Source organism: Akebia trifoliata, chromosome 3 (assembly GCF_017979445.1).
Source record: "Akebia trifoliata isolate Shusen 1 chromosome 3, ASM1797944v1, whole genome shotgun sequence".
NCBI classification, from domain to species: domain Eukaryota; kingdom Viridiplantae; phylum Streptophyta; class Magnoliopsida; order Ranunculales; family Lardizabalaceae; genus Akebia; species Akebia trifoliata.
The window spans coordinates 45238204-45299151 of NC_141377.1; the positions used below are offsets into that span (position 1 = coordinate 45238204).

The window sequence follows — 60948 nt, forward strand, 5'->3', positions numbered from 1 at the left end:
TTGTTTTAAGATGATCTTCTCATCATAGAGATCATCCTCACAAAAAACTAGTTCAATCCAAAACTTCTAACCCATATTTAGAAAATTGATTTTATTATATTATTTTTATATATATTTTTACTTATGTCCCATGATCCACCCACACTCTCTCTCTCCTCTCTCTCTCTCTCTCTCTCTCTCTCTCTCTTTCTATATATATATATATATATATATATATATATATATGAGGGTCAAGTTCCCTTAACTCTCATGAATAACTAATGAAAAAAAACACATGATCCCAACCCTTTAAACACAAAATCTAATGATTGAGATTTTTAAGTATGTTGATAATACAAATCTCAAAGATATTTATCTCGAAGATAAATCTCAATCATTGAATTTTGCATTTAAAAAATTGAGATCATGTCTTATTTTCATCGGTCATTCTTAGAAGTGAACGGAACCCAACCATATATGTATATATATTATTGAATTCACCTTCCCTAATAAAAGATTTTATTTTAGTTAAAATAAAGTGAAAATAAGAATCCTTCTCTGTTGAAAAATGTATTAAATTAATAATAATATTATCAATTTAAAATATTATAATGAGTAAAAAAGTCAATTTGAAATTTTACCGACTCTCAATCAATCAACAAGTATATATCCATGTGTACTGTTAGTGTGATTGATCAATCAAGACTTGATTCTCTGAAATCTTAAATTATCTTTCCTCTTTCTTACGAGAAAAAAAAAATTGGCATGGATGGTGGTGATTTTGATGGTGTTTCCAAAATAGTGTAATGGTGTGAAGCACGCAGTTGTTTACCTTATAAAGTCTATGAAAAGAATTACCTAGCTGTCATGATTATGAACTCTCATAAAGATAGCTGCTGCTGCGTGGTAAAATATGGCGGCTAGGGTTGGACTACTCTGATTGGAATTGGATGGCAGTTCTGGATGTGCCAGGTGCTTACACTTGGCTACATAGGAGAGTTAGTGGTCCTTCCTCTGCTCCTCAGGACTTTAAGTGACGACGCGTGCTGGTAGTGGGTTTCATCCCCCATGTGCATCCTCCTATTGCGTGTGGAACCTGTCCCTCCTTTTTGTTTTATATATCAGTAGCTACCATGTGCAAATCATTTCTATTAATTATATATTTATCTATAATAATTATTTGAAAAAATTATTCCAAAAATTTCAAATTAACCCTACGTCATAATTTGTTAATTTTATATTTTATAAAAGAATAATGCTGACTTGACCTCAAGAAAGATTGTACCTCATACATCCTACATCCTCAAGTGAAAGTAAAGCATCGAGATACTTTTTAAAAACCAAGTAACGTTACTAATGGCCCAACCACTTACGTGTTCTTAGCTATCTGATTAGTTAAATAAGTGAGTCTAAAAATCCAATTATACATAATAAAAAAAGATAAAATCAGAGGAAATCTTCTGATTCTTTTATAATATCTTAACTACTAATCTATAATCTATTTGCCATAACATTGGTAATGTTATATTATTAAAGGTCATTATAGTAGTATTTTTATAAAAATTTTGAATTATAATGATATGTTTAACATAATTTTTTTGTATTATATATTATCTTCAAAAAATAGTTTTATAAGATATAAATTGAACTCACTAATGTAATCTATGTAATAAAACACAATATTTTTCTTTCAAATGTTTATCCTCCTTCATTACCTCCCCTTCTATATATATATATATATATATATATATATATATATATATATATATATTATATATATATATATATATATATATATATATATATATATATATTTTCTATTAATAAGATTCTTATAATTTTATTATCTTACCTTTTAATCTGGTGGAGGGGTGCTCACGTCGATAGACGTATGCAAATTTTCTAGTAGTCATTTTTAACTTTTATTTTGAGTCGTGATAATTTAACTACCTCACATGATATACTCAATCGACTATTTAACATGATAAGTTTAAGAATCATAGATCTACACTCCTCACAAAACATATTTTCTTTGAGATACACTTTTTTGATGGGGAAGTACAATCGTGTATCTTAAAAAGTACAGATTTATAATTTTTGAATTTGTCACATTAGAGTAGTCGATTGAGCTTGTCATGTGGGATAGTTAGATTATCACAATTCTTTAATTTTTTATTTTTTATTTTTTATCCTTGAAGTAGACATTTATAACTTATTCTATTTGATGTATAATCTCAGGCTGAACTACAGTAAATGTAGGACACCACTAAAAAGGCAAGTTAGAAACAGACAAAGTACAGTACACTACCATCGAACTACACAACAAAGATCACCACTGCATGTCCCAATCCAAAGGCTGTCTTTGCACAATATTTTATTAAAATGGCTCGATTTGTAGGTACATTAATTTGGGTGTTAGAATAAAAAGTTGGTGGGGCAATATAATCATTATGAGGAGCGATAGTTACTCCCCATCTCCAAATTTGCCAATCGTCTTCGTCTTTTCGTCAACAAATGACAGCTAAACTCAACAATGTTAATAAAGGAAAATATATATATATATATATATATATATATATTTATCGTTTCTTTGTTTATTATTTAATCGCATCCTTGAGTTTCATCTCAAACATTATTTATTTTTTCAGTCGAGATCCCATACGGTGTACTGTTCTATAGATACAAACGGTGTCTACGTGGCACAATTTGATTCGAAAAAAATACATTTGACTGCGTGAACGGCTTGTTTAAGAGCCCAAGGTATTTTAAGAACGGGACACACTATTGGTTGCTGAGTGTTTTTTTAAATATTTTAATCACATCCTGACTTCTTCTTATTTTTTTTCAATATTCACGTGACACTTATGTAAAAAGAAAATATATTCACGTGACTACGCACCAATGACCAGACCTACTATCACGTCATCCGACTTTTGCTGATGTCCGAAACTACCCTTGCTTTTCGCCAAATCTGAAATCCAGACAATCCCTAGGACATAGAATATTGGGACGTGAGTACTTAACTTTTGTTCTCTTGATTAGTTACAAAGTTACCACAATACCCTCAACTTTTTTCTGTCAAAACGCACGTTCTGTTCTGTTGTAGGCTGGTGGTTTTATAGGCTTACTTATTATAGCAAGTGAGTCATTTACAAACATAACCTAAGCTTTGTGGAATGACGTCCTGTAATTGATTTTATTTAGATAAACGTTCAATGCCAAAGCAACTCACTTAGCTCATCACCTCACATAGCCTTATCCTTAGTCTCATTTAAAAGATTATGTGAGAGAAAACGAAGGTGCGCCCTAATCTTACCTGCGTCGCTTGCTAGCTCAATATCTATATAAAGAGTGTTGGATGTGAGGTCTAACATAAATCATGAGTCTCACTAGGGTCCAAGACATTGGCCAATCTTCATTTGGACAATAGGATCATGTAGACGGGACATTAACTAAGAATATTTTGACGACATGTAATTGATGAGAAGATTCTTAGAAAGATAGAGATCGCAATCATCTGAAATCAAGAAATATGTTGTTGTAGAGAGCAAGAGCTATTACACGTCTGGGCTTATTAAATGATCATACCCTAATTATAGAGTAGGACTCCAAAAGAGATGGTACCTAGATTTACTACAAAACCCTGTCTTGCTCGGTAGCATAGCAAAACTGGATTAGCTCTTTGCCTTGATTCAAAGTAGGAGAAGTAAAATTGGAATGGCAAATTAAATTCCCAAAGATCAAGGAAAGATACCAAGATTTAGGGAACCCAAACTGAAATGATGCCGATTCGATTAGAATCTCAAAAATTAGGGGATCTTACTTGATTGGATCTTGAATTAGGGGGGAAGCAAGATCAAGAATCTAGATTTAAGGGAAATCCTATTAATAGGATTTTGATCAAGAGAGGAAGGGGGTTTGGACTTCCAATTGAGAGGGGTACACGAGAGAACATTGATTTTTCCTTTTTTGTTAGGCTTAACTTGATTGTCGGAGGAATTTGGACAAATATCATATCAAGGCTCGAAGCGATCACAGTAGGGAATCTTCCATCTAAACTATAGAGTTGAGTTGATTGAGGAAACTCGAAAAATACATTTATAATTACGATATTTTAACACACTTGTAATGAAAAGCAACATGAAATTAAATTTTCTTAAAGAAATTAAGAAAGATTGAATCTCAATAAAAAAAAGATAAATTTAACTATTTTTTTATATGAAATCCTAACTAGAAAGAATATTATTTAAGACTTGACTTAAGTATCGATGTTTCTTAGTAAATATCAAATTAGTGATTAGACTAAGAGAAATATAAATTGATTATGTGAAAGAAATTAAAGTGTAAGATTGGAAAAGAGAAACTTATCCAAATAAGGAAAAAGGAATTGATTTATCATGCATTGAAATCATGGCTCGATTAAAAGTCAATAAAATTATAAGACGAAGAAATGAACAAAGATTTGTTGTTTCGGAATTAATCAATGACATGATGGCACATATATTATTAAAAAAAACAAGAGTGATTGGTTAGCGGGGAGCATTTTGGGGGAAAATTTAGAAATAGTTTATTTATTTGATTTTTTTAGTACACATGGCGTCTTGCCATTGGTTCTTCAGCTCAGCTTTATAAAATGTAAAATTGCAAATCTCTGATCTTTGGAAATGTCGTCTGGATGGGTCCCACAAATTGGTAAGTATTATTTGGATTTGGGATGCACTATATCCGCCCAACAGTGTGAACGTAAAACTAATATCACACACAACGTGACTAAAAGGGTATTAGCGTACTTTTACCTATTATAAAGTTGTTGAGCCACATTCCCAAGTCTGGAAAGGCTACATTGTGACATAGATGATAATCACGTGAACATTAAGGGCGATTTTGTAATCAAGGACTTATAAATAATGTATATCCCTTCTTCCCTGCTACAGTATTACCATAAAAATAACAGAAGCCTTAGAATAGAAAGAAGAAGAGAAGATTACCATAGCTAGCGAAAGCCTAATAGAGATAGCCAGTAGATCTAGAAATTTAGAATGAATAGAATGGCAAGTCACACTAATCAAGTAGAAGATCACATGTTCTTGATCTCTCAACTACATTCCAACTTTTATACCCAAATGGATTCAAGAGAAGGTTAGTAGTATTATACTATATGGTTAATTAATGTAAGTGTTCTTCTATGATATGGGTCAAAGTTTCTTTTTGTTTCGGAATGTTTAATTTGTAGAATATCTTTGATTTTGGTCAAGATGATAAGAACAAAAATTTTAAAAATATTTGGGATTATTATGTCACAATTAATGTTCGTTCCATGTGTCTTTACTAAGTGTATTATTATGGGTATTAATCATGTGTAGGAAATGAGCCAAGACGACGTCGAAAGAGGAAGAATAGCAAAGAAGATAGTGGTGTGGGAACGAAGAAGAGAAAATTGAGTTCGGTTCAAGTGAACTTGTTAGAGATGAATTTTGGGAATGAAAGTAAGCTGGAGACACAAAGAAAGGATAGAATTGCTATGGAACTGGGTTTAGACCCTAGACAGGTTGCAGTGTGGTTTCAGAACCGAAGGGCTCGATGGAAAGCTAAGAAAATAGAGGAGGAGCATATGAAGATGAAGAGTGCACACGAGGGTGTCCTTCTTGAGAATTGCCGTCTTGATGCTGAGGTACTGTACTCCTCCAGTATTCTGTGGCATACTTTAGAGAAATATTTACAAGCTTTTTTATTATTATTATTATTATTTCACGCTTGATAATTTCTTAACTAATGTCTAAATAAAGTCTAACGTACGGCTGAGAACCTGTGTTTTTCCTCACATCCCATCTCAACCGTACGATATGAGCTGTAGTTCATAAAAAATAAAAGGTAACAATTAACTGATGATGAGATTTTTAAACGTGTCATGTATGCATTGGTGGATGGATCTATCATTCTATAGGACCGTCACTCACTCACCCCATCAACCCAATATGATGGATGATAGCTTGACTGTTGTACTGTTCTGCTGCAGCTTCTCTTTTGAGAGCCATAAAATATGTATATATGATCAAATTTCATTTTAGGAGATAAAGAATTTTTATACAGACGACTGATCTACTCTTTTGTACGGGCTTTGGGCTTGCAAGTCAATTTTTATACAGACGGCTAATCTACTCTTTTGACATCCCATAGCCACAATACTTCAGTTGGTTTACAATCCTCATTTGTACACCACTTTCGTATAAGCCATGCAAAGTGGGGATGCTACAACCAAACATGTCTTCTACATTCGTATAAGCCATGCAAAGTGGGGCACAAACAGAGCCATCTTGACGTGGTGGGCCGTGCATGTCCATTGATGTATTTTTTTCAAGATATAAGTAAAACACATCTACGGACATGCCTGCACCACCATGTCAAAGTGTTCCGCTGTGATCACTCTAATACAGCTCTTTGTCTTATATAGGTTAAAAGTTTTGAAATAAATTAATTTTTTAAGATCGTCCTTACAAAAAATTAGTTTATTCTAAAATTTCTAATCCTATAAAAAAAAAAAAAAAAAATAAAAAGAAGTTCAAGAATTGCAAATTGTCCATTTTTTTATAAAATCAGTTTTGATGGGATTCTTACCAAAAATCAGCTGATTTCGAAAGTTTTAACCCATATAAGACAAAAAAAACCAGGCTATGGTGGGGGTGCTTTTTACATTACTCATCACTAAATCCACTAGAAATATCATCTTCAATTAATTAGAAATGTATGCGGACAAGTTTGTGTGCATTGTTCCTCATAGAGAAAATTAATTGGGCTATAGGTATTGAAGCTTAAGGAACAACTCTCCGAAGCAGAGAAAGAAATACAAAGACTTTCGGAGCGTTTGGAAAGAATCTCAAGAGGCAGCCCGAGTTCATCTTTTTCCATGGACGCTGATCAGCCTCTTCGAGGAGAATTTGGAGTGGAAGGATTTGGAAATTACTTCTATTTACCTGAAAATAATTATGGTACCCATGGCATGGAGTGGGGGAATCTATTTGGCTTGTGATTATATCATGATACACTTTAACCTTATTAATGTAAATTAGCTAGCTTGTAGTCTTCTTAGTCTTATCATTCTCTAAATGGATCTATTACTAATCTAATAAATCTTGCTATTTCTCCTCCATCTTTTGACTAGGAAATCTTCTATTATGGTTGGTTCTTCGTTATTAGATAAACAATTTCATATATAATATAGTGTTAGGCCTATATCAATTTAAACTTTAGTTGAAGTGAACTGAACCATAAAAACTGATTTAATAATGGGAGGTTTTATGACTTAAAAGAAGGTGTTTGGGTGCAAGGACATCCGAGATTTGCGCTTTTCCATTCCTAACTAAAATTTATTGCACCTAGTGTGTTTTCTTATGGACAGCCCTTCCAGATAAAAGATCTCTTAATAAACACAGACAACTAAAGATTACAATGGTACAACCTGACTGCGAGTCCGTGTGCTCCCATTCCTTTGCAGTTGAATAGCTTCCCAAAGGCTTTCCATCAACACCAGAAAATGTGTTTAATATCTTTTACTGTATAGTACTATCAATGTTAATTAACATTTGCAGCAAATTCTTAGACATCCTGTTAACTTGCTGAATTAGAAAATCTGTTTTGAAAAAACGTAATTGGAATGGTCCTTATTACTTTTAAGTTTTAACTTATTGGCTGCGAAGTCTTTCTTTAACACTAGAATACACTATAAATGAAAGAGTTGTGCTGGATTGACCTCAAGATTGAACCTCATATTGCACATCTTAACGTGAAAGTGGATATGAATCAATGATGCTTTTTCACTTGTATCTTGAGGAATAGCATATATGATTCTCCCACGCTTTCACGTTGAGGTGTGCAATGTGAGGTCCAATCTTGAGTTCACTTCAGCATTGTACCAAATGAAATATACATGTGTTACATCAGGTCGACAACCTCCATGAAAACTACATGATAACATGAATACTGATTTTTTATTTCATTCTCTTAAATATAATTGAAAGAAGGGATAAGATTGGCTTCGAAAGCTCAGATTTTGAGGTAAGGCTTTGATGGGATGACTATGTCTTAAAAGTTGAAAGAAACACCCATGCATCACTAGAAGCAGCAAATGTTTGGAAGGCTTGAAAGGTACCAAATTAGCTAAGTTGGTAAATGGTAAGGTTTGTGGAGTGTTGAGAGGGCTCGTGTTCAAAACCCATTGAACCCACCTTCATCTCAACTGATCACTAACAATTGCCTGCATCGTAAAAAAGGGGGAAAAAGTTTGGAAGGTTAAGATTAGTTAGTTTGAAGTTTTTGACCTTTGGGTACTTTGTAAGATTTGTAGGCTTGAAAAGTTTGAAATAGAAAGAAAGTCCCGGCAAACTGTGGATTAAGATAGTGAAAGCCAATATGAACATACTTTCAATAATATAAGATGTGTCCGTAGACTATATTGAATGGTAGGGATAGGTTCGATTACCTGATTAGCTAATCAATCATCTAGAATAAGACTTTGACGATGGTGACGGCCACATCTATGGTGAAGGATTACATTTCAGGAGAAATATTTTGATACATCTTCCTCCACAAATGCCATTTGCCACAATCCCTTGGGCCCAGTGATCCAAAATGTTTGGCCCACTTCTTGGTGAAAACAAAAGGCTTCTTTGATTGGTGATTTATCGCCAATGGGCCCAAGCATATTTTCGGTACAAGATTTGCAGACAAGCCCCTAGTGTGGGTTTCAAGTTCTCAATCAAATGGATAAAAATCACATATGTTGTTAAATAATATATACCATGGTGTGCGGCTAGGCATATGTTTACGCACTTATACGATTGTAATTTTTCTTTGATTGATGATTTATAGTCGTTAGGTTCAATCATGTTTTCATTATTGGATTTGGAGAAGCCACTAGTGTGGGTTTTGAATTCATCAAAATAGTCTCAATCAAAAATTGATAAAAATTACTAATGTTGTTAAATAGCTTATACCATAGTGTTTGGCTAGGCATATGCTATGCACATATACGATTGTGGTGGCATAACATTAAAAACATAGAAAAAAAAAATTTGGAAAATTTTACTCTTGATTTTAATTTAGGGTGATTTAGACTCATGTTTTAGTCAATATTAGATATGTACTCATATTTTTTTCGAATTGATAATACTCCTCTTGACCTAGGTCTTCTTCTATGAGACTAACAAAAATGATTTAAATGCTCATATCTTCAACCTATACTTGAAAGCCGGCCCTTTTCATTTTCTCCCAAAATCAATCATCTTTAACTTGTTTTCTCGGTCCTCGTTTTCACTCTTAACATTTTCCATTTTCAATCTTCAAACCACAAGAACATGATAGAGTTTCTTGAGGAATAGAATTATGGAATTTTTCAAGTTTTTACGATAGCAGATTTTTAAGGTAAACTCACAATCTTCAATCCTAACAACAAGATTGGATTTTTTGATAGAAAAATTATGTGTTTTATACAAGACATTGAATAAGATGGATTGAAGAAAGATATTAAATACGTCAAAATAGTTTACCTTAGAAATTAAGCACTTGAAGATGACAGATTTTCTAATACAAAAATTAAGGGGTTTCAAATAGAAGAGAAGGGTATTTGGATCATTTCACGTTAGTCTCTCAAATAAAACCTAAGTCAAAGGGGCATTTCATCAGTTTGAAAACACAACACAGGGGTATCTCTAATACTGATCAAATTCAAAACATGGAGAGGTAAATCTAACGTGTGTTTTGTATTGCAATCCTAATGGTGTATTTATACTGTAGTGGCGGATGTGAAGAACTCTCCCTTCGTGCAGAGGCGCAAGAGGTTTGTTTCCAAGTTGTCCTAATTTTCATTTTTATTTTTTGATTGATTGCTAACTTGTCCTAATTTCATCGTATATGTTAAACCCTAGACTCCGATGTTGTTTACAATCTTGCTGCTTTGCTCTTTACATACGATTACAAATCTATCTATGTTTAGGATCTTATTAGTCTTTCAATTGTAGATGTAAAGATCATTTTTGGATCTGAATGCTTGATTATGATGAATTCAGATTGGTTGGTATTGTTGGAGATTTTGCTCACTCTCAATAGATATATTTTATTGTGTGGAGTTAGCGATTTCGACTATAATCCTTTTGCACTAAAGTAATAGTTGTAGTGCTAGTTCATATGTAACCAAGCAGGAGGTCTCTGATTACTTGGTCTCTAAGTATCCATGCAAATTGTGTACACTTATCGGACAATCTATTTTGTCACTATATTATGTATCATGGTTTGTTTCTTAATGAATTACTAGCTTTGGAGTACTCACTAACTAGGGAAAAAAAAGTGTTTTATGTGTTGTTCAGTTTAGATAAAAAAGTATTTGGTTGTTAACACAAAAATGATTGTCTGCCACGGTTTCACATTGTAACATCTCATTCAGATTTGCATGTATTCCAACACTTTTGGATCGTGAGAAATGTAAAGTTGCTTTTCTAAACCATTGTTCCGTTCCCTTGTGCTACTTTTTGTTGTTTCCGTAGGTTTGTTGTATATTTCTCACTTCTATTGTATTGGACCCCTTGCGCCAAAAAAAGGGGTCTTGGGTCGACTAAATGAATCACATTCCTCTATTCCACTCTATCCAAAACCAAGTCTTTTGTTATTGAAAGTGAGTTCATATCTGATTTTCACTATAGCTATTCACGTTATTTTAGATCTTCTTCTTGTGCTTTTAAGACCTTCAATTTGAATCTCTCTTCTAATTGGGGCTATAATCGGCCTTCGTTGAATATGCCCAGACCATATCAACCGACTTTCTCTTAGTTTACCACCTGTTGGAGCTTCTACATTTTCTTGAATGCATTGTTTTGTTCCTTTATGCAAAATTTGTTGTTTTCAATTGAAGGATGGGGTGATTCGTATATTTCTTACTTCACTTGTTTGGGACCTCTTGCCCTAAAAACAGGGGCCATGCAGCACTACCACATAAGAGGCTGTCGACACTATGGCTTTATGCATTCTCCTATGCTTAACTTTTGTATTTATCTTCCTTTTTTCTATTCCCCTTCTCTCTCTCTCCTCCAGAATGTCTGGTCCCTTCATCTGTCCGACTCGGGACTATTATAGGAGCTGCCGTAACTCCTTCTCCCATGTCGAGATTAGTGAAGGGTGGAAACACTGAGTCTCCCAATGGTTTTCCATCTTGAGATATCGGATCTTGCTGCTGCTACTTGTCCTATATAGATGAAGTCAAGAAGAGAAAGCCTCCTCCTAGTCATGAGCCTATTCTTTAACCAGTGATCCCTGTTTTGAGCTTGTTGTTCTTCAGAGAAATCTTGCACGTACTAAGATCGCCTTGGATCAGCCTTGTAGGCCGCGAGCTCCTATGCTTAACTTTTGTATTAATCTTCCTTCATTCTATTCCCCTTTTCTCTCTCCTCAAGTCTCTCACTGTACTTATTATTTCCCTCAACTTGTCTCTCTATTTTTTATTATATGCATCATTTCTTCATGTATTGTTGACAATTTGAGTGCATCCTTGCTTTGATATTTTTCGAAATTAGGCTTCATTATCTCTGGGTTTATGCTTTTTTTATTGTAAAATTTTAGTTTGATTCAATTTTCCACGTAGGTGTTTACATTGAACGCATTTTTAGTTTTGCAGCTTTCAAATTAGTTAATTTGCAATACTGTTTTCCTTTTTCTTCGCAAAATAAATTATTAGACCCAATTAAACATTATTTGAAGGTTAAGGAATAAGGCACCTGAGCTCCATAGGCTAACATGGCACCTGGTGATTTTGTGTACGACATGTTACGAACAGATATTATTTTAGTCATCTTTTCTTGAAGTAGGATATGGAAACTATCTAGTTGACAAAGTGACAAAAGGAGAAACATTAGATGTGTTACCTCTCTTATTTATGTTTGGCATATCCAAGGTATCTTATTTGTATAATGTAAATGTCATGCCTTAATGACAGCTTTACATCATATACATTTTGGAATTGTGATTGGGACTGTCCATTATGTGATTGACCATATAAGAGAGCCTCTTATTCTTAAATTTAGTATTATAGTAGAAATTAATACACTTCATTTAATAAATTAACAAAAGTTCAATTAATATTTCATTCTTTTGATAGTCCCTATATTCTTGCTTGTCTTAGTTACCAGGTACTCACCTAAGTACCTAGTTTACCGTCATGGTTCAACGCCTGGGCTTCCCTGGGCATTTTTTGACAATTTTGATTTGGGGTATTAGCCCACTTGTTTTTAGCTTAGTTGGATGATTTTTTATTTAATAAAGTCATGTATGACTAGTTGAACTTGCTTGGGCTTGCCCAGGCATTTTTTTTGATAACATTGATTTGAGGTATTAGCTCTCTTTTTTGAGCTTAGTTGGATGATATTTTAATAAAGTCATGTATTTGGACTTGCATTTGGTTAGGAAGACTACTTTGGACTCATAATGAATGTAGAATCAAATAAAAACAACAGATTTAAACTGCTAAATCTTTCATTGTTGCATGGTCAAACATAATCTTTTTCAACATAAATGAATGAGACCCATGATCTGCTTCAAAATGGGCGCTTTCATGGCTTTATTTATATGATAATGAAATGCAATTGGTGAAAGACAAGAAGTAGAGCCAACTACATACGTTGTTCCAGGCAAATGGATTCTAAAGAAATCATTCAAAACATTTGATGAATGGAACCAATCAATTGACTTGGGTTTTTTCATTAGCTGACCCTTATAGTTAGGACAAGGCTTATGACCGATATGATCATGTCTTAAATATTTCAATTACTATTATGAGCTGCAGTATACTCTTCTAAAATTTAAATTTCGAGAATGTGAACACTGCTTTAGGAATCTGTGGAGACAAACAGTTGGTTTGTATTAGAAAGTCATTTGAGAGAATTCTTGGTATATATTGATGTGGATTTTTTTTTTTAATAGAATTTTTCTGTGCTCTTCAGATAACTTCCTGGATATAGCTTGAACTTTTGTGTTATTTATGTAACAATGCTGTGATCCGGCCTATCTACTTCCCTATCTTTTAAGAAGGCAATGGGACCAAGATGGAAGGGAAAGGGGTTGGAAGCTACTGCCCTTGCAGATCCAATGTCAGAAATAGTTAAAAAGCTCCAGTCCTCTTTAATTCTATCAGGAACGCGTGGATTACTCTCAGGTTGTAGTGTGCTTCTTGAAACAAGACTTGAACAGACCACTTTACTCAACCGTGCATGCTTTGGCCGACCCATCAGCACCACTGAGACAGATAAGCAGTGGTTTCAATTGAGTCTGGAGGAAGCTTTTTACCTATACCACTCTTTAAAATGTCTTGAGATTGTAGGGGAGGATAACAATCCCAAGACTGCTGATGAGCTCTGGGAGTACATGAAATCAAAGAGGAAGATATTCCCATACGTATACAAGGCTTATTCTCATCTCCGAGTGAAAAATTGGGTTGTTCGGTCAGGATCTCAGTATGGTGTAGACTTCGTGGTCTACCGTCATCATCCATGTCTGGTTCATTCCGAATACGCAGTACTTGTTTTGTCGGAAGGTGATGATGATGGAAATGGACGGTTAAGGGTGTGGAGTGATTTTCAGTGTACCGTCCGGCTTTGTGGCAGTGTCGCCAAAACTTTGTTGGTTCTTAACGTCAATAAGAATGATAATGATATAGTCTCTCCTTCATGTTTAGAGAAGTACACTGTTGATAAACGTACAATCACAAGATGGAGTCCAGAACAGTGTCGTGAGGATCAGACAGTAGTAAAAGGTGGAACCAAGTAAAAGCTTTTAATTGAATTTTATCACTTGTTACCATCTGCATAAGTAGCTATTAAGTTTAATGTGTCGGGAGTGCATCAGCCGATACAAAGTCAATTTTTTCATTGATCGAAACATTCTTTCACACAACATTTTAGACCTTGCTTTGATCTTATGTATCATTATGTAAAGGGTGTGAGGAAAGGAGATAAGGGGAGGAGACCAAAGTAGTGTCATCTCCCAACATTTTTGTTTAATATAATTTTTTATCTAAAAAATTATTTTAATAATATTTATTATTTAAGAATATAATCTATGCAAGAACCCCAATACTTTCTTAAGGGGAAATTATTTAATGCACCCTAATGTTAGGTTTTACTACTAACTGCCGTCTAATTTTTATGTGGTAACTAATTAATCAGTTATTCAATTTAAACTAAAAATCTCTTGACCAAATAATTTAATTTATAAATTACAAAAGTATCTTTTGAGAGACGTTAATTTATAAGTTGGAGGGCTATTCTTGGAAAGGAGGTTAGAAGAGAAGAAAGAATAAAGTTCAAAGGGTATTATTGAAAATGAGAAAAGAAAAAGAAAAGGAAATAAAGGAGAGAGTTTTGCTCGAGATGCATGAGGAGATTAATGAGATTAAATTGATTCTAATCCCTACTTATAATAGGATAATCATTGGGAAGTGAACTGTTATGTTTTATTATATAAATATAAGTAGGGAGAGAAATTTAATTGTCCACGACTGTCTTTTTTATTTATCTAAGATTTCACCTGGCTATCATGATATGGTCCAATGATCTGTAGCGAAAGACAATAGATTCATCGATTTGAAGTTCTATTTGTCCATGTTCAAGCATCGTGCCACATTATCCAAAATGAGAAATTATTTACCCAAATTTTCTAAATATAAAGTTTTTCTTGTGTTTTAAAAAGAAATAAAGAAAAAGGAATTTATAAATAAATAAATAAAAGGTGTAGAAAAAAGTTTTTCATTAAAAGGTCGGTGAATATATTGTTTTCAAAGGCGAAGAATTTACTGTGTTTGTTTGTTAAAAAGGTAGTGAATATTCCGTCCATTAGCAGTGCTTCACCACTTTATTTTACTTATATATGCTTGAAAATGATTAATGCCCTTAACTTTTATAAAAAATTGATTTCCCAAATTGAAACCATCTCTTCCAACTGGCTCCTTACATCAAATATTTATATTTAAGTTTCGTTAGGAACCTTGAAGTTGTTGGGTATTTGATATATAGACATCCCAAATTGCACAAACCCGATCAAAGAAAAGGCTTCAAGAAAATCCTATCTCACTTGAAATAGTTTGCAAAGCCAAAAAATGAGCAGTTGACCCATTTTATCTCAATTGATTCAAAAAGCACAAATCTCAATAATTTGGCCCTTGGTTCATTAACCCTTTTCAGAATAATTCATTTGGTATCATATCATTAGTCCTCCCAAAATTTATGCCACTTAGCAACTTTTCATAGGTCCTAATATTCAAGAAAATTCTTCATTGGTGGGGCCAATACTCAAAGTCTATTAATGGGTCAACTTCTCTTAAAAAATTTCAATAATACCCTTAATTAAAAATTAAGTTAAAATAAATAGTGCTTGAGCCTTGTGTAAATTTGTCAAAAATCATAGAAAAATCTCATTTTCTTTTTACCATATTTATTGGGATATTTACAAGAAAATCAATGCTCATCTTTCCACATGTTATCCTCTCAAAAGTATTTTTTTCCTATTATGATTTGTCCATGTTTTTTAAGGTATTTACAAAAAAACTAAAGATCATAGTTTTACATGTTTTCTTTTCATTCACTCTCCCAAAAAACTACCTTTTGCATTTTTCATCCACCACCAAGATCATGCCATATATTTTCATCCCAGAGTTCATGACAAATTTGTTCTTTTACTTTTAAAAAGTCGAAATACCCAAAGAAAAACTACGCAAAGCCCATGTATTTTTTTCTTTCCTAAGATTGGACTCTTTTAACTCCAAAAATTGTCTCAGAAGTCTATAAAAATGGAGTTCTTCATTTAGTTGAGACACATTAGCCTCAAATTTATGTTAAAATTTGTACTCACTCTCTATACCCCCTTTTAACTCTCGAACCTTCACTTCTTACGCCTTAACGGCCGTTTAAATTCTCGAGGAAGAAAAGAATAACAAAAGAAGAAAACTTCTAAGGTGGTTAGGGTAAATTTTAATTTCAACTATTGCATTTCCCTCTCCTTCTTCTACTTTTCTTTTCTTTGTTTTCTTTTTAAGATTATCCTAAGATGTAATGATAACCCTCCTCCATCTCTAGTAGGTTGAATTTTAACCTTATACATGAAATGTGCAAGAAGATTTGAAACAAAAAGGGTGGGGGTTGAAATCATTTTAACCCATTTCATCATTTATCATAATGTACATACTACACGCACATATACCATGCATGACAAAAGGAAGAAAAGTGTCCCCCTCTTTTGGGATTGAGCTACCAAGTTTTTAATCATGACATGCATGCACACATATATGAAAATGACATAGAGATGGAATGTGTCTCTCTTTGATGAGATATCTCACATGTCTTCTAAAAACCTACACTTTTTACCCAATATGGCAAGTACCTTCAATGTTGGACTTTCCCTCCAATGGAATGACCCATTGAGGTCTTAGCATACATTTTCCCACCGTGAGATACACACACTCCCATGCATTGTGTATTAAAGTACCATGGCCCCAAAGAGAATCTCATGTATGGAATATCTCTAAAGGCCTAGGTCAACTTCATCATACATTCATGCATTCATCTTCAAGGAAAGGTCATCAAAAGATATCCTCTTTCATAGGATAGTCATTATGGCCTCTTTCGAAGATGGACTCCATTTCCATATCTCAAGGGAACACTCCATGCATAAACACATATACACTTAGCTAGGAATTCTACCATACTCATGCATTTCTATTCCATGCATTTATCCATATTCATCTTCTTATTTCTCTCTTTAATCCTTAGGACTTATTTAAAAACGGTCAAGTTAAAAGATAATCAATCAAGGGTAGAGAGAGTGGGGTACCTTACACCTTCTCTATTATTTAATCGAACCTCCTTACATAAATTCTATGTAGACCATACTTTTGTCATGAAAATTTGATTTTCTAAAACTATCCCAGGTGGTCATTCACACCATTTTCTAAAAAAGAATGACGGGGACTCCAAAAGTTGTGGTGACAAGATTTTCATTGTCGAAAATCACGTTGCTACATGATGAATAATACCCAATGGAACTTTAATTCAATGTATCTAATCTAACACCTATAAATGATGGGGCTCTCCATTCCAACTTATAAGTTTGTAAATTTTTGTATAAATGTTTCAAAATAATTTAAGATGTCAAATATTTGATAATTCTCGTCCTAACTTGGTCAATAATTTCTTATCGGTAGGTGTCTGGAACTAAAAATCAATATCATCAATAAAACATTTTAACATTTTATTTTCTAATGGAGCATTTAATTGAAAAAACTTTATTAATCAAATTAATTAGTTGCCATAAAAAATTAAGTAGCATTTAATAGAAAACCCTATGTTAGGTAGGGGTAGCAATGGATCAAGTCATGTCGTGTTTGTCGAGGTAAGGCTATTCTGAAAATTTACCAAAAACAAATCTAATCCATTTAATAATCGTGTCAACAACTTAAATCCAAACTAGACACATTTTTTTTGTTGATAACCCGGTATTCCTGTAAACAACAGATTGAGCCTGTATCTAGGCTTTGCCCACTTCATAAACCATGGTCTTGCCCAAGAACCAGTCCCGGGGAACGTGCAACGCCCACATATCACATACACCAGGTAAGCGAAGGTGCACCTTCGTTGGTGGCCCTTGAGGAATTAATGATCATACTGGATATCGAACTCACGACCTAAAAGCATTAATCATTAAACTCGACACACTTATTAAATAATAACCTGACTCGACTAATGTAACTTGTTTAGTAAAATTCTAATCTCAAGGGTATATAGGGATTTTAGATTTCTTTATAAGGAAAGTTGTCTAAAAGTTTAGGATTTTAGAGAGGGTTTCCCAATGAGTCGTGCCACCTTGATTAACTTAGTTATATTTCAAATCTTTTTAAAGGTTGTTGGGCCCACAAGGATTATCATATTGACAATCCAACACCTTTTCTAGATTTCACAGAAAAAACTCATAAAAAATAAAAAAATAAAAAAATAAAATAAAATAAAAAAAAAACTATTTTTTAAAAAACAAATTGAAGTTTTTAGAAATTTGTCCTCTTTATCGTTCTCGTATCCGATCTTGTTTTTGGATGTCGCAATGTAACACATTTAGGAAACCTTTCTTACTAAAATCCTTTTCCAAACCCTTAATTATTTGAAAATATCTTAAATATCCTTTGTATTTTATATAATTTGAAAAGAAAAATATTATAAAAAGATAATAAGAAATTCTAGTAAAAAATAAATAACTTTAAAAATCCTTAAATAATTATTGGTATTTGAGATACCTCCAAAGTTTCATGATTATAAAATGATACAATAATTAAATGTGTCGAAACGAATTAAATTGATTGATATCCCTAATCTCGGCATAAGGGATTTTAATAATCATGTTAAACAAGTGACACTATTATGACTCAAACACAATTAAACTTGACCCAAACCCACAATTAGAATCCTATTCTGGGTCGTGTTAAGATCGCTCCTAGGGTTCATAAAGTAATTTTTCACACTTTGAAATATTATAAAAAAAAAATAAAAATTATTAATTAAAATTAAAATTAGTGGTTATGCAGCGAAGGAGCCCTAAACGAGACGTCAGACTAGACACCAGTGACAGATCACGACCCTTTAATATTTAAGTTATCAATTAGCTGTCGTGGGCCCGCATGTTTATCAACTATTAAAAAATGACTAACACAGCTGTACTCCTGCTATTTGGCCACGTATCTCCCTGAAACCCTAAAGCTGTTACGCGGAGGAGTCCGAGTCCTATAAGGCAAGGCAAAAGCCACAGCATATGTAACGTGGAGGATCCTTCACACACGTAGCAACGACTGAAGACGCGAGAGACGACTTAGAGAAGCTGCTGTATTGCTGGCCGTACAGCGTCTTTTTCAGCTGTTGATCTGTAAACTAATCCTCTCATCTGTCTGACCTGGACTTCCACCTCACTCTTTCTCTTCTCTGTGTCTCCCTTCCTTGATAACAGGTCTCTCTCTCTCTCTCTCTATCTCTCTGTAATTTTGTTGAAATTTTGAATTTGTTTCTTTGTTTGGGTTTCAATTATGTTTTTTGCATTTGTTGGTGCGTTATTGGTATTGGCCTCCACTTATAGTAAAATTAGGGTTTATTTGTTCTTGATCTCTATCCCTAACTAGGGTTTGGTTGTTTCGAATTTCGATTCCTCTTAATCAAGTGCTGTAATTTTCTTCATTCCACGTCTGTGGAATGGCGCCATCTTTTGATAATTTCTCTTTTGCGTACTCGATTGTTAAAAAAAGTTGTAAATTTACACATCGAACTTGAACTTCAAAACCAGAGACTCTTTCCTACTCTAGAGCAGCTCTATGAAGCATAATATAGTAAAAATTGGAGCCAAATCGCCAAAGACTACACTGGAAGAACACGATGAAAATCATCCCAATGAATTATGTTGAATATAGCTGGATCTCTGAAGTTTAGCATCTTATACATAACTCAGATCAATTGGAAACATGAAAATTGATAATCGACACAATTGATGGTGAAGTATTCTGAAAATATATTATAAATTTCTGGTGTGAAATTATACTAGAAGAGTAACTCGTTGATTTTTAATGCTGAGTAGTCTGGGAATTGAGGTCAGAGAAATTTTACAAATACTCAATCTAGTTGATTCAGGACTAGCGTTTTTTATTTTGGTGACTACAAATGAAAAATTCAAAGCACCAATTGGAGATAATATTAACCGAAACCAGATTTTGTGCTCGTGGGGTGTTGTGAGAGCAACTCTCCATCTCCATAGCCACTTTGGATATTCATGGGGGTATCCACTCCAACTGTTCTACCCAAAATTGCTATTCATAAATATTTTATTATTTTTAAGTCTACCCAAATTTCAAACGGTCTTAAATTTTAATATTTTCCAGCCAACGGTCTGAAATTTTTTTCCCTCCAAAAAATGGATAAGCCGTGTCTTGCTACCACAAATGAGTTAAGGAAGTCCCACGCCCCAAAATGGATGGTGGGATGGGTAGTGCATTGGAGACTCCTATTTTGGATTTCATGACTCCAAATGGCAATTGAGAGGAGATGGAGAGTGGGATAGATCGTGCGTTGGAGTTGCTCTGAGGCCTAGCCTCTCACCAGTGACCTTATAGTAGATTCAACAGTTTCAAATTAGATAAGTTAGAGTTGTAGACAGAACAAACTCCTTGTGAAGTTTTTGACATCATGTCATTGTTATAAACTACATGGATTTTATACAAATTTGAGAAAAATATGAATTGACCAAAACTATTCGTATCGACGTGATAAATTCATTGTATGGACATAAAACACATTAGGTTTAACTTATACATAATTTACACAAACAATTGTCAAACAGTCTCGTCCCAATTCCCAAGTTCATAACTGATAAGGAAATAAATCTATTGAAATAGTTATTTTGCTTGTAGGAAAGATTATTCACTAGTGTTAATATCCTCATGTTTATAACGTTCTCCTTCAATTACCTGTCATAAGTGTGAGAGCTCATTGTTGCATTTTTCTTCTTGGCGAAAATCAAACTCCACAACCATTTATTTTGTTCGAGAACTGAAGTAACGACTGCAATTAATTTATTGATGAATTGTTGTATAAGTTGTCGTCGCCTTCTTTCTTGAAAATATAAAATTGGTTCATTTACGAACTTGAGAAACTTATATGATGTGGTTTATCAATGTAATATTCTAAAATTGTTCATAACATAGATTGCTTGATAACAGCTTAATCTAAGTTTGGTTACTGGGTTTATCTGCAAGTAAGCTAAATGGGGTCTGGGGAAGAGACTGCACCTGTTAAATCTTCCAAACAAACTGCTTCGACCCAGGTTCTCTCTCTCTCTCTCTCTCTCTTCCAAACAAACTGAGGATAAATGTGTTTGTGTGATGTATTCTTAAAGTTTCCCTTTTACCTTGCTCCCTTACATTTACAGGAAACACCAACTACACCTTCATATCCTGATTGGTATACTTCTATGCAGGTTAATTTTTGTGTTGTCCTCTCATGCATTTGTTTATCAAGTATTTGGCTAAAACGTTTTAGTAGCTTATCAGTTAGTTCCTTGAATAGGCATGCTATGGTCCAGGAGCTACTCCACCCCCCTTTTTCACCACAGCTGGTGCTTCTTCTCCAACTCCCCATCCCTATCTATGGGGTAGCCAGGTGATTTTCTTCATCACTGAGATGTACATGCACTTTATAATTCTATGGCTTTTTTGACTATGTCAAAGGAAGGAAGTTCTCATTTGCTCTTTCCTGGAATTTTTTCCAGCATTTCATTCCTCAATACGGGAGCCCACTTCCATACACTGCTGTATATCCTCATGGAGGAGTTTATCCTTATCCTAACATGGCTGTGGTAATTACATTTTTGTTTACGTTTTTCTCCTTGTGTTGGTATTTTATATTAAATATTCCACCTGGATCAATTTATATATATATATATATATTCATGGGATAACAATTGTGACAATACATATGACAACGGTTTTTTGTAAACCACTTTTGATGGGGTTAGAAATTTCGAAATGGCTGATTTTTGGTGAGGAGATCATCCTCACCAAAAATCAGCCCATTCCAAAACTTCTAACCCTAGTTTACAAGTTGAAGAATCGTGGACCGTTTATTTTTAGTAAACCACTTTTGATGGGGTTAGAAGTTTCGAAATGAGCTGATTTTTGGTGAGGATGATCTCCTGCCCATTTCGAAACGTCTAAGCCATATAAGACAAAAACCGTTGTCATGGTTGTTTTCACAATTGTTGTCCCATGAACTGCCCCCATAGCAAGGAGAGCTGGTCTCACACAGTGATTTTAGAGATTTTAGGGTTTCTTTTATTTTGGTCAAAGATGAGTAAAGACTTTGAGGGAGTGTGCTTCTAAGATTTTGTATTTAATTGGGAAACCGTTTGCGACTCGTAGCACCCCGCCGGGCATGTATTTTTTCCTTTCTTTCCTTGTTGTTTTTTCTTGTCTTGTTGTTTGGGGGCTATCTCAGCCTCCTCTTCTCCTTTTCTTCATTAATAAAATTTATATTTATCAAAAAAAAAAAAAAACATATATATATATATATTGAAATAAAGATTCATTTCATTTCATTTGACTCTCTGTAAAAAAGCAATGTACTGCAACTATAATCGTATCTACTAGGAGACACTTCACTCATAAGTTACTGTAAACCATCATTCCCTTATAGGTGACAGTACTTGTGCTTCTGTAACCATTTCTTTTATAGGCTCAGGGTGCAGCGCCAGTAACTACAGAGACAGAAGGAAAGGGATCCAATAGAAAGGAAAAGATTCCAGTGAAGAAATCCAAGGGAAATTCAGGGAATTCGGGTGTGGTAGTTGGAAAATCTGGAGAAGGTGGGAAAGTGGCTTCAGGTTCTGGAAATGATGGTGCATCACAAAGGTGATTTAGATTAAAGTTCTATTTTACAGTTTTCTGTCCGATGTGCTTGATAAGTTTCATGTATTTTTGTTTTTTTGTTTTTTGATAAGTGTAAAACTTTTATTAAAGAAAGGAAATACAAAAGGAGGAGGCTGAGATGGTTGTTTCATGTATTTTTCCTGTTAAGCTTCTAGTTCCAGTCCTTGTCATTTTTTGTTTTTTTTGCTATTCTTTGATTGCAATATTCTGCCCTGTATACAGTGATGAAAGTGGAAGTGAGGGCTCATCAGATACAAGTGATGAGAATACCAATCAACAAGTATGCATTTGCCTTCTGCTTTTAATTTCTTTGTGATTTCCTACATAGTTTCTATGTTAAAAATCTCAAGTCTATGTTGGTTCTTTTATTCTGTTGGAGTAAATTTTATAGTGTGTTTAAAGGAATCTTCTTCGAGGATTTCGTTGCTAGGTGAGACTTGGTTTGTAGTTTGGAGGAAGCCTAGTGGCGATCCCGTCTTTTTGATGAGTTTTTTTTTTTGTCTGGGGCCATCTTGTCCCCTTTTTTATTAAAATTTTAACTTATCAATAAATAAAAAAATGTTAAAAATCTCAGTGCATACCTACTCTGAATACCAATCTTCTGAAAAATAAACTGTGTTGACTCTGTTCTCCGTCGGCTTCATAGAAAAATAAAATTTTCTATTGATCTCAGCATAATTACGCTTGAAAGTTGACCGGATGTTTTAAGATTGCTCCTTTGAAAGTGCCAATTCAGTGATTTTGGTAAAGTCTCTGTGTAATAATACTACAGAACTGGGATCAAAACCAGCCTTCACCCTCCTACCTATCCTAGAAACAAGAGACAATAAAATATCATTATCTGTTTTGTACTAAAATATGGTTAATGTTGGTTTTCTGCTAATTTCTATGTATTCACTTTTCTTCCTTTCAGGAAAGAACTAAAAAAAGAAGCTTCGACCAGATGCTTGCAGATGGTATTATTCTCATTTTTGAAGTACATAGATTATACCTTTACATGTGCCATTTTTGTTAACTTGAATACCTCACTCAGGTGCAAATGCACAGAACAACAATGCTACTCAATACAGTGGTGTTAATTGTCCAGCTTCCGTGCCAGGGAAGCCTGCAGTAACCATGCCTGCAACCAATCTGAATATTGCAATGGACCTCTGGAATGCAGCCCCTGCTGGAACCGTACCTTCTAAAGCAAGGCCAAATGAAGGAGTTGCTCCAACCACAATAGTTGGACGTGAAGGAGTTGCGCCGGAACACCTATGGATTCAAGTATGCCCTGTTGCTGAAAAAAATTTAGATTGCTTTCTGTATCATTTTTCTATATTTTTTCATTATAATGTTTTTCTAAGGGTGTCAAATTATGTGACAAGTTAAGGAAACGTCATTTGGCTGTACTGTTCTGATGTGGGTATCATTTTCAAGGCTGAGTGGTGCACCAGATGAACCACATAAGATAGAATTCACATATTTGGTACTATGGTAAAGCTTTGATGATGATAGATTCATACATATAATAATAATTGTATTTACTAATCCCGTTCTCCATTTCAATCTGTCCAGAGCCCCGTCGTCTTCTTTCATATTAGGACTACGTAACAAATTTAATTGGTATTTTTATATGTAAATTCTTGTATTGAGACGGTTAAAACACATAGTTTTGTGTGTTATGATGCTATCATCATCTTCATCAAAGCCGTATTCCAATAGTTTGAGGTCCGCTAACTGAATCTTGTTGGTCCATTCACTTGTCAACAAATTTAATTGTCATTATGTGTGTATGAAAGTTTGTATTGATATTTGATACTGACTAAACACATACAAATTGTGTTGTATGCAATAATGACATCAAATCCTAATAGCAAAACTTTGGAGTCATCTGAGCGTGGCTTGTTCCTCCATTCAATTCGGTTTAATGCCTTTGTGTACGTGCAATCCAACGATAAAAATAGAAGTTACAAAACTGATATAGCCGAGTCCAGAAAGTTGCTGCTTTTCCTGTTTAGGAAAATATTTACCATAGCTTGTTGATTTTGCCCATTACCCTTACAAAAATAAGTTTCTTTATTTTGTAAATGCACTTTATTTTTCTAATCTAGGATATTTACTATCCTAATAGAATTTATATTTTCATTTGGTTTAATATAGTTCCCTAGAGGGGTTTCTGATGCCTTTAAATCAGTTATATGTCATTTTGTATTCTCCTATATTAAGCTTCAAACTTAAGATTTTCTAGTGCAACGGAATATATTTTACTGACTGCAGCATTTTTTGGCAGGATGAGCGTGAATTAAAAAGACAGAGGAGAAAGCAGTCTAATCGGGAGTCAGCTCGAAGGTCGAGATTACGCAAGCAGGTAAGCATATAATTCGTGCATCCATGTAGGCAATGACTCTTTCTAGCAGTTCTGCTTATTTGTTTTTTTATTTTATATATATAACTATGTTAATCTACATAACACTGTAACCTGTAATTTGTTGTAACTAAGCATGTTCCCCTTCTTAGTTTCAAACCTCATACCAAGCAAAAAAAACAAAAAACGAAAAAACTAAGGGTGTTCCCCCTTAAATGGCTTAAAGGTGTTGTGTGAAAAGCTTTGTAAAGAAAGGAACAAACTCATGAACTCAAAAAAAGAAGAACGTAGAAGAAAACAATTCTCAGCTGTTTAGAGAGAACCTGGATATTTCTTTCTTGATTAATAAAATCTGTTAAAGTTATCACATCAACATCAGGTTAAGTTGGCCCTTCCTATATTTTTAGCATCTATGAGGCATATATTAACAAAAGAGGGACTTCTTCAAAAGATTGATGGCTTTGAAAGGAACGGCATTGTTGATGTTTGCTGTATAGGATGCTTGAAGTAAAGTTCAGAGAGACAAGATATAAGGATACATGATTGCTGTATATCGCCTTTCTTGTGATGTGGATGGCACTAGAAGCTTCCATATGATTGCTTGATGTGATGGTGGATAATCTACACTTTCCTATATAATCTCAATTGGCATCTTTATATTTGGAAGGGCTGAGGGGACTGAGGGATGTCTTAAGAAAGAGAAAAGAGATACTTCACAATGAAGAAAAACAAAATGTCATTGAAAATGCCTCATAAAAGAATAGATGGACAGAGAAGATTAGGATAGTAGGCTTTGTAGGGAGGTGCTAATTTAATCCCTGTAACATGACTTTGTTCTGCTTATGTGGCCAAAATTTGGGTGTCACATAAATTCAATTTTGTCTAAGCATATCTTCTATTTATTCAAGAGTGTTCATATTTATTTTCACCACATCTATTCATGTCTTATTTTTTTAGTCTTCATATTGTTGTTTTGGAATAGTCAACTTTCCTGTTCCCTACTAATTGGGGTTGCAATTGGTCTTCATTGGATGTGACCAAACCATTGCAGTTGACTTTCCATTAGTAAATCACCTATTGGGGCTATTCAACATTCACAGCTATTTTTATTTCCAATTTTTTTATCTTTACTTGTCTTTCCACTCATCCATGTTAGTATCATCCTCATCTCGGCTATGCCTAATCTATGAATTTCTTGATTGTCCAGCATTTAGCCTCACAAGGCGCAGTTATCTTATAAAATCCTTCTTTTAATTTGGTTGGGATGCATCGGTCACTTAATTATTAGGAAGTGCTCCTTCACCTTAACCATCTTGCTCTGATTTGTGAGAAACATCCTCTTTAATCTCTCTATCCTTGTGTAATATAACCTAGATTGATTGTGCTGAATCGGATTTTGTTTTAAATTTGTACTGAGAGTGGCCAAGTCAAATAGGAGTGACTCAGGACCCTATTTTGGATTGAAGCAAGAGATCCTTGAATAACATGGTTTCAGATTTGGTAACTCCTATCTAGTTTACATCAGCTACCCCACAACCCATAATTATGGTAGGGCCAAAACAATGCATAATTATGTAGATTGAGGAAAAGAGTATGATATTCAAGTCATGTATGGAGACCAGCTCAACTATGAGAAAGAAGGAACAAACACCTATTCAATAGGTACAATCATTATTGAACAGAGGATGGGATGGGAATTCGCTTTTAATATCCCAGAGAGCCAAGTTGTAGTAGTCTGTTGGGACTAGTGAACTTATGACATGCATTGAAATGCATTAAACCTGATTTATTTTTTTTGTTCCATTTTTTCTTATCATTCTCATTTACTGTTATCGTTAGGCTGAATGTGAAGAGCTACAAGTGAAGGTGGAGTCATTGAGCAATGAGAATGAAAGCCTCAGAACGGAGATGAACAGGCTATCCGAGGAGTGCTCAAAGCTCAAATCCGAAAACACTGCCATAAAGGTTCTCCCTTTGCTGGTTTTAATTTGATGGTCATTTCATCTTCAGCTTATTTTTTATTCTTACGGACTTCCTTTTATAGTTCACATTGTAGGTAGTCCTGCATACTTAAAATCTAATTAAGATGAGTAATAAATATAAAAATCATAAGTTCCATTATGAATTCTGATTTCACGTTTGGTTGACATTTCCAAGAGCAGTTGGGTGGCTTATGATGGGTATATGTTCCAATTATTACAAGGAATTTCATTTTATGGAAAGTTTTTTATAATGCAAAAGTAAGCATAAGCCATCCCTACACAGGTACTTCCAAAAAAGATAATTCGTGATAATGTCAAACCAGTCAAAGAATGTGACCGTTAAGATGGCGAGGATCATTCAATTGGTGAAAGCTTGTGATATGTCCAATCCAAAAGGTGGGCTATCAATTGGACCATTGTGGGAACAGATGGTTTGCTTACACCCATTTATAAGAAACACATATACTACATATATCCATAATACATTTAGCCTTTAGGCAACTACTCTAAAACTCATTTTGGCATTTGGAAGTTACAGAGCCATTGCTAGCACCATAATATTAAATTGGAAATATGCCGAAATATTTGCATTTTCACAAGCCTAACACGAATTTAACCAAAATTTTCTTTTTGTGTATATTTTAGAGGAAATCATTATTTGTTGGCTAGATATTTTGGTGAATAATGAATTTCAACTGAAATAATCAGATTTTATGTATTAAAATGCTAGATTTCTGTGAAAATATTGTGATGAATAGTAAATTGTGACCGAATATTCTTTTTTGAAAAAATTATTAAAAAATATTGATAAAAAATAGAAATTTAAAAAAATATATATAAATTTCTTCTAGAAACAATGGGTAAATGGCACTAAAATAATATAAAAATTGCACATATTATTTATTCCTTGGCATAAATGATTTATATAGATTCTACACCAACTTTTGCTAAGAGCACCCTAATTCATATGAAATCACCAAAAAAAATTAGCTCACATCTTGTGGTGCTCTTAGTAAAAGTTGCTATGACAATAGAACCTCTCATGAATTATGATTAGTTAGGTATCTATATTATCTTATTTGGATGTATTCTAAGCGTATTAATACGTTCATATGTGCATACACACAATCATCGATGCTTTATTTAGTTTTATTCAGTAATTTATTCATATCTATTTTTTTTATAGGCATTTATTCATACCTATTTAAAAAATTAAAAAGGTACAATAACACATAAATGCAACAATTAATAGTTTCTTCATTTTAGCAAGTGATGTACATATGATGTTGCATGTAATTAATGTGACATTATATTCTGATTTTCATGTATAATATTTTTTTCTTCATTGTGGGGCTCTCAGAAACTTGCGCATATGTGTTACAGAACATTGTTAATTTTCGTTTCCACACTCCATATGTTTTTTACTGTATTTTTTATGACTTAGTGAGTATGCATTTATGCATTTATGCGTTATCATTTTCCATGATTTCAATGAAATTTCCTAGATATTTTTGACATTTCCAAAAATTGTATTAATTTCCACACTGATTTGACATATTTCCATTTTCAGGATGACCGAAATAGACATCGAAATTGATATTCAATAACTTACCTAACATGTCTTAAAACCATGATTTTGGCTATAAATGTAGGCATTGCTAACAAAGTTGATTTGTTGAAACAGACAAAGCTAAAAAGATTGGGTGGAGCAGATGCAATTGAAGGAAACCATGCCAACACGTTGGTTTTCCAGACTGTCAACGGCGAAGTCCACAACAATGGACAAGACACTTCAAGGGAAAGCAACTCCATTGCCGGTGAGAATGGAAATGGCCTCAATTCTAAAGGCAACCTTCAGTCAGATCCTAATTGACCCGCAAGACTGCTTATTTTTAGAAGCAATTCAGAGCCTTAACCCTTTCTTTTCTTCCTAACCACATCCTCTACATATTTATAGTTTTCTTGCGAGTCAGAATCTTTATGAGTTGAAAAACTTAATCCCAAATTACCAGGAATGGATGTTTATCAGAAATTGTTTCTGTAACTGTTTAATTTGGTTTTAGGGTTTCTTGTGCTTGTACCACAGTACCAGGGCTTGTATTGTATTAACACTGAGATGACCCTAACCGTCTAATTAATTAGCTTTCTTTTGACTCCATGTTCATTGTTCCAGATGCTTAAATATTGGGTGTGTAATTAGATTTAAATACTTTCCTATGGTGATCCCTACATCCAGCATGTGTAGGCAATGGGCCGGGACCAGGGGAGAACTGCCATGTCTTGATGCTGAGGCAACAATGCGATGTGGTGCTTTTTTAGGCAGAAATTTCAATCTAGCCTGACAATCTACGCAATCACAAAATTGGGCATATTTTTTGAAAATTTTGTTGAATAATGGACCACCAAGAGTTGAAGTGACAAATGTTTAATCCCCCTCCCATATATTTTCTTTTTTCCCCCAAAATCCTCCCAATTTCGAACTCTGTTGTCTTATGATTTATGGTCTTTTTGTAATTTATACTTTTATCCTTAAAATTTATTTTAATTTTTTTTTTCAGATTTCAGAAAAATCTTTCACATTCAACGTTCTATTTTCTTCAACTTCAAACCTTAAAATTTTTTTTTTTTTTTTGGGAGGTTAAAGATGATGGGTTTTTAGGAAGAAATTCAGCAAATAATACCCAAATATGAACTTGTTTCTGTGGAACAACGTGGCATTGAATCTCTAATGTTTGTCCGCCATATCCTGTGAGCGTAAGCATATGTTTCTTTTTTAGATATAGGATAAGGATACAACTTTTTTAAGAGATTTAATTCTTATATTCTCTCTTTTTTAAGCTCTTCGTTTACACACTTTGTTTCCAACTATAATCTGAGTGCGAAGTAAAATGAGTTTTCTAATTGTGCTCCTCCACTCACTGGTGGAGAATATGATTAAACGTATTTAAAGTTTGCAAGCGTGTCTTTGAATGCAAATTAAAAGACCCCCAATGAAAAGGATCTGGTGCCTCTTCAGAAGAAAGACGTTTAGTTGAAACCAAAAAAGTCTGATTGGTTTTGATGGTAATGTAATATGGTGTCATTTTCTGTCTGTCTCATAGTAAGTGATTGGTTTGACGGCCCTAAAGAGAGCCAAACATTTTTCAATCTATGGGTTAGAAGTTTTGGAATGGGCTCACTAAAAATCAGTCTATTCCGAAACTTCTTATCCCATCAAAAGTGATTTACAAAAATCGGACGATCCATGATTCTTCAACTGTTAAACTAGGGTTAGAATTTCAGAATGAGCTGATTTTTTGTGAAGATTATCTTTTCACCATAGAGATTATCCTCACAAAAAAATCATCCAATTCCGAAACTTCTAACCTTTATTTTGAAAAATGTTTGGCACAATGTTTGGCTCTCTTTAGAGCCTCCGAACACCTCCCTATTTTTGTGAGGATGATCTCTATGGTGAAGAGATCATCCTCACCAAAAATCAACTCATTCCGAAACTTCAAACCCTAGTTTAACAGTTGAAGAATCGTGAACTGTCCGATTTTTTGTAAATCAGCCCATTCCAAAACTTCTAATCCATATATTGAAAAAATGTTATCTAAATTAACCACTTTTATATATATATATATATATATATATATAGGGTCCCTTTCAGCAACAAACATTTTGACAAACATTTTGGCAAAACATTTTTCAAAACATGGATTAGAGATTTTGGAATGGGCTGATTTTTGGTGAGGATGATCTCTACAGTGAGGAGATCATCCTCATCAAAAATCAGCCCATTCCAAAACTTCTAGCCCCATGTTTACAGGTTGAAAAATCGTGGACCGTCCATTTTTTGTAAACCATTTTTGATGAGTTAGAAGTTTTGGAATGGGCTGATTTTTGGTGATGATGATCTATTCCCTGTAGAGATCATCCTCACCAAAAATCAGTCCATTCAAAACCTGTAACCCGTATTTTGAAAAGTGTTTTGCCAAAATGTTTGTCAAAATGTTTGTTGCTGAACATTTCCCATATATATATATATATATATATATATATATATATATATATATATATATATATATATATATGGGTCCGTTCAGCAACAAACATTTTGGCAAAACATTTTTCAAAACATAGGTTAGAGGTCTTGGAATGAGCTGATTTTTGGTGAGGATGATCTCTACGGTGAGGAGATCATCCTCACCAAAAATCAGCCCATTCCAAAACTTCTAGCCCCAGTTTACAAGTTGAAAAATCGTGGACTGTCCATTTTTTGCTAACCATTTTTGATGGGGTTAGAAGTTTTGGAATGGGCTGATTTTTGGTGATGATGATCTCTTCGCTGTAGAGATCATCCTCACCAAAAATCAGCCCATTCCAAGACCTCTAACCCATCTTTTGAAAAATGTTTTGCCAAAATGTTTGTTGCTGAACATTTCCCTATATATATATATATATATATATAGAGAGAGAGAGAGAGAGAGAGAGAGAGAGAGAGAGAGAGAGAGAGAGAGAGAGAGAGATTAGGAAAATACAGGTATTCAGTGATGTTATTTTCTATATAAACTCATACCCCATTTGGAAAGAGTAACCGATGAATATATATTGTAAATGTGTTTATTAGTAGAAACCAGTTTACAGTCAAAATACAATTTCAGTAATAAAACAATTGCCATGGTGAAGCTTTCACAACCAAATCTGATCTGGACAGTGAATCACCTTGGAAGCTTCAAAAGAGTCCATAGAAATAGTGGAAGAATTCTCTCTTCCACTACAAGGAGGTGCAAGTTGAAAAATATTGAAGACATTCTCAAATGGATGCAGCATGTAACAAAAAACTAGGAAGACAGGAAGAGGAACACTCAACAGCCAAAACCATTGACAGTAAAACTCCAATAACATCTTGTTAAGAGAAATATAGAATACAGGGTCATGGGCAGTACCTATGACTCAGTTAAAACAAACACAGTACACACACGTTAATGGAACAAAACCAAAATTCTTAAGGGAATGGGAATGGGAATTCAGTCATGGTGGAGATTAAAGTACAATTCAATGGCTCTCAAAAAGCTGAAATCAAATTAACTAACACGTATGCTTATGTAGCATTTACAGTACACGCCTCTGAATTAAGCAGAAGGGTTGCTTCTGAGGGCATAAACAACCTTCTGCCAATCAGAGCCCACTGGGAAGGTTTTCCTTGCATTTTGTTTGCCATTAACATACACCTCCACAAACAAGCTATTCTACCATTGAGAACCAAATGGGAAGGGTTTCAGTGCATCCTGTTTGCCATTAACATAGAACTCCACAACTGCTTTCATTCTCGGAAGTTTGTCCGGGTGATAATTAACATGAACAATTACTGGCTTGTGCTTACTCAATCTAGCATCGTTCCTCACCGTCTTGAAGAGAACTTTACTGTTCATAAAGTTATAGAAATCCAAAGTTCTCCTTGAAGCATGAAGCCCATCGTACCCAGGATGTGAAGGAAAAAAGAGCTCCTCATTGAACACTGCCTGATCCCATGAATTTGGCTCCCGAGAGAGCCTACCAGCAACACGATCCAAAAGCTCTATTGAAGGAATTGTGGGCCGTATATAAAAGAAACCAGAGTTATAAACCCATATGCGCATTGTATGTGCATATCGAGCCCAACCCATACCAGGCTCATCGGAGACATCGTTATATCCATAAGCCGTCCTATTATCGTGGCCATCAGTCATGGACTCCACATCTGAATCCCGAGATATATGATCAAATGGGTTCTGCAAATATACTATATCAACATCCGATAGAAGCACACTGTAACCAAGTTGCAAGAACTCTCTCAAGATACGAAACTTCAATCCTGAGATAGCATGGTTACCTCCCTTCCTTGCAATAGAATCAACACCTTCATCGGGATCTCTTTTGTACACGGCAACACCCTTTGATTTGCAGAAATTTTCGGTCTCGTCGTCCAATGCGACAACTAAATAATTAGGTATACCCGCCTTCTTGATACTATCAACTGATACCTCCAACATGTCTTTCACTTGAAAATTTGCTAATGCAACTATAAGCTCTTTTCTAACAGCCACTTTTTCAAGTATCTTCCCCAATCTGGGATTCACGGATTCATCGGGAACAACAGTAGGATTGGTTCTTAAAGCTTTAACGGTTCCAAAAGGCCCGGCTTTATGTTGTTCACCCAACATTATAAACTGTTTCTGAGCTTGATCCTTCCCCTGCTCAGCTAACCGAAGCTTTTCAGTTAGTTCCCTGACTTCCTTCTTCAACTCTGCATTCGTCTCTGAAACTGATATTAATTCCTTCTTCAACATGTTAATCCGTTCTGGAGATTCACAAGGGGATGAACCAACCTAGCATTCCAAGATTTGGACCAATAAAACTAATCATCAAACACTTGAAAATATAATTCCTGACAGAAATTTTACAAACTTTGACTTGTCTAGAAACTGTCCAGATTCAAGAGTCCATATTGAGTATAATTGCTATAAATAAATAAAAAGCCCAAAAAATGTTGTTTTTTTAGAGAGATTTAAATTCCAAGTCGCTCTAACTATCAAATTAAATTGCAGAAATAACATCACTACTAAAGTTTGTGCTCAAGATGAATTAAGAAAGGAACACTCAAAATCAAAGTCAAAATCTTGATTTCTAGCAAAATTTTCAGAAAAAACCCCTTATATTTATAGATCTAAGAACTAATTAAATTCATGCACCATGGATTTAAATCCACAATTCTACAAACTCACCAACCATTTCAAATATCTAAAACAAAACGACTCTAAAGATATAAGATTCAAATCCAGGGCAAAGAATTCGTACCTGGAGATTGGTTTTTGAAGTTCGGTGCGCTTGAATTGGGAGATCGGAACCGAAGAACCCATGCGGATACAATAAAGCGAAGAGGCATCCTAGAAAAACTCCGATCCCAACTGCAATTGCGATTCTGGATCCGCGGATCGATTGTCCTCCGCTTCTCATCAAGGATCCCTCTCTACGACCCGTCATGCCTTCGTCTTCGAGTTTCTTCAATGGCGAAGAAGTGCCTTCCTTCGCTGGCTTAAAAATGGAGATTTTGTTTTTCAAACCCTTGTACAACCCTCACAAGACTTGGTCCGATTTGATGACTGTCAAGATACTTTGTTAAGTTGCTCTGAAATCTTGAGAACCGTAGGATGGTGATGTGGATGGTGGACCAGTATAGTTATGTCGCCCTCGATGGTTAGCAGATCAGTGGATGCTTATTTGCAAGTTTCAACGGTCAACGGTACGCAATCGTGACTTGTGAGACGTACACACTAATTAATTAGTACATCCATGATTTAAATGAGTCGTGCCGAGTAACATTAAAATCGACATCGATTATCACATTGCTAATGTCATAGATTCTTTTCACTCGTATCTCAATGAAAACTATCTATGATTCGATGCATATATCCACATCAGCAATGTGAGGCATATGTTTCGTACATGTGTTATCTGTTTCATTTCAAAAATTCAAAAATTAAAATTTTGGCCATATGATAGTGATGTTAATAGTGAAGGTGATGATGAAATTGGTGATGTTAGTGATGATTGTAATGATGATGGTGGCGATAATGAGGACATTGAGGTTATTGGTAAATCAAGGGATAAATTATCAATTTGAAAAATTAAAGTGTGATCTCAAATAAATGTAGAGAGTCATGTCATTATTTTTTTAAATAAAATGGATATTTGTCACGTAAAAATGTGGATTCCACCAAGATTTTGGAACATGACCGCTTCAAAGTCGGCTTGTGTTACACAATTTACAAGTTTACAATTTGTAACATACAACAATTTATAGTAGCATTTTTTTTTCCACCAAGTTTTATAAAAATTTGTATAAACCGCATTCTATTCTTTTCAAACTTAAAATTCATGAATTATCCAAAATAGTTCAATAATTTGGAGAATAATACTTTCTTTGAGAAAAATGGAAAATTGATGAATTTTTGAAGAATTAAACGGGAGATTACTAACAAGGATCCAAATTGCAAAATAGGAAATTGTATTGTCGACATAAAATTCATTAATCTATTTAAAGTGTTGTCATGTCAACATTTATCCTGACTATTGGATTTCATATTTTAATGATGGAAATTTTGTGTTTTTTAACGGATCATTTTGAGCTAAGTCAATAGATATTGATATTGAACCTTTAAATAGTGTTAGTATTGCAACTTGGGGGGAACCCGAACTTGATGGGTTCAACCCCGACTTTTAGGTCAATTCTGAGCATAATTAGCTTGGGTTTTATCTTAGGTACGGGCAACAAAATAAAATGCCAGACTCAAATTGGGTTGGATTCGGGCATAGGCATCCGACAATCCGATTTGCCCGAACCTGAACTTAATATGGCTATAATTTAAAAATATTTCATATATCTTTTTTCGCATTCATTTGAAATGTATACTTTTGTTTATCTATATATCAAAACTAATGTATGATTATTTTCATAAAATAAACAATTGTTTTGCTATTGTTACTTTTGTTTATGAATTCTATATTGTCATACGATGCAAATGTTAGTCTTCATGGAAATTAATTACAAATAATAATAAGTGAATTAAAATGGTAAATTTAGTTAATCATCATTTTCTTCTTATGTTTTTACGTATTTCTAAAATTTATATATATGTAAAATTTGAAAAATAATTTTAGGATAAATAATTATAAATTTTAAGTTCTTTTACACAACACTTTTGATTTATATAAGTCTTTGTCATTGCTAAATTATCTAGTATTAATGAGGAATAAACTAACCTGACCGACCCGACTTGATTTGGGTTTGGGTTGAACATTTGAAATCCAAGGTCAGGTTGGTGTATGTCAAGTTCGGGTTGGGTGAGAGTTGATTCCCAACCCACGGCGAGTTGCAACCGTAAATAGCATTAATGATTGTATGAAACATGACAAGCAACAAAAATAACAGTAGTTAGGATAACACTTTGATTCCAATGATAATGATGATGGATAATGAAAATGATAATTATGGTGAAATTGTAATGATAAAGAGTACTTATGACTTTCCCCATAAATAATATCCATGGAGAGGAAATATGTAACAAAATTGTTGAAGTTAGGTGTGGAAGGTAAAAACAGAAAAAGAAAAAATGAAATCACCTGAAGAAGATCTAGAAAGCATGCCTTCTTTTATCTCTTCTCTCTCTCTTCTTTAATTTAATCATCATTTTAATTTTGAACTAGAAAATTGATCTATATTTTCAAGTAATTAAATCAAAATTAAGATGAAAAATATCATAATCTTGAATTTCTAATCAACCTCTCATCTACTTTATATTATTTCACTAATTCATAAAATCACACCAAAAATTTCGACTTGTTTTCTTATTATATATTTGAAAACAAAAAACAAATGAAATCAAGATAGTGAATGACAAGAGAAAGAGAAAATAATAATAATAATAAAGCATACAAAATTTCACCAATTTTTTTACTCAAAACAATCAACATTACAATCATTCAAATAAATAAATAAATCCTAATTTCAAATAAAACCAACGGACAAAAAAGATATTTCTTTATTTCTTTATTTCTTTTCCCTTTTCTAATATAACCTAAATTTACTAATCAAGAACCAAGGTTGCAACAAATCCATTAGAAAAAATCCAAATTTTCAAAATATCAAGTTGATTTCAATTAAGAGCTTAAAGCTCTTTAACAAATCCACATTATGTAATAATTGCCACTTGATACATATTTTCATGCATCCATACACATATGTTTTGCATGCCAAAACCTTGTTCGTAGCTCATCTATATAACCCCATCTAATTACGTACCCACTTCCCTAACCCATTTCTTCAAACTCATGAATCAATCTAATTTCTTATTTTCTAATCCAAACCCACTATCCATATATTATCTATATCCTAACCCAATACCAAATCCATTTTCAAGTCAAATTTAAACATCCAAATCTAAACCACCATGAACCCATAACCCAATTTTAAAACCACAATCCAATGTTAAGCTCATTCTAAGTCCATACCAACTTTATAAGCTCATGGTTTTACACCTTCCCCAAAAAAGGACACGTGTGATCTCTAATAAGTTTAAATATCCAAGAAAGATCCTCATTAGTGGGCTAATGCTCCAACCTAATTGGAAAATCAACTCCCTTGAAAAATCTTAAGAATACCCCCTCCTCAAAAATTAAGTCAAATAAAAAATGTGCTTTGATATTTTGTAAAAATCATAAAGTTGATAGAACTTCCAATTCTACCCAAAAATGTAGGAATCTTCAAGTACATACATAAATTTATCTTATTAGTCAAATTTTAAAATATATATATATTTACCCTTGCTTTTAGGGATATTTACAAAAGAACCTAAGTCTATTTTTCACTATCACTTCACATTTACACTTGTCACTCTCCACTCACCCTCTCAAAAATACATTTGTATCACCTCTATTTACCAAAAAATCAAAAACCAAATTTTTTTTTAGGGTTTCTTCTCACAAATTCCACATTTATTCTCATGAAGATAGAAAATCTCAAAAGAAACAACCAAAACTTCATGTCATTTTTCTTTGTTTTTAAGGTTGGATCACTTTATCTTTAAAAGTTCTCTAAAAATTCTATAAATAACCTCATTTCCTATGAGCACTTCATGCTCTTAAACCTTGATTTTTCTCAACATAAAATTCTACCAAAATCACTACTCAACATATCTAACATTTTCTCAACTAAAAAACTTCCATTTATTTTTCAACTCTCAACTAAGGACCCATATCTTTTTTAACCTCCAACCCCTAATTAAAATTTTCAATCTTCAAGTTTTTTCTTTCAAGACTCAATATCATTCAAGAACACTAAGGAATAACGTGGGTGTAGATTAGGTCTTTTGTTTAAAGTACTTGCATCTTCTACTCATAATCCTCTATTTATTTTATTTTTCTAGAAAGCCTTTAAGATGTAATGCACACCCTCTCCTATTTTCGATAGGTTGGACTCTGATTCGATCGAAATAATGGGGATTGGAGTCATATTTCACTTATAATGTCTCTTATGCACAATATTGTACATTATGCACCTATTCACATATGCTTGATAATGATGAAAAAATGTGTCACCCTCTTATCAGGGTTAAAATACAAAGTTTCTAGCATTGCATACATGTATTAAGGTTATAACATCAAGGGAAATCCATCATGAAATTTCTTTAAAAACTTAAACCAACATTTCTACTCATGAAAATATTGTAGATTATATGGGTTATCATTTTCCATATGATATTCTCAATGTTTCACATTAATATTAAAGTATTTTTTAATGATACATTTTCACCTATTACACACACCACCTCTAAACATGCATCGCATTTTTTACTTTATTAAGTTTTAAAAAAAAAATTGACTAAATTTCAAGGTAATCACTTTTGGTGGAGGGATGGGGTTGCTAACACCTTCCCCATATTTTAATCGTATCTCCCCATTTAGATGTTAGGTAAACCATGCCCTTTCCCATAAACAAGAGTCACTATTCACTATAATAATAAAATCAATTTCAAAATTATTTTGAGTGTCTATTCACACAAATTTTTAAAAAAAATGATGATGACTCCAAATAACGTAACATTGAGGTTCTATGATGAACATCTCATGGTTACATAAATGTTAACCACTAACTCCACCAAGGAAAAAAAACAAAACCAAAAATTTGATTGACATTATTTCCCAAACCACCAAAATCTAACCATTTCGATGGAATGTAGTCAAGAGATCAAAATAAGAGATATAAAGTCAAGAGAGCGGTCTACTTAATTTTGATTCCTACATAAAAGATAGAGAGTATATATAATGTACAATATTTTAGGGAGCCCCGCCCCCTTAGGACACATGTAGTTTCGCTCTAGATATGAACAATCTTTAAAAAAAGAAAAAGGAAAAAGACACTAAAACTGAGAAAGATAAAGACAAGAAGGGAAAAAAAAGACTAATGCCCACTACTAAAAAAGGAAAAAAGTTTATGAACTTTAAGGGAAAATGTATAAATGAAAGTTACAATTTAGGCCAATCACGCGACTTTTAAAAACTATTGAAATACTTCACTATTTATACTTTTAATTGGGAGCAGATGTTACAGTGGGAACAAATGCTACGTGAGCTAAAAATTAAAAATTTCTACTTGGATCTAATTTGGTGCCAAAGAAGACTTACTATTGTGAGGAGTCTCATTGCTGTTGGAACTTGGAACCAAAATCCACCTATTTTTCCTTGGCAGAAAGTGCTTCCCATATCATTCGCGCATATAGGGTGAAACATGTAAGTTGTCCTATCTCTATACATGGCATTATCTTGTATATATGGTCTTATATGGCTCACATTCCTCTACTGTTACAAATTTCATGGGGATAGATACCCCCTATCCCTTGAATCACAAAGCTGGATCAACTTTTTGCCAATGTTGAGCTTGATGATTATTGATTTTTCAAGCGTTGAATTCACCACTAGACGGATCCTCACAAAATGCCTTAATTCCATAAACAATAATAACTAAACTAATCCGCAAATCAAAAGTTTGTTTAAACCTTCAAAACTCCGAGTATATTACTCTTTGTTCTTGTTTAAATACAAATGGATAGTAGAAAGTAATTATGGGTGATACACTAATCATAAAATAATGATAAATTGACTCTAAAAAGCCACTCAAAATTCACTTCTCCTGTGACACGTGCATAGAACCATAAAGAATAATGATTTTCTGATGCCCCCTCTGACACATGCCCCTGATGTGGCATGTGCTAGAACCATAGATTCTTGGGATACACAATAGCATATATTTATGGGGATGTATAGTTGTGTGTATTCCAAGGGAAAATTTATGATTTTAACCCACACCATGTCATTTGCCATGGGGGTGTCAGAAAATCACCACTCAATCATAAATATTTTTCTTGTGTATCTTGAAAAAAAAAATCTATGGTGTTCCGTGCACATGTCATGTCATGTCATCGAATGAATTTTGAGTGTCTTTTTTCTAGTCAGTTCATCACCATTCTTTATCATATTACAATAAAAATCTGAAAGTTATGCTAAATCTTTGAAATTATAAGTACGTTGGTTCTTCCCTCCCTCGTCGCAATGCCTTTAAAAGCTCAAGTAAACAAAAAGAGAAGAGATGGGAAGGAAGGGTTTACTTCAAAAGTTTTCTTAAGCTGTTTACGCATTTTGAAAGAAATAAAAAGGTTTGCTTAAGTTATCACCCCAAAATTAGACAGTATTTGAAAAGAAGACCCTATATTAAGATCATTAAGTAATTTATGTGGCAGCCTTACCAAGTGGATTATTAAGTTATCGCTCCAAAATTAAAGGATGCTTAGAAAGGAGACCATATTTACTAAAAAGGACGAATCCCTAATCTCTACTCTGAGCGGAAGCATAAATTTCGCGGGCTCAATCCGATACGTGACACGTTGCGACCCTCTATTTCAATTCAAACCCTCTCCCTGAATTCTGAAATCGCAATTCTCCGTTCCAAAGGCAAAGAGCACGGGGAGAGAAAAAGAAAACACTCAAGAAAGGGAGTAAACCGAATTAGGTTTTGCAAACAACCATATACTTACTTTCAATGGAGTGTCTTGTATCCTCCATCTCAAGCGAGGTCTGAAAATACCGATCGATCTCTCATAATAGTTTAATTTTCATCTTTTTTTTTTCTTAGAGATTTAACTGGTATTCTTTTCGATTTCATTGTTACGTTTCTTTTCTATTTGTAGAAGATCTTACTGTAAAGGTTCGTAGTTTTGATTTTTTATTTCGTTTTGTTTTAGTTCTATCTGATGGAAATTTAAAATTATTACATCTGATGTGTTCTAATTGAATCTAGGGGTGATATTTTCATGGTTATTATATTATTTAATCTTTGATTGTGGATGTAATATGCGTTTTTTTTCCTCTTTGATTTAGTTATGGTAGAAATTAATGCCTAAATTGGAGGATAGCCAACCTCCAAATACAAAACAGAGAAATTGTTGGATAAAAATTTCTTTTTAATTCATCTCTCTGTGAATAACTAAATACACACGATTCCATAACCACTTCTTACCATAATCCCCATCCTGACTCAACAACTAACTCACTTCCTACTCTGACTCAATAAGTGACTCACACAAACACAAACTCATGTACACTTTCAACTTCTAAACTATCTCTGAGTTACAAAACAGACTTCATGACTTTATGTCTACATTTTCTAATACTGACTAGGCAACAAACTCAAACTACCTCACATGTGTGAATTACTTTGTGTATACATATATATTCTTGCTTGACAAGCAGGGTGGTTAGTAGTCAATGTGAAAGTGGGTTCAATGAGATTTGAACCTAGGTCATGGTGTATGGTTGCTTATGCTTACTAATTATGTTTTTGTTGGAATGGTTCTTGGGTTATGATATATCATTTTGACTTGCTTTATACTTGAAACTATTTTTGTTATTGATGATATTATTCATGTTGAAGCAGGTTGGATTGCGGTTGCTCCTTTGTCCATTTGGTTCTAATGTTGTCGTTCGAACGGCTTGGTGAGCTTTATATTCATTAATTATAATGTAGTGACACAAATGGAAATTTTACTGCCATTTTCACTGTAAGTAAACTACACCACCTAATATGGATCATTTTTTGGTTTGCTGATGCAGCTGTTCTGTGGGGATTGTTTTACCTGTATACAATACTTTCAAGGCTATTGAGAAGAAAGATCAGAATGAGCAACAAAGGTGGCTAATATATTGGGCAGGTTAGAAGTGTTACTGGCCTGCAGGTTCTTAGGATTTGCAGTCTTAATATGGGAAACTATAGGTATTGTTATTTAGTTATTCCTTGTATGTGTATATCTATAGGGTCGGGTTCAAGAGCCAATAACATAGCCTTAGTGTCTTATCCTATATGGGCTAGAAGTTTTGGAATGGGCTGATTTTTTGTGTTCACAAAAAATCATCCCATTTTGAAACTTCTAACCCCATTTTACAAGTTGAAGAATGGTGGATCGTCAATTTTTACCATTAATTTGTAAACCACTTTTGATGGGGCTACAAGTCCCCATCTTCCTTAATCAATTTGGTTCATTATCAGCCATAACTGAACTTGAACCTATGCAGTTGTCAAGTGCTTCTTATAAACATGCTTATCAAAAAAGAATGTAGCAAATTCTGTAAAGCAATTTGCTCATTGTGAACTTGGTTCTTGAACTTCAAAAATGGATATTGTAGAGGTAAAATCTCGAATACCGTCGATTCCTCGAGATTTACCCCTAACAATTGATCTTCATTGTTCTTGATGCTCACAAATGATCAAAAATCACACATAAAAATAATCAAGAAAGAGGAAAAGGGGGAGACAAGACAAAACACAATATTTGTTTACAGGGTTTGTCCTAAAATCGGACTGCATCCCCAGTATCTAAAGAATCATTCTACTATTCTTCAAGTCATTACAAGATCTACAAAACCTAGCCTCCTCTACCTTTTTTCCTTCTCCCAAGAGCCTCCACTCCTACCTAATAGTTCTCTTTATATAGATAGAAAGTCAAACCCTAAAAAGAAAGTAAAACCATTCAGGATTCTCTACAAAATCTATCCTAACCTAGAAATAGATATTCTTTAGTCAATTAGGAGACTTTCTATTTCTATACAAGATTACAATCTTAATCAAATAAAATCTAATCAAAGATATATTAACCAATGCCGCGAGATACGTATTAATTGTTGTGTGATCCATCATCGATATTCGCCTTATTTATGCTTCGTGTCTAATACCGATTTTACCCTCTACAAATACCATTGCACAGATGAAGTTGTATATCTTATAATTTGTTTAAACTATTTAAGAGAACATCTAGAAACTTCAAGTCTTCTTTGGATGCTTATGGAGGATTAGGGAGGTTTTAACAATGATAGTTCTAGTATAAAGGCTGGAAGTTATTAGGAAAGTTGTCAGAGGTTTTTTGTTTTTTTGAATGGAACACTAAGTGAGAAGAGGGGGAATACGAGTCTTCAAGTTACATACTTGAAAATAGAAAGTAAAAATAGGCATATGAGATTACAGAGCTTCAACTTTTCTTCTGTCTTTCATTTTTATTAAATTTCCCACCTTAAGAAGAGGACCAATGAGAGGTTAGCTAATTAATTTATTTTGCCAGGAACCTATAAATTTTATATTCAATAGTTCCTATTGTGATTGTAGTGTAGCAAGCTAGTCATAAACTCTACACATGCAATAATCCACATGTAAAAAGGCAGAAGATGTTTCTACTTTAAGTTCTGTGTCACTTTAAAGTTATGTGGTTTGTACTGCAGTAGTGCCGCATGTCATTTATGTTTCAAGGTAATCTTTTCCCCATGTTAACTTCATTTTATATGGTTTTGAATTTCTGATGCATATAGTTTTATTCTTAATTGTTAATGACGTGATCATATAGAAGTTTGAAGAACTGCCTTTCACATGTTGATTGTGTATGGAAAATAGTGCCCACATGTGAAACTTACATTGTTGCTACATATAATATATATATCAATAGTTGTCGCAGATGAACAGTAGAATTTTTTATACATATTTTTTATTAAATAAATAGAGAAATATAGTTCTAACATGTGGGAAATGAGTTGTGAGTGTAGCACCTCCAATAGTGTTAACCTGTGAAAAATATGCATTAAACAGACTAATATAGTCAACATTGAAATAAATATTTGGAATTTGGACTTCGTATCAGAACTGAACAATAGTTGTAAGCCAAAGTTGAAACAGTGCTTAATTAATGCAAGATAGGAGAAAAAAGTTGTGAGACACAAGCCAATTTTTTGATGTATTTGCAATCATGGTTTAAAACGTTGTTTTGGAGGAATGTTTCAGTCAAGGAAAAAACTGATACATTCTCGAAACATTCAAAGTTTCATATCGGTCTTGACCGATACTGTTGCGTATCGGCTGATCATTCCCATTTGAACCATGTTTGCACTAACTAGGAATACTTTTAATATCTGATTTCGGCCTTAGCATGTGAAAAATGAGATGCTCCATATGAAGCATAGAATAGTTCTATAAATGAGATTTTTTTATATGGTATTATTGCTTTATTTATAAAAAATAGTATTATCGCTTTCCCTCATAAGTCTTGGCTTCTAGTAACTCTAGTTTTGTTTGTCAAAACCATGACCAAGTAATCTAGCATCGACATTATTTTTAAGTCTTTATGTTATACTTAAAAATGCTAATTAGATGTTTTTTTTCATCTATTGTACTTCTTGGTGATCTTTGTTGGACCTTTGTATTAGTGACCACCTTCACACTCTAGCATGCAGTATTTTCTTCTTAACTGCATCATCTACACCTTGTAATACTATATTGTTATTGAACATTGTGCCCTTTTCAATGTTTTCAGCTTTTGGTTCTTTCAGCCTTGTCGAAGTGTTTGCAGACAAAATTCTGTCGTGGTACACAATTCTTGACCTCAATTGTCTTTTTTTAAATCATTGGGTGCTGCAAATTGGTTAAGAGTATAAGTTTTAATTTTAAAATGTTTTTTTTGTGAGAAAAGTCTCAAGAATTTGTATTAGGATAATAAAAGGCTTTGCATTCTTTCTATGTTATCCAGCTTGCATCAACATTTTTTGGTACTGTGATATACTTGTTGAATGACCTTATGATAAATTTGTTCATATTTCTGATAATATCATGATTCTACCTCATTGGTTGAAGTCTTTTTTGCTGTATTATTGGAAGAAGCATTTCCCGAACTTCTTTTCTATGTCAACGTTGGGGCATCCTCAATAGTGTCTCATTCAGGGGTGTGCATCACCAGGTGCACCACAGTGGTACGTTATCAGCCACAAATAAAAGGGCATGTGGGTCTTTCATACTCTAGCAATCAGCCAGTGTGATCCAACTATATTGATAGGTTGATTTCTATATTGGTTGGAATGAAAATTTAGTGAGTGTCTCAATAGTGTTTAGTTAGGATTTAGATGAATTTCTCGAAACTTTTAGCTGAGCGAGTTTAAAACAAATAATAGTTGTTTCTTGAAGTTTTCTAGAAGTTCTCGAGTTGTTTAAGAAGATGAGTACTAATAACTTTATTTTAATAAATAAAACTACCATACCATAACAATTGTATCTTGAGTTGATTTTATATATATATAATCCAACTGTTGGCTACCGCATAAAAGGGTGTGTGTTCGAGGCTTTGTAGTTGCATTTTGCAGGTGCCAACAAGCTTAGTTGGTAAAGTCGTTGGGTGATGATACCATAGAACTGGGTTCAATTCCTGCTAGTATCGAGTTATTGAACTCATTAAAAGCAGTTTATTGATATAAAAATAAAAGAATGAAAAACTATTGATTACCGCCTATAGATTCATTTAATGAAACCTTCACAAGGAAGAATCAACAATAAAAATGGCCTTATATGATAAATCTATGCAACTTGAACAGTGGCTCCCACACCAATGTCAAATGCAGACAAAGGTGGACATGGAACTTTGTAGGGTTGAGATGCCTAACAACATGGTTTAAAATATTGGAATGTTTTTGCTTATCGTGGATATCCCCCCCAATGTTGTCAAATGTGGTCGCGTATTCGCATATGCTACAGTCGCATACTCCAAATTATGTTATCTGCCAATATTCAATGGCATGTGTGATGGAATATTTTTCTGCATTTTTTTCAATATTTTTTTTCTTCATGCAGCATATGCCACCGCATATGCGATACTGAATTAAAGTCGGTTCAGTTCTATGGGTTGCCAATATTCTATAAATTGTAAGTAATATTTTTTAACGAAAAAATAAATATATAACAAACATAAAATTTTATACAATAAATCAATAATCTATCCATAAAATGTCTAGTTTATCCATAAAATATCACTAATCTATGTCCTAACTCCTAAAATAATTCATAATAATTATATATATATATTATTGCATAGGGGTTCGGTTTGATTCAGTTCTATACAAGCTTGATCCGAGAACCAAACCAAATTGATCGTTCTCCATTTTCATAACCCGGAACCGAACCGCAACTTGTTCCAAACCGAACCAAACCACTCCAAACCTATTGGTTTGCTTCGGTTCTTGGTTGGAACCAGACCAAGTGGCGCCCCTATTGGAATGTATTGGTCGATACCGTATCAATTTTTTCATTAAACAAAACATTCAATCGATACAATTTTTTAAACCATGCCTAACACCACCATGTCCATATATGTTATAAAATCATATACTAAATATTATGTTTAAATTACTTGAACTTTATATGAAAATAAAATATTTTAAATAAGTTCTTAGTACATTTCTCAAATGGAATTAATAGTTCAAATATATTTAAAGAGGGGATATAACTTATATCACAAGAAGCTTTTGCTTGAATTTTATTATGGTCCATGGTGTTGAGAAGGAGACACAAGAGTGTCCTCAGTTGGGTTTGAGACACATATGGTATATCTGACTAGGTTGATCAAAGAATGGTACACCACTGTAGTCTGTACCAGCCTTCCTACAGAAGGGGACATGTATGTGGAGCATCCAATGGGATCCAAGTATATTAATAAGCGTTGTTTCTTATATTTTTGGGTTATAAAACTTGTTCTCAATCATGTTAAGTTTGGGTCTTAGGAAAGTTTCTAGAGGTGTTGTTAGCAAGGTGGTCTTAAGATGGGTAATAGTTGTCCCTTTAAGTATTTAGTTGTGAGGTTTTTCATGAAACTACTCATTTGTCATCCTAATTGATTTTGGATTAGTAATTTTGCTTTTCAAGTCTCAGAACTAGTTTTAGATGTCTATAAATAGGGAGGATGAATAGTGACAAATAATGTCTAGAGATTTATGTTAAATTTTTGATTGTTGAGAGCATTTATTATTAACCAATTGTTCCTGTCTTATGTCAGATTATTTTTTTAGATGCTTCGTAATATGTTATATCCACCTTGAACCTGTTGTCTCGATAGTGAACCCAAGTTTCTAATAATGTATCCACAGAAATTAAAAGATCCAAACTACTCAATAACTAGTATTATAGTTACCATTCTTTGAAGAAAATCTCAAGGCATACTTCAGTTCAATTTATGGCTGTCTAATTCATATCAGGAAAGAAACCTGGTTCTTGCATAAGGGGAAAAATGTCCCAGTTGAAATTTTTTTCCTTCAGTTTTGCTTCCCTTGCTCGAGTACATACTTAACTCATAAAAAACAGGCTTACTGATAAAAAAAAAATAGAAAGAAGAGGGCTTTCAAGATACTGCCGAAAAATTAGGGGGGATTTAGATAGAAATCCCTTCGTCATTCGTTAAGTAACTTTCCCCTAGATAAAAGTATCAAGAGCGCTCTACTCATATTCAACCACCCTGTATTAACACCCTTTGCTAGTGCAAATGTGTTTGCTATCTAGATAGTTCAGTAACTCTAGTTTTGAAGTCTGATATTGAGAAATTTCATGGGGTCAAATGTAACTATTGTTATTTAAGCTTTAGCAATAATTCTGAGACGTGTTATCTGAGTCTTTGTTGAGAAATCTAAATATTTGGAAAAAGAGCAGTAACATCTTGATTTATTTTGGTGATGATATTTTTGTTCCATGTGTTATGAACTTATGCATCAACTACAGATGCTTCCTGCTCTTCTCCAATATCATAACTGTTGCTCTTGTAAGCACTTCTCTATGTCGAATGAATGTATGTTTGAGGTTTTTTTTTTTTTAATGAGATATCACAATCAAGTTATCTTGTTTTGTTTCATCATTCTCTTAGGTATGTTGTCTTTTGAGCCACTTCCATTGCTTTACAATGCTTTCTTAAAGTTGATACTCAAGCTTGTGAGAGTTACTGTTTTTTTTTTTTTTTTTGCAGGGTTCCATTGTACTACCATATGAAGTTTGCATTTCTTGTTTGGCTCCAACTTCCATCTACTGATGTAAGCTTGTTCTATTTTTTCCTGTTGGGGTATCTCATGGGTTTTTATACATGCAATTTCACAATTTACTAGCTTTTTTTTATAAATTACTATTCCATTGGATCCCCTGAACTCATGGATACATGGTTTGAAATATTCGTGTGTCCACCGAAGCATACCAGTGTATTGCTAGTCCAATCTGGGATGCTAGATTGAGATTTTTCCTACCTTGGCCTCCCACTGGGAGCTTCGTTCAGACCACAAAAGCTCACGCATTTCGGATACAGCCATTGAAAGAGTTGGGAGAAGAATAAGCTCTTGGAAGGATAGACATCTTTCCAAACGGTTAACTAATTTTAATTCAGACTAATTTAACCTCAATCCCAATCGATTTATTTTCATTATTCTCGTTCTTGGTGAGTGTGGAACTTTGTTTGGAAAAGATAATTTGAGACTTGTTATGAAATGACTAGGAAGGAAGCCACAAATTTCGCCTTGTAAAGTGGAAACAAGTCTGGTAAGTAGAAAAGGGGTTTGGGCATGAAAATTTTCAAGTTTATTTGCACAACCATTCTTGGTAAATGGTTTTGAAGGTTTGGGGATGGGCATCAAAGTTTGTGAAAGGATTTTAGCTAACTTTGGCATATTTATGATGGGTGGGAGAGGTTAAAATATTTGCCTTACGGATGCGGTCTATGAAATTGGGTCAACAAAATCCTCATATTGTTTCACAATAGAATAACATTTAGGGTTGGGAAAGGTAGCAAAGTTTGCTTTGGGGGACTGATGATGTGGTTTATTGCCTTTAAAACTTCAATTTCCCCATCTTTTCAACTTGTCTATGAGAATGATTTTATCTTGAAAGTCAGGGTCCGGTCTGAGTTGGAGATCTGACCTAGGATTCAAAAGGAATTTCACTGATTGGGAGTTACAGTCTAAAGATGGTGGTTTCTCTTTGCAATTCAATCCCTATCATTCCCTGTTTCTTAGGTAGGAGAATCAAAGAGTGGATGGCTAACTTGAATAGAAAATTTTCCTAAAATCCTTCAATAAATCTTTATACCGCTCTTTGCCCTCCCCTTTTCTTGTTAAGGCCATATGGGTCCCTAGAGTACACCATCAAAGGTATCCTTTTTCATTTGGACTATATCCTTAAACAAGATCCTGGCCATTGATCATATTATTGCAAGGGGTATCACATCGACCAATGTTTGTCTCATCGACAAAGCATGTGGTGAGTCAGGTAATCATATTTTCATTCATTGTTCTTTCATGAGAGATATGGGCTCATTTCTTATCCTCTTTTCATGTTTCTTTATGGTTCCCAAACTTAGTCATGTTCCTTTTGCAAAGTTGGAAAATCAAGTACTTGAGGCAAAAAGAGAGGATTTTGTGGATTGTTAACCCCTTTCTATCTCTTGGGGGTTTGGAAGGAATAGTGGGGTATTCGGAGGGAATGAGCATGCTCTTCAAGAAGTTCTTATTAGCATTGTGGGGTTGTTATTCCTTTGTTACAAGGTCTATCTAGATGGTGGTGGTGGTGGTGTTTAGATGGGATTCAATATGCAATTAGTATTTCTAGCTTTTATTTTGGGTCCTATATGCAATTTTATATTATTTTTCTTAAACTTCATCTATATAATACTAAATACAACAAAAAATCATTTATAGATCAGCTCAACTCAACGATTTTCTTTGTATATATTAATATTTTGTATTCAAATTCATTTCTAAATGTTCCAATTATATTGAGTAGTAACAAAGAAATAAAATTAATTTTTTTTATTATTATAAAATCTTACTTAGATTATAAAAAATAAATAAAGAACTAAATAACAAGAAAAGAATAAGAAGAATGAGAAAAAGTGCATTATTTAAAACAAATAAAATAATGTGAGGCGTAAGCCTTAACTGCTTTAAAGTTTCAACTTTATGCCTTTGAGCGTTTTTAATGAGCCTCATCTTAATGCATGCCTCTAAGGCATAAGCTTCGCATGCCTCTAAGGCATAAGCTTCACATGCCTGTAAAAACACTGACGTACATAACTTTGAGGATAATATCCAATGACCCTCATCTTCATAAATCAACAAAGTACCTTCAAAGTGACTGATGCATGACAATGAGGGGGGATAAGAAAATAAAATTTGATTTATGAAAATTTGGTTGGGGATTGGGTAAGGATTTGGGTATGATAGAGTAATTTAATTATAATTTTGGGCAAGTATGACCACAATCCCAATGAAAATGGTTAAAGGCTTGTTTCTTGAAATCTCTTTCTTGATTCTTGATTCTTGAAAGATACAAACCTCAACCCTTAATCTTTTCTCCATTCTCTTAACCTTTAATCATTACCCTATAAACCTTAACCTTAATCCTTCCTTACCCTACAAACCTTTAACCATTTTAATCCTTTATTACTCTATAGGCCTTTAATCATTTTCAATGGGACTGTAGTCATATTTGCCCAAAATTATAATTAAATTATCCTAGCCTACTCAAATCCTTACCCAATCCCCAACCAGATTTTTCTAAATCACCTATTTTTCTTAAATCAAATTCCTTTTTCTTATCTCCCCTCATCATTGTCTTGCATCAAATCTTATTTTGATTAGGGAAATTTGGTTGGGGATTGGGTAATGATTTGGGTAGGATAGGGTAATTTAATTATGATTTTGGGCAAGTATGACCAAAGGTTTGTAGGGTAAACAAGAATTAAGGTTAAAGTTTATAGGGTAATGATTAAAGGTTAAGATAATGGAGAAAAGGAATAAGGGTTGAGGTTTGTAGGTTTCAAGAATCAAGAAAGAGATTTGAAGAATTAAGATTCAAGAAATCAATAATCTAGAATTCAAGATTTTTTTTTTAAATTTTAAGAAAACAAAATTTATGGGTTGGGTTCTTGAAATGATTAAAGGTTTTTTGATCTCTCACAAATAATAATAAATAAATAAAATAATAAAGATGGATTGAAGAAGAGATAGATGATAAGAAGAAAATTAAAGAAAGAAAAAAAATGATATTTACCTTGGAATCACCCTAATGATTTCACTGGCAACAACCATGTTGAATGCACCAACATTCAAAGAAAACGGTCTTGTTTATTTCATTCATTCTCTCTAAATAGACCCTAATACAGTCTATAAATAAGGAAAATCAACTAAGAGTACTAATAAAACTAAAATACGTAATTTTCGTAACTCTATCCTAATTTTCAAATCCTAATAAACTTAAATAAAAGACCAACTAAAATTACTAAACTGCCACTAAATATTACACTAAGACTATGGGCCAATAAAACATCAAAATAAGCCCAAAAAACATAAAAATAAAGTCCTAAAATAAAAATCTAAATAAAAACTAAAATTTACTTTTTAAGATTTGATGTCCCCATCAATGACTTAACGATCTTAAACATTCTATTTTCCATATTTAATACTGGCACTTCTGCCTAGTGCCTATTTCCTAAAATCGACAGGTTTTCGTCCTTCATTCCTTTTCTAATTATAATTTTATAATGAATTTATTTGGTGTGCATGTTTCCAACCAGTTTTTCCTATATCATCTTGGTGATATTGTATGATCTTTCTTTCTTATTTTCCTTTGGTTAATATTGTGTTATTTTATAAGCATTGCTGCATTGTTAGAGTTCCTAGGGCTGAAAGAATGAATTTGATATGTTATCTATGTTTTAAGCTGTAACAGTTTATACTTTGGATGGTCTGATAAAAGATTCATTGAGGGGTTTCATCCTTACCTCCTACTTTTTTTGCTTGCTGCTATTAGGGGGCAAGGCATATATATATGAAGCACCTACGTCCATTCCTCTTGAGACATCAGGCTAGAACTGATCGAGTAGTGGGCATTGCACATGGTGAAATGGTAAGCACTTCGCTTCATTGTTACTAATGTTGGAGTAAAATTCATGAATATTCTACTTGAGTACTTGTGAGTCTGTGACAACGTTTCTTGGTGTGGTTATGGGCTATGCAATGTTGCATGGACTCTTCTAAAATGGTCAAGTACTTGTATCAGACATGTTTCAGAATTCTGACACTCAGACTCTTGTGCGACACCACTTTTTTTTTTCATCATAGAACTTTTAACATTAAATATGTAGTAATTTATTGTCTATTGGTATATGATACATATCACAAGATCTGACACTCAGACTCTTGTGCGACACCACCTTTTTTTTTTCATCATAGAACTTTTAACATTAAATATGTAGTAATTTATTGTCTATTGGTATATGATACATATCACAAGATCTGACACTCAGACTCTTGTGTGACACCACCTTTTTTTTTTCATCATAGAACTTTTAACATTAAATATGTAGTAATTTATTGTCTATTGGTATATGATACATATCACAAGATCTTCCATTATTACTATTATTCCTATATAAAAATAGTTTTTTCTATATTATTTCATATAAAGCCAAGTCCATGATTTGTCAGATCTTCTAAACCCTGAAATTTTAGGAGTCAAGGTCCAAATTCAGCAAGGGTCAAGCATGGGTTACCGATAAAAAAAAGGGTCAAGTATGAGGTGTAAAATTTGATTTTTGTCCCACTGCTGTCTTATCTCTTGGTATGAAAAAACCTTGAAATATAGGTTTTTCTTGGTGGTTGAATCGGTGAACCATCTCTTGATTCACTATAAGTTTGCTCATGCCATTTGATCCCATATTCAATGGGCCTTCCCTATGTTTGTGGTATCCCTTTTTTTTCGATCGTGGCAGTCCACAGCCATATCTTGTCGGAAAAAAGATCCTCTGGTTGTTGGCCCTCTTTGCCATTTGCCAGGCCTTGCAAGCACTCTGAATTCATGTTCTTTAGGTTCAAACAATTTGAAGAGCTTAGGAATGTATTTTTTGAAAACTAGAAATAAGCACATTCATGATATGTAGGAGTAGCACCGACAAGTGATAAACAAAGGAAAATTTGATTGGGATGGGTTTAGTTATGTGTGACGAGGATTGATAGCAGCCCCGAAAGGAATGAAGGAATTGATCCGTTCATATGAGTCGAAAATTTTGGTATAAGGCTTTACATTAACAGAATAATAATGAGCTTTGAAGACTTTTTATTTAGATGGGAATCCTTGTGCGCTTTGTAGCTCGCTTGTGCTTTTGTCTTCTTGGTTGGTCATCTTGACCGATGTTGTACTTTTACTTCCTTCTTTTTAAATAAATTTTTTTACTTATAAAAAAATAAAAATAAGGAGCTATCAGGGATGCCTTTTCCGCTTCATAATCTCTTGATTTTCATTATTCTTCCTGCCACTTCTCGTGATTATGGGGAACTAGGACAGTAAAGGTCACAAAGTTTACTGTGTTAAGCATTCTTGTCACTTGGTACATATGGGGTGGGAATAAGGACCTGACATCCACTTAGGATCTCTGTCCTAATGATCCAATCTGTTTTGTTAGTTCTGGCTTTTCCAAGTAATTATTGAGATCAAATAGTTATGGTAATTCTTTTTTATTAATATTTGACATGGATAATTTACTAACTGAATTTGTGACACTTGTATGCATGAATCACATGACCTTTCACCGTGCGCTTAATTCATTATACATTCATAATATTGTTGTGGTTATTGAGAAATATAAAATGTCAAAATACTTTTTGCCTACTTTAAATGATGTTCGCTTTGAGTCAGCCTTTGGAATAATTGAGAGGTCCATTGTTTCAGACCAAATTCACTAGTGCACACCAAGCAGAAATCCAGTATGTGGGGACATTACTCATGAAGATTATGGCATCAGGTATGTGAATCACACCTCATTCTGCAGTTGCTGCCAGTTCCAGGACTTTCTGCAGACTTTATCTTTTGTTAAGCTAATTAGAAAATAATATGTTTCTGATCAGCAACCCAGATGATGAGAGGCATTATTCATCCATTACAATCACAAGGGAACAATGCAATTGAAGGTCCACCACCAAGGCAAATCCAGGGTTCAGAATCAGAATCAGAGTCAGATACTGATGATTGATGCTCCTAAGTTCCCTTTGTAAAAAGGTTTAGTTCACTAACCTCACCATCTCTACTCCTTCATTGGAAAGATGTTTCAATGCCACCTAATTAGATGTAAATGATTTTTTTATCCATGTAACTTGATCAGCTTGAGATGTGGCATTTGTGTGATTGCATATTCTGTTGACCAATAGAGTCGATCACTATTAGGTTTTCTCATAGCAATTCTATACCATGTTCTTGTGTGTTTTGCAGTACCTAAACTATATTGATGGTCTACATTCTTTATAAAATCAGTGGGGCCCATGCATGATGGAGAAATGCTGTTAGGGTTACAGATTTGTTATTTTTGTGCTCTCTCTCTCTTTCTCTCTCTCTCACGCACGCACACGGTGCTAAAGAGTGTGTGGGGGTTGTTGCACCACTAATCATTCAGCCCAAGTCAATTTGTTAATTAGCCATTTCTCAAACCCCCGAACTTTGAACATTACCATGCTAGATCCGCATGAATGATTCAAGTAAACCCCCTCAACCCCTCCCATCCCACCCACCCCTCTCCCAAAAAAAAAAAAAAAACCGTCAAGACCATATGCAATATTTCAATTGTTCCATGGGTACGAATGTAGGTTTGTAAAAAAATAAATAAGAATTCGTACAAACTTGTAGCAGCTGTTCAGTGTACCTTTCTCCGATTTATATATATAACTTACGTCCAGAAATTTGATCCAATCAAACGCATGCAATATAAATTCTGTGAAAATAAAAAAAATCGAAGGCAAAGGATTGAGACACAAGGTGATATTCAGTCATGTACCCAGAGATGATCCTGTCAAATGAACTTTGTTAGGATTCAACAATTCTCTCTCAAAAGTGTAAATGATCCAAATGGTCAAATAGCACTACTTGAGATGAAGCAAATCCAAGAAAATAAACGAAAAAGAAAAGAAAATATGAAAAGGCAAAAAAAAAAGTATAGCCAATGGGTTGTTTAAAATGCCAACCACAGGGTGGGGGTGGGGTTCAAGAGCCAATAAGATGGTTAAAGTATTGTCTTATATGGGTTAGAAATTGATGGTCTACGATTCATCTACTTGTAAATTGGGGTTAGAACTTTCAGAATGGGCTGATTTTTTTTTGGGATGATTTCACCATAAAAATCATCCTCACATAAAATTAGCTCATTACGAAACTTCTAACCCATATAAAACAATACTTGGCTATTTTGTTCACTATCTTATTGGCTCTTGAACCCGACCTATATATTTACTTCAATATATGTGACCCTAATGGCTTGATGGGGCACATCTCACTATGACTGCCCTGGAAGGAAAGGAGTCCCACGTCCGAACTGTAGGGTGAATTAATTGGCACTCCCAACGGTTTCAGTTCAAAGGTATAATGGTTAAATGATCTAACATTGAGATTTTTTTCTTTTAAGAATAGTAGCTGAATATTCTTTTAAGAATATATTCCTAAAAGAATGTATTCCTAAACCCATTAAATCGTCCAGTAGTTACCATGGTTTTAAAATTTGGTTTCGCATTTCATCTTGGACAAATTTTCCGATACGTTTGAGACGTCTCATTTGAAAAATCAAAAAATTGAACGTGAGGCATTGAATCTCAGTCAAAAAAGTGACTTGTGAGTTGGTCTCGTTCAGTTTCGATACCGAGTTAACTCGGGTGATGCGTCTTGGTCTACAACCGTCTTTTTTATTAGTACCGCAGGATGGATTATAGATGAAATCAGATTTCTAAGCAATACCAATCCTTGGTAAAAAAACAAAATAGAGAGCTATCAAATTGGATCATGGAATATTCATAGGGCTAAGGTCAAGTTAGGTAAGAGCACCACGTTTACACACCAATGTTTTTTCAGGGGAATCCCCTGTCCAATCATAAGAATCCCTTATTGAGAAATCGATGCAGTATGTCTTCCTACATGGATTCAAGACAACAAGAGAACAATAGCATGACAATATTTGGTTGGTCAATCCATATGCCAATTTAGGCACCAACCCATCATTGATTTGATAATTGATAAGGTGTAAAAGGAGCATGATTATTGGACAATCTAAACAACTCTTGTATGAACCACAGCCTTCTACCCTTATCTCCCTCTACGCCATCTCAATTTTAACTAAAACTGGTGAGTGAAATTATTCCAAGAGAAAAACACAACATGAACAAGTTAACAATTCAAAAATAATAATATTCTCATTAAAAGTAAATGATATATCAACTTTCTTCACCATCATAGCCACATTGAGTACTCGGCTGATAGGAAAATCCCACATGGCCACACCCCATCAAAAATGGATCCTTACACAAGCACATGATAAACCAGAAAAACATCAATAACACTACATAACTCAACAGTAGTGTGTGGATAGATAATTTTGAGGTCAAAATGCTTCTACCAATCATCAATTGGGATCACTGGTTTCAAAGGTTAGAGCTAAAAGGAGATTACTATTTCGCTACAATCCTAGGTAGAGAGAAAGGAACTATACAAGCAGAGATGGAATGGGTACAAAAATAAGTGACTCATGCAGTACTGGAGATGCTTATATAGGAGACAACTACAGTGATATCATCGAGCTTTCCACCATAATACTGCAAACCAGCCATTTGGGCAGCAGTAGAGAAGGGTGTCTGCTGTACACTGTCTTGAGCCCGTTGGCGAGCCAAGGCTGCTATTTTCTGAGCCGTCACTTGAGGGCCCAAGCCAGCCCTCACAGCATGAACAACCACACCTGTGACCTCACTGTTGTATAAGTTGTCAAATAGTCCATCTGTACCAGCAACGATTACATCCCCCGGTGCAACAGGAACATTAAAAACCTGGTTTGTTATCAATAAAAAATCAAGTCATTCAGACAGGTTCTAGAATTTCTTAACGGATCATGCCAATCTACTATTTAAATCCCAGAACTTGACTCGGTCCAGAGGTTGGTTTGACCTTTATGTGCAAACAAAGAGCAGGCTCCATTGTATCTTGAGGTATGAATTCTAAAACAAACAAGGGAACTGGAAAAGGTATGGCACCACCTCAGGACAGGTACCAAACAATTTCTAAAGGTAATCTTGAGGTGTTTCACTAGCAATAATCTTGAGGCCTATGCCTAAAGCTATTAATGATCAAGTCCCACGAGCATGCAAATTTTAAATAGATTATTAATTAAATATATATAAATATTTAATAGTAAAAAAAGGAACTTTAAAATTATGGAACATTCTTGTAAAGGAAGAAAAAAACGGATGAGTAGGTGCATCAACTGACCTGACCAGAACTTGGTAGATCACTATTATTTCCTCTCTCTAGTTGATATGGGAAATTGAAACCATGCTGCTGTACAGAAGATTGGAAGAGCGTGTGTCCATCTCTAATGACTATAAACCCACTGTCACCTAGATTAATGGCTTGAATGGCCTACAATAAGAAACCAAACAGATGATAGACATTTCAGTATGATTCCTTTTTCTTTAGCATGTTTGTATTAAAAGAAAAGAAAACACTAGCGAACTGAGTTTTGCTAAAAGAAAGGGGGAGGATAAAAAAGGGAAAACAAAGCATTTGCTGTTGGAGGACCAAAACTACATATTTGGTGTTTGTCTTGCCCTCTTCTGGCTTGTATTGAATCATCTCTGTCATGACATCTTGGTTTTTTAATTGATTGAGATGTATCTCAAAACAGACTTCAAAACATGGGCAGTGGTAGTAATATTTTCAAACTTTCAAATTTCATTCAAACGTAGCACATGTGCCAAAATTGATACAGAGTCCTAAGTGTTGTTAGATGTTTATACCTAGAAAAAAGATAATACGTTTGAACCAAGGCTCCTCATAGTGGAGCTAAAGAAAGAAGTAGGAAAGCCTGATGTACGACAAATAGAAATAGCACACCTGGTCTCTTAGTGCTACAATGCATGCCGTGGAGGATCCTCTGGCCTTTGTACACGAGTGTGCTTTCTCTAAAACTTTTGCTGGGTCAACGGAACCTTTTGGTTCCCTTTTAATTGCAGTTACTGAATTAGACATGAGTTCTCGGGCATATTCTCCTGAATCAATACCCATGTCTCTCCAGCCTCCAACACCATCTGCCACACCTATCGCCTGCTCATCAACACATATGAAGTAGGCATCCTCACCACCAGTGTCTTCCTTATCAGGGTGTGGCAGGTAACACGATCCAGATTGCAAATTCAGGGTTTTGAAACCCTGAATCATCCTGTACTTGACATCAAGCAACATAAGTTAATTGAGAAAATGGGAGCAATTGGAACTTTAATGTTGAAGATGAGATATTCAAACTTCTTTTTTCACCAGCCTTGCCTATTTGAATTTATATATTGAGGCTCTTGAAAAGTAATGATTTGAGTGAGGTTGTGAATGTAATGGTATTGTATTACAGACAACCCCATAAGCATAACCACCCCCATAAACACTAATAAACTTAGTAAGTTTTTCCACCCATGGGAAAGCGGGAACTATTTATGTCATCACTATGGGCTCCCACCTCATGAGTGTGTGCCACAATGCAACTGAACAAAGGAAGATGCTTTCTCTACTTTTTCCACCGATGCAAAATTTTAAAATTAAGAGATTACTACAACAACGACATACGGATTTCTATTACTGTTTCTATGAAGAGTTGAATAACAAATTGCTATGATTGAATGGAAAAACATTAATTGTCGTACACACAAAAGAGACACCAGAAAAAGATCTGATTGTGAAAAATTAGTTTGATCTCCCAGGAACATAAACAGGTTATACTGAAAAAATACCAAAAGAAATGAAAAATCAATGATATGGCTAAAACATAATGAACTTCGATATTAACCATGGTTTTAAATCTTGTCTGAGACCGAGACAGATGGACAAGGTATCTCACATGTGCAAAATTCTGCGAGACAAACAAGATGACTGACGATATTTTGAAATCTTGGACAAGTCAGTAAAACTCATCTGAGCCTACCGGAATCTTATATATTTTACTTAAATAATTAATTTTCTTTAAATTTAAATATTTATTATCCAATTAAAATATCATTTTATGGTTAAACAATTTCTAATCCACCTTATTTATGAAAAAAATTATGATTATTTTCATATAAATATATAGGAATAAGTAATTGTAAACTGAGTTAACTGATTTATCTCGTCCAAGACAACTCGGCCTCGTCCATGAACGAGACGTAAAATCAAGTTTTGGAACCATGATATTAACTGCACTGAACTACTAGCAGTAAAATGGACATTGCAATTCTACCACACACAGAAGCAACTATTTAAAGTAAAAAAAAAAAATGAAACAATACATACTGGTCAGACGAAACTGTAGAATTTGCAAGCTGTTCATCACTTGATCCATCAAAGGAAACCTCAGTGTGATATTCGTGGATCAAAACCGATGGGCCAGAAATAGGAGACATCGAAAATGTGCGAGAAAGTGCTCCAAGAAAAGATAGGTTCCTTGGCTGTGTTATCAAGTGAAAATCTGATTTTGAAGCAAAAACTGTACTAGGCCTTAAGAATAAATTTGCACCCCTATGAGTTGAAAATGGTTGGATTAAAGACAATCCAGAATTGCCAAGCAACAACTTTCCTCTCCCAAGTAAAGCTTCTACTGAGTTCTGTAGCCCTCCTTGTAGTCCCATAGTTGATCTCCGGAATCCAGACCGGGCAGCAAAGTTCAATGCTGAGTAATACGACATCTTACCCTCTTAGACAAAATGATTCAATTCTTCACAGACCCACTTAAATCCTGATAAAAAAGATAGATATGCAAATAATAAGAGAGTGACCTTCAATTCAAAGATCAAAAATAAAAAAGAAGACATATAACGTAAAATGAAACTCAGTTTCATTCCAAAACTCAAACAAAAGCTTAATAAAATCAAACCATATACACAACTAACTAAGATAAACACATCTTACAGATAACATTCACAGAAATGAGGATTGTAGAAACCCCAATATCAATATTAACAAATCAAAACCAGAATATCACATTGACTCTGAAATCATTTGGAAGAAACACACAATGAACAGAAATAACAAATCCTAAAACAGCTCCTCTGCAAGAAGAAACCGCCTGTACAGGATTCCTGGACTAATGTCCTCCAAGGATGAAAATACAAACATTATACTTGAAATTTGAAAACCTAAATAATAATCTTGCAAAACTAACGAAAAATAATCAAAGAAGTTGGACACATTTTCTTCAACAAAAGCAACGCATTCATTCAACCAAGAAAAGAAATCCAAATCTAAATTCCAGAAAATTAATAAATTAATTAATACACCAATAACGAACGGCATCCCACCTACTTCGATGAATTATAGCTGTTGTTGTCCGTCGATCGAAACCCTAATTCTAGGAGTGATTTGTGGTTTTGGTTACAAATATTCTTTAGTTTAAATAGAGAAATTCTTTCAGAATCGGCTCTTTCATCTCATCTTCACTAAAATCATTTAGTTAAAAAGAAAATGATAGGTAGCCAGATGGCTGATTCTTCTTAAAAGGAAATTTTCGCTTCTTTATATCGTCGATCCTAATAAAAAGGAACAGATACCAATTTATGACTATGAGATATTTTGAGAGTGATATTTAACCCTAATTCTAACGAAGAGTCTTTTTCTTTGGATTTCGTTTTTAGTTGAGGATATCTCAACCATTCTTTTCAGACAGTAAGACAAATGATTTTGATTAGGGGTGAAACTAGGTTTCGGTTTGGGGGTAAAATTGGAACAGAAACAAATAACCAAATCGATTTGATTTCATGGGTTACCAATATTCTATAAATTGAAAATAATATATTTTTAATGAAAAAAATAAATGTATAATAATAATAATAATAAAAACATATAATATATAAGAGTTCGTTATGTCTAAACTCCTAAAATAGTTCATAATAAATTTCTATGTAAACCTTAACCATCTCTCTCTCTGCCCCATGACCAAATCACAACTTGTTCCAAATAGAACAAAATCACCTCAAAACTATCAGTTTTATTCGGTTCTCGATTTAAACTGGACCAAGTTGCACACCTAATTCAGGTCTTTGTAGTTTTCATAAAAAAACTGGTGTATACTGTAAAACTGTTAATAGTAGTAAGCAGTAAATTCTTTGTTTTGCTAGGATAAATTCGTTGTATTAAAATGTTACTATGAAGATGGTTGTTTTCCAAATACAAATCATGATGATAGCTGGATCGTAAATCCAACTTGGTGAAATACGGAGAG

The 60948-nt window shown here is 33.9% G+C and overlaps 6 protein-coding genes across 15 annotated transcripts; 4 read left to right on the plus strand and 2 right to left on the minus strand.

Annotated features, from left to right (window-relative positions):
- Positions 1–4905: 4905 nt before the first annotated feature.
- Positions 4906–7125, plus strand: LOC147407306 (homeobox-leucine zipper protein ATHB-40-like). Its single transcript, XM_086432834.1, has 3 exons — positions 4906–5118; positions 5343–5650; positions 6779–7125. Exons 1-3 carry the CDS (start codon positions 5019–5021, stop codon positions 7004–7006), a joined length of 636 nt encoding a protein of 211 aa, XP_086288960.1. The 5' UTR covers positions 4906–5018; the 3' UTR covers positions 7007–7125.
- Positions 7126–9679: 2554 nt separating this feature from the next.
- On the plus strand, positions 9680–13817 carry LOC147407307 (tRNA-splicing endonuclease subunit Sen2-1-like). Its single transcript, XM_086435793.1, has 2 exons — positions 9680–9811; positions 12960–13817. The coding sequence occupies exon 2, from the start codon at positions 13051–13053 to the stop codon at positions 13780–13782; it is 732 nt and encodes a 243-aa protein (XP_086291919.1). The 5' UTR covers positions 9680–9811; positions 12960–13050; the 3' UTR covers positions 13783–13817.
- Positions 13818–18747: 4930 nt separating this feature from the next.
- Positions 18748–28943, plus strand: LOC147407308 (G-box-binding factor 1-like). 8 transcript variants are annotated; one of them, XM_086435794.1, is made up of 12 exons: positions 18750–18996; positions 20753–20856; positions 20962–21009; positions 21099–21191; positions 21301–21387; positions 22263–22438; positions 22679–22736; positions 23370–23412; positions 23490–23722; positions 24729–24806; positions 26643–26768; positions 28470–28943. In XM_086435794.1, the coding sequence occupies exons 2-12, from the start codon at positions 20797–20799 to the stop codon at positions 28656–28658; spliced, it is 1191 nt and encodes a 396-aa protein (XP_086291920.1). In that variant the 5' UTR covers positions 18750–18996; positions 20753–20796; the 3' UTR covers positions 28659–28943. The 8 variants fall into 8 exon arrangements, with proteins under 8 accessions (XP_086291928.1, XP_086291927.1, XP_086291923.1 ...); XM_086435795.1 differs by having other exon boundaries at positions 20789–20856; XM_086435796.1 differs by having other exon boundaries at positions 20793–20856.
- Positions 28944–31651: 2708 nt separating this feature from the next.
- LOC147407309 (arabinosyltransferase RRA3-like) lies at positions 31652–33893 on the minus strand. Its single transcript, XM_086435803.1, has 2 exons — positions 33608–33893; positions 31652–33138 (listed from the first exon to the last, which is right to left on the minus strand). The coding sequence occupies exons 1-2, from the start codon at positions 33791–33793 to the stop codon at positions 32020–32022; spliced, it is 1305 nt and encodes a 434-aa protein (XP_086291929.1). The 5' UTR covers positions 33794–33893; the 3' UTR covers positions 31652–32019.
- Positions 33894–40092: 6199 nt separating this feature from the next.
- On the plus strand, positions 40093–54055 carry HVA22K (HVA22-like protein K). 2 transcript variants are annotated; one of them, XM_086435805.1, is made up of 9 exons: positions 40093–40436; positions 41298–41356; positions 41474–41571; positions 44212–44263; positions 47671–47734; positions 51498–51593; positions 53415–53487; positions 53591–53741; positions 53952–54055. In XM_086435805.1, the coding sequence occupies exons 1-8, from the start codon at positions 40404–40406 to the stop codon at positions 53713–53715; spliced, it is 600 nt and encodes a 199-aa protein (XP_086291931.1). In that variant the 5' UTR covers positions 40093–40403; the 3' UTR covers positions 53716–53741; positions 53952–54055. The 2 variants fall into 2 exon arrangements, with proteins under 2 accessions (XP_086291931.1, XP_086291930.1); XM_086435804.1 differs by lacking the exon at positions 53952–54055 and having other exon boundaries at positions 40099–40436; positions 53591–53915.
- Positions 54056–55893: 1838 nt separating this feature from the next.
- LOC147407311 (putative protein phosphatase 2C 55) lies at positions 55894–60399 on the minus strand. Of its 2 annotated transcripts, none has more exons than XM_086435807.1 (5): positions 60033–60399; positions 59025–59466; positions 57603–57927; positions 56979–57128; positions 55894–56539 (listed from the first exon to the last, which is right to left on the minus strand). In XM_086435807.1, exons 2-5 carry the CDS (start codon positions 59414–59416, stop codon positions 56243–56245), a joined length of 1164 nt encoding a protein of 387 aa, XP_086291933.1. In that variant the 5' UTR covers positions 59417–59466; positions 60033–60399; the 3' UTR covers positions 55894–56242. The 2 variants fall into 2 exon arrangements, with proteins under 2 accessions (XP_086291933.1, XP_086291932.1); XM_086435806.1 differs by having other exon boundaries at positions 60029–60398.
- Positions 60400–60948: the final 549 nt, after the last annotated feature.

What these genes read in the sequence shown, in the direction of transcription:
- LOC147407306 (XM_086432834.1), top strand. Translation starts at nt 5,019, where the DNA reads ATGAATAGAATGGCAAGTCACACTAATCAAGTAGAAGATCACATGTTC. An exon ending in CCAAATGGATTCAAGAGAAG is followed by an intron (nt 5,119 to 5,342) that starts GTTAGTAGTATT and finishes AATCATGTGTAG; the next exon opens with GAAATGAGCCAAGACGACGT. An exon ending in ATTGCCGTCTTGATGCTGAG is followed by an intron (nt 5,651 to 6,778) that starts GTACTGTACTCC and finishes ATTGGGCTATAG; the next exon opens with GTATTGAAGCTTAAGGAACA.
- LOC147407307 (XM_086435793.1), top strand. Translation starts at nt 13,051, where the DNA reads ATGGGACCAAGATGGAAGGGAAAGGGGTTGGAAGCTACTGCCCTTGCA.
- LOC147407308 (XM_086435794.1), top strand. Translation starts at nt 20,797, where the DNA reads ATGGGGTCTGGGGAAGAGACTGCACCTGTTAAATCTTCCAAACAAACT. An exon ending in ATGAGAATACCAATCAACAA is followed by an intron (nt 22,737 to 23,369) that starts GTATGCATTTGC and finishes TCTTCCTTTCAG; the next exon opens with GAAAGAACTAAAAAAAGAAG. An exon ending in CGGAACACCTATGGATTCAA is followed by an intron (nt 23,723 to 24,728) that starts GTATGCCCTGTT and finishes ATTTTTTGGCAG; the next exon opens with GATGAGCGTGAATTAAAAAG.
- LOC147407309 (XM_086435803.1), bottom strand. Translation starts at nt 33,793, where the DNA reads ATGACGGGTCGTAGAGAGGGATCCTTGATGAGAAGCGGAGGACAATCG. An exon ending in CTTCAAAAACCAATCTCCAG is followed by an intron (nt 33,139 to 33,607) that starts GTACGAATTCTT and finishes TTGGAATGCTAG; the next exon opens with GTTGGTTCATCCCCTTGTGA.
- HVA22K (XM_086435805.1), top strand. Translation starts at nt 40,404, where the DNA reads ATGGAGTGTCTTGTATCCTCCATCTCAAGCGAG. An exon ending in TCCAACTTCCATCTACTGAT is followed by an intron (nt 47,735 to 51,497) that starts GTAAGCTTGTTC and finishes TGCTGCTATTAG; the next exon opens with GGGGCAAGGCATATATATAT. An exon ending in CATGAAGATTATGGCATCAG is followed by an intron (nt 53,488 to 53,590) that starts GTATGTGAATCA and finishes GTTTCTGATCAG; the next exon opens with CAACCCAGATGATGAGAGGC.
- LOC147407311 (XM_086435807.1), bottom strand. Translation starts at nt 59,416, where the DNA reads ATGTCGTATTACTCAGCATTGAACTTTGCTGCCCGGTCTGGATTCCGG. An exon ending in TTGTAGCACTAAGAGACCAG is followed by an intron (nt 57,129 to 57,602) that starts GTGTGCTATTTC and finishes TTCTTATTGTAG; the next exon opens with GCCATTCAAGCCATTAATCT. An exon ending in ATCTACCAAGTTCTGGTCAG is followed by an intron (nt 56,540 to 56,978) that starts GTCAGTTGATGC and finishes ATAACAAACCAG; the next exon opens with GTTTTTAATGTTCCTGTTGC.